The sequence below is a fragment of the Pteropus medius genome, unplaced genomic scaffold (genome assembly GCF_902729225.1).
Source record: "Pteropus medius unplaced genomic scaffold, Ma_sr-lr_union100, whole genome shotgun sequence".
NCBI classification, from domain to species: domain Eukaryota; kingdom Metazoa; phylum Chordata; class Mammalia; order Chiroptera; family Pteropodidae; genus Pteropus; species Pteropus medius.
Window position 1 is genome coordinate 6318842 of NW_024351073.1, and position 72089 is coordinate 6390930.

General features: G+C 36.0%; 1 pseudogene; it reads right to left on the bottom strand.

Annotated features, from left to right (window-relative positions):
• Positions 1–30668: 30668 nt before the first annotated feature.
• LOC120586104 (protein Abitram-like) lies at positions 30669–60061 on the bottom strand (annotated as a pseudogene).
• Between the last annotated feature and the right edge of the window lie 12028 nt (positions 60062–72089).

The window sequence follows — 72089 nt, forward strand, 5'->3', positions numbered from 1 at the left end:
GGATTTTGTGAATATACCATATAATTTTATATTTATTATATTTATTTTAATTTCTATTTTTTCTATCAATGTACAGCATAGTGGTTACACATTTATATAATTTACAAAGTGACCCCCCCACCACAATTAGTCTAGTACCCACCTAGTTATTACAATATTATTGACTCTATTCCCTGTGCTTCATTTCACAGTCTCATGACTATTTTGGAGCTACCAATTTGTACTTCTTAATCCTTCACCATTTTTACCCAGCCCTCCAACCCCTCTTCCATCTGGCAACCATCAGTTTGTTCTCTGTATCTATGAATCTGTTTTTTGTTTTATTTGTTCATTTATTTGGTGCCTTATATTCTACATATGAGTGAGGTCATATGGTATTTGTCTTTCTCTGTCTGACTTACTTCATTTAGCATAACACCCTCTAGGTCCATTGATGTCGCAAATGGTAAGATTTTATTTTATTTTTATGACCGAGTAATATTCCATTGTATATATCTACCACATTTTCTTTAACCAGTTGTCTATTGATGGGCATTTAGATTATTTCCTAAATATCTTGGCTATTGTAAATAATGCTGCAATGAACATAGAGGTGCATATATCTTTTTGAATTTGTGTTTTGGATTTCTTCAGGTAAATACCCAGAAGGAGAATTGCTGGATTATATGGCAGTTCTAGTTTTAATTTTTTGGGGAACCTCCATACTGTTTTCCACAGTGGCTGCACCAGTTTGCAATTCCACCAGCAGTGCGAAAGCGTTCCTTTTTCTCTACATCCTTGCCGACACTTGTTATTTTGATAAGTGTGAAGTGATATCTCGCTGTGGTTTAAATTTGCTTTTCTCTGATGATTAGTGATGTTGAGCATCTTTTCATGTGTCTATTGGCCATCTGTATGTCCTCTTTGGAGAAATGTCTATTCAGGTCCTCTGTCCATTTTTTAATTGGATTGTTCATTTTTTTGTTGTTGAGTTGTGTGGGTTCTTTGTAAATTTTGGATCTTAATCCCTTATCAGATATATCATTGGCAAATATCTTCTCCAATTCAGTAGGCTGTCTTTTTGTTTTCATGTTGGTTTCCTTTGCTGTACAAAAACTTTGTTATAGCCCCATTTGTTTATTTTCTCTTTTGTTTTCCTTGCCTGGAGAAATAGATTGGGAAAATATTACTAAGAGCAATGTCAGAGAGTTTACTGTGTTTTCTTCTAGGAGTTTTCTGGTTTGGGGTCTTACATTTAAGACTAATCCATTTTGAGTTTATTCTTGTATATGGTATGAGAAGGTGGTCTAGTTTTATTTATTTGCTTTTTTTTGCATATATCTGTCCATGATTTCTAACACTATTGAATAGACTGTCTTTACCACATTGTATATTCTTGCTTCCTTTGTCATAGATTATATAACCATATAAGTGTTGGTTTATTTCTGGGTTCTGTATTCTGTTCCATCGATCTTTGTGTCTATTTTTATGTCAATATCATGCTGTTTTGATTACTATAGCCTGGGAGTATAGTTTGATATCAGGTAATGTGATACCTCCAATTTTGTTCTTCTTTCTCAGGATTGCTGTAGCTGTTGGTTTGTTTGTTTTTTGTGGTTCCATATAAATTTTGGAATTATTGGTTCTAGTTCTGTAAAAAATGACATTGGTATTTTGATAGAGAGTGCAATGAATCTATAGATTGCTTTGAGTAATATGGATATATTAACAATGTTTATTCTTCCTATCCATGAACACAGTATATGCTTCCATTTATTTACATCTCTTTCAGTTTATTTCTTCAGTGTCTTATAATTTTTCAGGTACAGGTCTTTTACCTCCTTGGTTAAATTTATTCCTAGGTATTTTTTGATGGAGTTATAAGTGGGATTATTTTCTTAATTTCTCTTTCTGATAGTTCATTATTGGTGTATAAAAATGCAGCCAATTTCTGAATATTAATTTTGTCTCCTGCTACTTTACTGAATTCATTTAATAGTTCTAATAGTTTTTTTTTTTGACATAATCTTTAGGGTTCTCTCTATATAGTATCATGTCATCTACAAATAATGACAGTTTTACTTCTTCCTTTCCAATTTGGATGCCTTTTCTTTCTTTTTCTTATCAGATTGCTGTGGCTAGGACTTCTAACACCATGTTGAATAAAAGTGCAAATGGGCATCCTTGTCTTGTTCCTGATCTTAAGGAGAACACTTTTAGCTTTTCCCCATTGAGTATGATGTTAGATGTGGGTTTTTCATACATGGCTTTTATCATGTTGAGGTATGTTTCTTTTATTCCCACTTTGCTGAGAGTTTTTGTCATAAATGGATGCTGGATTTTGTCAAATGCTTTTTCTGCATCTTCAATATAATCATATGATTTTTATCTTTCATTTTGTGTATGTGGTATATCACTTTAATTAATTTGTGGATATTGAACCAACCTTAATATTTCTTTTATATATTTAGGTGGTTCTATGTTGAGTATGTTAATGTTTATAAGGGTTATATCCTCTTGTTGGATTGATTCCTTTATCATTATGAAATGTCCTTCTTTGTCTCTTACAATGGTCTTTTTTTTTAAGTCTGTTTTGTCTGATGTAAGTATTGTTACCCCAGCTTTTTTTGTTTGTTTATTTCCATTCGCACGAAATATTTCTTTCCATACCTTTACTTTCAATTTCTGTGTGTTTTGATCTGGCCCCTTAGTCATATCTCTGTTATGATGTCTTTTTGCCTTCAGTATTTTAAATTGTTAAGTAGGCTGTCTTTCTTCTTACATTTCTGATTTCTTACGTTGTTTAGAAAGGTCTCCCCTACTCCAAGGCTAGAACTATTCCCCTGATTTTCCTTCTATCATTAATTTTATTTCTCCTTTTAAAAATTCAATCTGTGCGAGATTTATTTTCATCAGTAACGTGAGGTACGGTCTTCCTTTGTTTTCTTTTAATTGAATAGCCATTTGTGCTAAACCGTTTGTTTAATAATTCATCTTTTTCTCTTAAATCCCCATGTATACCTCTGTCTATTTCTGAACTTGCTCTTGTTTTCCACTGATAGCTTTTACTTTCAAGAATAAAAACCTAATGCAGAATTTAAAAATTACATAAATAAAATATCTATTCTATTCCAGACTTTGACATTGAGGAGAATTAGAAAAAGAAGAAAAGCAGTTTGGAACCTTTTCTTTCCCTGCCATCACACTCCCATTCATATTAGCCTTGTTTATAAAATCCAGGTCATACAAATGCAAAGCAGGATTGTGTGTACTTGTGTTTTTGAGGTACTTTCACACAGAGCTGCCTATCCATGGAAACATCATCTGAAATGTACAAATTAAAAGGTGCCAAGAAGTTTCTCTGCTTAAAAATACCTTCCCCACAGTCAAGCAGCCTGGCTTGAGATAGCCACCATTAGAGTTGCTCTCATGATAAATTTACCACCTGTAGAATTTTACTCTTGTTGTGTCCAGAATAACCAGACCCAACTTGAGTGCTCTTAACCAGGAGACAGTTTATTAGCCGGCGGCTGTCCTTGCAAAGGAGCAGCCTCGAAATGCCAAAATACAAGGTTTTTAAGCCCCAAATCCTATTCCTCATTCTGTCTTAAACACAAAGGTCCATCTTTCTCCTATTCACTACCTGTCAACCCACTGGTCAGGTGTGCAAGCGGGAAGTACAGAAGCAGAAAGCTTGTTGTTAGAATGTTATGTTCCTATGGGTGATTGCTTATGTTCCCATGGGCACTAGCCAGTGTTCCCATGGGCGATGGCCAAACAGTAATTTTCAGCTTATATACAATTGATTATTTTTCATGCCACGCAAGCAAGCAGGGTTACACAGGCTAAAATTGGCAGTTAGCGTATGAGCTCATTGTTACAAGTTTCATGATTAACAGAGTGTGGTTAGGGGTTCCAGAAACTAGGCCTAAGTTATAGACTTCTTTTGTCCAGTTTCAGGTTTTAATTATTCTTTAACCCTTTCATATTTCAGCGGGCTATTACATTCCCCACTGGTTTTCTTTAGAATGACTCAATCTTCGAGTCAGAAGTCGGGATTTCTGGCCAATGGGTCGGGGCTGACGCTCCTAAAATTAAAATCTTTGCCCCAGTTATATTGGATTGGATTAAACTCTTAACCCATTTGATCAAGCATGGCCTAAAGGTCAGTAATAACAGCAGAATTATCAATGGTCCTGCTATAGCCGACAATAACGTGGTTAACCAAGAGTTTCCATTAAACCAAGATTCATACCAGTTGCTTCCTTGTTTTAACTTCTCATTTCTGTCTTTTACTCTTTGTCTAATTAATGCTAAACTATCCCTAATAATTCCAGAATGATTAACATAAAAGCAGCAAGTTTCTCCTAGTGCTACACACAAACCTCCTTGCTTAAGAAATAAGAGGTCTAAACCTCTTCTATTCTGCAGTACTACTTCAGCTGAAGAATTAAGAGATGTTTTAAGATGATTAATTGATTTCTCTAGAGTGTTTAAATCGTCATTAATCTGCTTTGTGAGCCAGGCTATACCTTGGTTCCCTGTAACCAAAGCAGCAGTCCCAATTGCAGTTGATCCTGCCACTCCTAGGCCAACTAGGAGCTGCACAAGCAGTGGAACTGCTCGCTTACGCCGAGGATAGTTATATCCTCCCCCCAAATCCATTGCTTGTCTTCCTTCTTGTCTGCTCATCATATACACCTGAGGTATAACATGAACCAGCACACAAAATCTAGTATTATTTTTCCAATAGTTAAGATTAATACAGGGAGTTAAACCAGTATTACAAGCAAACCAAGTGCCACTAGGGGCCGCTAAATAAGTAGAAGAGGTGTTATTTACTAAAATAGATGATTTACAATTTTCCTTATACCTAGATTTATCAACTCTATAAGTGTTAGTATACACACAAGTTCCCTTTCCTTGTAAATCTCCCAACGTTACAGATGGGTTTTTGGTTCCCCAAGGGCAAATAGTAACATTCGGAGATGTTACATTCCTAATAGCAGTTTGATCTGTGCCAAGGTTAGCAATGACACCAAGTCCTACATAATAAGGTGGGGCAGGGTTCAGACAAAACCAACAATCCTTTGTAGCATTTGAGTTACTGTCATTAGCAAACTTATAAACATTATTGATAACAATTAACCCAATTATAATTAACCCCGTGAGAGTCTTATCTTGAGTGGATCCTCTGTGAGTGTTGCCTTCCATTTCTCTGTCTCCGGGGGAGGTTGAGCTGTCTTAAGGCTGGTATGGTGAATCCAATGTCTTTTCCCTGCAACCTCGACAGCTGTTGGTGTGGTTAGAGTTACTGGAAACGGACCATCCCACCGGGGCTCTAGGCTAGCAGGCTGGATCTTCTTTATCCACACCCAATCGCCTGGATGATGTGGGTGAGGCTGTGATGTCCCCGGAGTCGGTCTAGCAGCTTTAATCAAGCCCTTGACTTGATTTTGGGTTTGTTGCAAGGCCTGTAGAGACTTAAGGAGACTTGTATTATTACTCATTGTAACCTTTTCAATTCCAATTTTAGGGAGTAAAGGGGGAGGTCTCCCAAACATTATTTCATAAGGGGAAATTCCCATAATATATGGAGTACACCGGGCCCGTAACAAAGCAAAAGGAAGAAGGCTCACCCAATTCTCCCCAGTTTCCAGCTTAAATTTAGTTAAAGTTTCCTTAAGTGTTCTATTCATCCTTTCTACTTGTTCTGAACTCTGAGGTCTGTAAATACAATGTAATTTCCAATTAATCCCTAATACCTTAGCTAACATTTGACTTGTTTGGGCAATGAATGCCGGGCCGTTGTCGGACCCCAATGATAAGGGCCAGCCAAATCGAGGCACTATTTCTGTAATTAATTTCTTAGCTACTACTTGTGCAGTTTCCTTCTTTGTGGGGAAGGCCTCAGTCCATCCAGAATAGGTGTCAATGAATACCAGAAGATATTTAAATCCAAAAGTGCCAGGAGCAACTTCTGTAAAGTCCACTTCCCAATGCTCTCCAGGAGCTTGTCCTCTTAATCGAGTGCCGATATTTTCCTTTGGGATGGGGTGAGGGTTGACCTGTGCACATATTGGGCATCGTGCACTCACATCCCGAGCCTTTGAGGTTAGTCCAGGAATATAATAGTCTCTTTTTAGCAGTTCAATTAACTTAGTTCCTCCAAGATGGGTAGCATTATGCATCTGGCTAATTAAGGTGTTACCGAGCGCAGCAGGGAGGACCGGCCTTCCATCTGGAATCCAAAGCCACCCATGTTCAAACTTTCCCGTGCAGTTGCTTCCCCAACTCTATATCTTGGGGGCTATAGTCTGGAGCCTGTACCAAGGGGGGCACAAGAAGGGGACCAATTATGACGTTAGTCCCCACTGGTTTTCTGGCTACTTCCTTTGCTGTTTTATCTGCCAAGCGGTTTCCTTTTTCTACCGCTCCTTCCCCTTTTTGATGGCTGGGGCAATGGGTAATAGCCACTTTCTTAGGTAGCCAGATAGCCTCCAAAAGAGCCAAAATCTGCTCCTTGTTCTTAATTTTTTTTTTCCCCCTGATGTCAATAGTCCTCTTTCCTTGTACAGGGCTCCATGTACATGTGTAGTTGCAAAGGCATATCTACTATCAGTATAGATGTTTACAGTTTTATCCTTTCCCCACCGTAAAGCTTGTGTTAGAGCTATAAGTTCAGCCCTCTGTGCCAATGTCCCATGGCTTAGGGCCTGTGCCCATATCACATCCCTGACCGTTACTATGGCTGCCCCGGCATACCTTACTCCGTCGGATACAAAACTGCTTCCATTGGTAAATAATACCGCATCCGGATTAGGCCACGGCTCATCCTTCAAGTCTGGCCGTATTCCAGTTACCTGCTCAAGGTGCTGAACACAGTGATGCAATGGAGCCTGCGGGTCATCATCCGGGAGCAGCGTGGCAGGGTTCAGGGCTGCAGTTTTCAAAAACTGGGTCTGTGGGGGATTAAGCAACAGTACCTGGTACTGAGTAATCCGGGCGTTGGAAATCCATCTTTCAGGAGGGCTGCGCAGCATGGCTTCAACTGCATGTGGAACCACAATTTCAATATTTTGGCCCAAGGTCAATTTTAAAGCGTCTTTGGTCAATATAGCAGTAGCAGCTAGTGCTCTCAGGCAACTAGGCCTTCCTCCAGCCACCGGATCTAGTCTCTTTGAGAGATATGCCACTCGTTGCTTAAATAGTGGCTTTTAATTTCTGGAGCAAATCTCTTCCAAGCAAAGGAAAAGGACATTCAGGCATAACTAAAAACGAATGCGTGATGGTTCCCTTTCCCAAGTCAGTAATTTTTGCCTGTGTCCATGGGTATGCCTTCCCTTTCCCAGTGACTCCTTGAATTACAGTCTTTTCTTTGGATAACAGACCAGCAGTTTCTGTTAAAACTGAGTAAGTTGCACCAGTATCAGCTAAAAAGTTCACAGGTTTGCCCCCTACTTGTAAAGTTACCTTGGGCTCTCGGGGGCTCATTAGATAAGAGCCCTGACGCCCCTATTCATCTTTTAAAAGAATGAGGGGCCTTTTTTCTTCTCACCTCCTGGTTGCTCCTTTTCAGGGCACTCATTCTTCCAATGTCCTTTCTTTTTGCAAATAGCACATTGGTCTCTTCCTAGCCTAGGTTTTCTATTTTGGCCTTCTTCGTTGCTAGGTCCCCCTCTATGGTTAGGGGTTTTTTTTTTCCAAGGAGGTCGGTTTCCTTGTTGTCCCACAAACATGACTTTTTGCACACCGTCCCTATTGTTAAAGACCTTCTGAGCTATTTCTAATAATTTGGATAAATTTTCTCCCTCAAAACCTTCCAATCTCTGTAACTTCTTTCTAATGTCAGGGGCCGACTGGCTAACAAAGGCCAAATTAATGGCTCTTCTATTGTTGGGGTCCTCCGGGTCAATAGGTGTATATAGGCGGTAAGACTCTAATAGTCTTTCCAAGAATGCTGCAGGTGACTCGTCCTTAGTCTGAATTATTTCACTTACCTTGGACAGATTTATTGGTCTACGTGCAGCAGCCCGGAGTCCCTGCAGCAGAAACTGGCAATACCTTAGGAGAGCCTCCTTACCTTGATCTGTATTTGGATCCCACTGGGGACGTTGAGTCGGAAACACAGCCTGTAACCTGGTTAAGTCTGCTGTGGGCTGCCCATTTGGGTTTGTTACTCCTCTAGCCGCCTCCCGCAAAATTCTTTCCTTTTCTTCAGTAGTGAATAAGACCTGTAAGAGCTGTTGGCAATCATCCCAAGTGGGCTGATGGGTAAAGAAAATAGACTCTAAAAGGGAGGTTAGTCCTTGTGGTTTCTCTGAAAAGGATGGCGTTTGCAATTTCCAATTATATAAATCACTAGTACTGAATGGTGAGTAGATGACAGTAGGCTCACCGCCACCTCCTGGAATCACCTTCAATGGGGCTTGAACAGATACTGGCTCTTTTCAGGGAGGTTGAATCAGGGGAAGGTGGCCTACGATCCCTTGACCGGGTTACAGGAGGTCCCGGTCCCTCCGGAGGAGGACGTCTACCCCCATTTCCATTATAGGGTGGCGGATACCAGTCATCCTCTGAGGGAGGTCCCTGCAACACCGGTGGGGGCTTCTTAAAATCCTGGGGTATGGCTGCCATTACAGTAACGGGTGCACGACTGCAATTCTGTAAGTATTTAGGGGCATCAGAAACAACATCAATCCAAACATCAATATAAGGAATTTGGTCGGGATGCCCAGGTTTTCCATAAATCACACCTCGAACCCGGAATGCAGTCTGTATGTTAAATGATCCCTCGGAGTGCCATCCTACTCCGAAGGTCGGCCAATCTAATTGACAAAAGCGCTGCAAATCAAAAGGGGTTACTGAAGCACCATAGGCCCTTGCCCTACGACGAAAATCTTTAAAGTTGTTAAGCATGCACTGTAACGGAGTTAGTTTGCCCTGTGATTGTCCCATAGTTCCACAATAAAGCACACGAAGCAAAACAAAACAAGACAGACACAGACTAACAAACCAGAACAGGACTGAGAAAACTGTCGTCACAGTCTCAGTCGACCGCCGACCTTACTTGTCGCGTCCGACGTCCGCACGGTCCCTGGGCCCCCCTACCAGAAATTGCCTCAGCACTCCCAGGATCGTGCTCCGCAAAGCGAGAAACCACAGGCGGCGGGCTAGGGCAAGTGCCCTAGAGGCCTCCCCAACCGCATATGGTCCAACGCCCCAGTGCACTGATCAATTTTCCCACAACGAGAAGATCTCGCTGGGGCCTCCAAATGTTGTGTCCAGAATAACCAGACCCAACTTGAGTGCTCTTAACCAGGAGACAGTTTATTAGCCGGCGGCTGTCCTTGCAAAGGAGCAGCCCCGAAATGCCAAGGTACAAGGTTTTTAAGCCCCAAATCCCATTCCTCATTCTGTCTTAAACACAAAGGTCCATCTTTCTCCTATTCACTACCTGTCAACCCACTGGTCAGGTGTGCAAGCAGGAAGTACAGAAGCAGAAAGCTTGTGTTAGAATGTTATGTTCCTATGGGTGATTGCCTATGTTCCCATGGACAATAGCCAGTGTTCCCATGGGCGATGGCCAGACAGTAATTTTCAGCTTATATACAATTGATTATTTTTCATGCCACGCAAGCAAGCAGGGTTACACAGGCTAAAATTGGCAGTTAGCGTATGAGCTCATTGTTACAAGTTTCATGATTAACAGAATGTGGTTAGGGGTTCCAGAAACTAGGCCTAAGTTATAGACTTCTTTTGTCCAGTTTCAGGTTTTAATTATTCTTTAACCCTTTCACATTTCAGCGGGCTATTACACTCTCATATGAAAAGTTGAACACCAAATCATGGGCATGCACCAAGTTAGCCATAAAACAGATTTAGCAGCATTATGGAATGAAAAAGAATTCTATTCAGTAAATTTTCTTTGAATCACTAAATATTGAAGGAGATGGGAAAGGTTTCCAAAGTCATGACATTCTTTTAATAGAAGAAAACAAATTTTCATGAATTTATTATTCCAAAAGGAAATCTCAGGAGTAAATACATGCAGATCAGCAACTCTTGGTTTAACTCTGTCAGACCTTTTTTTCCTTCTTCTTTTTTTAGCTTTGTAGGCCTTGCTATCATTCTTTACTATTGCTTATTTGAAATCATAATGAAGAAACTTAATTTTTTTTCCCCCTGAGACTACATGCTTTCAGGATAAATTTACCTTTCTTCATCTGAGATAACATAAATATTTTATTTATTGAAATTTGAGTTATCATCTTGAAAGGAAGCTCGCCATTTGAAAACATGGACATTTTTTACTTCAACCCATTTTATTGGAAGGGCCAGTACAGTTAGTTATGCAATGACCCGGAATTTATTCTGTGCTTTGCTTTCTGTAATACCACATGTCACAAACATGGTGAGGCAGAAATAGCCATGTTATATAAAGATGGAGTGCGTCCTAAACAGATTCATTAGAGTAACAATTTTCACTTTGAGATCATTTAATTCTTTGGAGCTCTTAATAGTGTCTGTGAAGAGACTATTCTGTATTTAATAAATTACTCTTATTTAACATGGGAATGCAATAGACAGTTTTCTCTTCATGGCTTTTTCTTACACTCAGTTCAAGAGAAGGTCTGTTTTCTATAGATGTATTTTGGTAGTAACTTTTTTTCTTATACTATAACTGAAGCCATTCGAGCTTCCTTCTATCCTGAACACTTTTTATTTTTCATACCATTGTAAATGAAATGAGAGACAGGAATTCATATTTGGAAAATAGAAAAAACTAAGATTAGGGCATACACAATTATAAAGCAATATTCATCTGTGTGTATCTAATTATTGGCCAATGCAAAGATACCAATTACAGATCTGTTTCTTAAAATGGTTCTTAAAAATAGTTTTAAAAATACCTCTGTGTTTAAATGTGTCATGTTATAGAGTATAGAAGGAAACATTTTCTCAGCGGTGTTTAGATGCATTATCTCCCAGTGGTGAAAACATAAACAACAACAAAAGTGTAGTAGTGTGTTGCTTCAACCCTGACTCTCTGTTCAGAATTTCAAACATTTTGAATGTTTTTATTTGGCCAATCAGGTGCCAAGCTCCATTGTATTTATGGAGAGTAGAGATGAGCTGACAGAAGTCTTAGGAACTCTTTTCTGAGAAATGGTGATAACATCTTGAACTGGAGTGAGGAGTAACATAAAGCATTTAACAGAGAGATTCCATTTAGAAAAGTACAGCACTGACAGTAAGACATTTGAAGACTAGTTTTATACAATACTTAGTATAGATCAAAGACTATGAAATAATGACGCAGTTGTTCCTCAGAGCTGCTGTGCTTTTTTCCACACAGATTATAGAAAAAGAACATGTAGACGGTAATTTAAGTCAATGTTTAAAGGCAGCTTGACGTTTTTTCCAAGTTGAACATGAGTTCTAATCTTAGATAACTCTTCCCCTTGGTTATAAACATAATTCCCCACCTATTTTAGTTGATTTTGTAGAATAGCCAAACGATTTTTAATTTTTCCAAAAGTGATTCTAACACATGAACCTCATTTATGGGATTATTTTATGAACATTCTGAACATGTTAAAATATTTTCATATGAACTTGTTCCATATACTGACCATTTCTGATGTGAAAAATCTCAAATTCTTGCCATTAAAAATCAAATATTATCTTTTATATTATTTTTTTAAAAAATGTTTTCTGAACTGTTTTTTGCACATGGTAATAATATGCTCATCAAACACCTATTATAGACATTCATAAAAAAAAAGATTCTGTGGTGAGTTCTATTTGCTCAGAGATTTGGATCAATGTTAAATTTTGATATTTTAACTGCAGCTAGGAAAATGAGTGTTATTTTACAAATGAATTAGTAAAATTAGAACTGTTGCTATTTTGATGCCTACCAGTCAAGCAGAACATTTGAATTTGCTTGCTTTATGACTATACACACATGACATAAACACAAGCACAAATATTAGGTAATTGATTGACTTTTTTTACATAAAATTAAGTAAAATTAATATAGATAAAGATTTATTAAGGCTATAAAGTATTTAGACTAGTTTTAAGGTTGTTTAATCTTATCATGTTTTAGTCACATCATGTATATATAAACTGAATGTGAATTTAAATTTTTAATCAAAAATATACTAACCAGTGCGTTAACCTAGTCCATTATACTGAAGGAGTAGCTTTATTTTCAGATTTCACTGAATCTAAGATTCTTTTTATTAGAAAATACATCTTATATATTCTAAAACGTGACATAATACTTTTTTATTGCTTGGAATTTTGATTTTAAACTTAATAAAAGCTATATTAGACACATTTACATATAGATATTTTCAAGTTACTTTGGACATTCAGGTGAAAAGAAAATATAAACAAAATGCATTTATTATATTTCTCAAACAACTTTGCACTCAAGGTCCAATTCTTCTGAATAACTTTTAGATTCAGAATTGCCACTATCTTTCTTTTCCATACAACCATCTTTTGTGTCATCAAGAACATTGGTATTTTAGCCTTTCTTAATATAAGTGCTCCAATATCATTTCTAGTATTTTTTTCCAAGTCATGGATACTCAATCTGCCAGTTTTGGAGTTGGTACTTTTTAATCTTTTAGAAGCTTTCAATAAAAGGTTTCTAGACAGCAACCAGTCCCTATATGACAAGTTATAAGATGCCACCTGTTGTAAGAAATCCTCATTTCAGAAATGTTGAAATATGGGAAAATATGTGCTTTAGAATCAATGACATATGGTAGTAATATCGCTAACTTTTTCTATAATTGGATTAATTTAAAATTACATGCCATGTGTGTTACCATGCTATCTAGAAGTCTTATAAGTGAATCCTTGCCACATAAACATAAATAAATGCCTATCGAAGAAGCAGCTCAATTGCAAAACAACTTGCATTTCAGTTTCATCTTGTATTTATTAAAGGTCATGACACAGATGTTCACTGGGAACTGCCAGTCTATGAAAGCAAAGAGGTGGGGTTAGTTCTAGGAATTCAGAGACATTCAAGGATAAGTAAGAATTTTTCCTTTATTATACTCCATTGAAGAACACAATTAGGTTTTTGTTTTTGTTTTTGTTTTTACATACTGTTACATTAATTAAAAAAAAGTCAAGGTTCTGATATGATTTAACAATGGAATTGCATGTAATCATATTCAACAGATTTGTAATTCTTCATCATACTTAATTTGGGGGACTTTATTTTGACATCATTTCTTGCTTTGTTTATAACATTTTACATTTTAATTCTTTATGGAATGTCTCTTTGAATTAGCAAGTCAAATGTTCCTTGAGCTAGACTTTGGTTTCAGCTGCCTTTTGTCATAGCATATTATACGTTGGATATAAATGTTATAAAAAATTACTGCCTGCCTCTTTGGTTTCCCAAATATTTTAAATATTGTTTCTTAATCTCATTTGCTCTATGAAAGTGTGCCTCTCTCAGTGGGCCTTTAAGTACTCTTCACAAAGAACATTGCTACACTGGCTCCTCAAAAAGCCTGTCTCTTTGGACTGGCTTTCAAATACTTATCTCCTTTAGAGAGTTTTAGACTCATTCTCCTTCCTTCTCCCCTTACCATTTAGCTCTAATGCAGCAGAAACTAAGATTTTTATGTACTTGGATGGCATTCAGATTGTGAGGAACTAATGGAACTCAGATTTATAAAATTAGAGCATAATTCAAATGATAGAAAATTTTAAATGTAACTCATTGAAATTTTTTAAATGATGTGTCCCTCTACTCTTTATGAAAAAAAAATAGCCAAACTCATTTTAGTAAATTTGGTAGTTTGAGCTGTTCTAATAACCTCCAGTCTCACTAGCATATCACACTATTGTCTTACTTCTTGCTTATGTAAATTCTTGCAGTTTGCCAGGTGCTTGTGCCATGCCTTCCAGAAGCCGGGCCCCCTTCCATCTTTTGACTTCCTCTCTCATTCCATGGACTCCCGTCCATTCAGACAGTGCATGAGAGAATACAGAGAGAATCACATGAGGTAGGATTTTATAAGCAAGGCCTAGAATTGTGCACATCTCTTTTATTCTATTCCATTGATCTGAAATCAGTCACATGGTTACATCTAACTTTGGAGACCGGAAAAAATATTCTAGCTGTGTGCCCAGGAATGAAACAACAAAATGGATAATATGAGCACTAGCTCTCTCTGTCTCAGAATGAATTTTAGGTAGGCCACTTATCAATGCCTTCTACATTTGTTGAAAATGTCCTATCTATTTATCACCTGTTTGTCTGTCTGTCTGTCTGTCTGTCTGTCTTATCTATCTACCTACCTACCTACTTACCTACTTATATACATATACATGAATAAATATAAACATAGATTCAATCTTTTGCTAATTGAATTTATTTAATATCTGAGGGAAAATTAGATTGATAATCTTTTTCTCTATTGAAATGAAGGTCAACCTGAAATATTTTGAGATGATTTCACATTGTAAATGTATTATTTTTAGGCAATACATGGTTTGGTTCAATATGTAAGCCCATGTTTAAAAATTCTTTAAGGGCAAAATAAATTTAACAACTTGTTGACTTAAGAGAGACAACTCTAAATTGATTTTTAAAAATCAACTTTTGAGTATTTAGGGCCTGAATTCCTGGTTGGGGGATTCCAGAATACTCGATTTTATCATATTTGTTCTAATACCTCCAGCTGATATTTATGAATTACATATGCCTCTCCTGGAAAAGAGAAAGGACTAAAAATACAAACATTTAACATAGTTTAAAAAGCATTTTAAAATTGTGAATCTGTAAAATGCTGTTTATTAAAATCTCACCACTCTCCCTGGCATGACTAAGTATTGGCTCTAAATAGCTTTCAGTTCCCTGATGTCAATGAGCTGTGAGTGAAGACCCACGGCAGATGTTGTCCCCAAGACCATATCCTGTTATATTTCAGTTATATATCAGTACAGACCTGATTTTCTTAGACATTAGTTCAAGGAAGCAGTGTTAAAAATTTTATTTCTATATGAAGGGAAGCTTTTGGCTACAGTGCACTCTTACTTGCTGCATGGGAATCAGGAATTTTCTCCATTCATTCTGATTTATCTTTTGTTTCATTTTCTCATTGTACTTGTTTTCAAGGGATAGAGTAGTGATGGAATAATGGTTAGGACAGAGATAGGCATATGATTTTAAAATATTTGTTTTCAAGAAAAATATCAGATGATTCCTCTATGACTAACATTTTTATTTCCCTCACCCTTTTTAGTATTTGCTCTATAGATAATATTGGCTTTGCAAGTGGGCAGATCTTATGTGTAAGGATTGATTGCTTGGTTTCAAGGAAGAAAGCATTCAATTTTATTCTTTTAGTTGAAAGTTTGTGAGGAAATAGACAATTCTCAGTCTTTGAAACTATGATAGATACTGAGAGAAACTCAATGGAATATTTATCCCCAGGCCATAATTTTTCTATCTTGGGCAACAGTATAAAGTCTTTTCCCATGAAGTCAGGAATGGGAAAATTATGGTGTTTGATAGTGTAAGGTTTAGGGGTTAGGTTAAAATCACCAGGAATTCTTTTTGTAGAGAAGATGGTTAATTTCGATGCATCATGCAAAGGCCCTCTTTTCCATCACTGGCTTGAAATTGAGTCTTTCAGGTTCAGGCTTTGTACCCTTACAAGTCGCCCTTAAAATGCAGAAGATCACAGGAGTGATATTAAAATTAGTCATTAAAGCTGTTACTAGAAGAATATTATTTCTGGAAGAGGTAGAATAAGAGAATAAGCCTGCTAAGCATTTCAGATATATTCCATTGAATAATTGATGTTCGGTCATTTCATTCAGAAATATCTATTAATAATCAACTTTGTGCCTGCCACTATGTTAGAATCTGGTTGTACACAGATAACTGAAACACTGCCCCTGACTTCAAGGACTTACAGTCTAGCTAGCAAGACATACAAGTAAACAAACAACTTTCATACAATACAAGTGCCCCTAATGCCTGTGAAGTTGGTGCGCTTATCCCATTTCTCAACAAAAATAATTTCTTGTTGCCCAAATAAGAGTATCTTATTGAATTAGTGGTGAGCACAGAAAGGGGAGACAGAAACAATACAGTGCCTGGAAATTAATAGACGGTAAATAAATATCTGTTCAGGACTTCTACCTTGTGCTTACAAGGGTCAGTTTTGTCTACCACTTATGGGAATGGAAAAGTATTTATAGGACTGTATTTCAGTTTTTTCACTTACAAATTACATATTCTGATTCTGTAGAAGTGACATTTGAAATACTTAACAACCTGTAGAGCATGAACACTGACCAATCAGAATGGACACAGCCATAGCACTGAAACGGTCCTGGAGATCTCATGCTGTAACAGGCACTACGCCTTCGTTTGTTGAGCAGTAGGGATCACTAGGGCCCTGAAGGAGGGGCCCGGGACGCTAGGGTAGCAGTGGGTCACCTGGGAGGTTTCAGGTAGCGACTGTTTGCTAACTTCCACAAAAGTGTTTGAATATCGTAACAACTGGTTTGTCCATCCTAGTATGTAGGGCTGAATGTCAACCCTGAGAATAGCTATGTTCCTGAGAAGGAATAAACGAAAGTATGAAGTGGAGGAGTCAAAGTATTGTGAAAATTGATGCACATTAAAATAAAGCTAAATTTCTTCTTAGCATTTGGGATAACTTTATGATTCCTGGAATTATTAAAAAATCAAGTATCAGCCACAGTTGGATATTAATTAGGGAACGGGGTGGGGGAAGGAGGATGGGGTAAAGGGAGTCAAATATGTGGTAACAGAAAAAATTCTAACTATGAGAGGTGAACATACAGTGTAAATATATATATATATATATATATGCCTTATATATAAATATATATATTTATATATATATAAATATACAGTGTAAATATATATATATATTTATATATAAGGCATATATATATATGCCTTATATATAAATATATATATATTTATATATATATTTATATTTATATATATTTATTTATATATTTATATATTTATATTTATTTATATATTTATATATATATATGCCTTATATATAAATATATATATATATATTTACACTGTATGTTCACCTCTCATAGTTAGAATTTATATATATATGCCTTACTGTTAAAGTATACAGCTGAAACTTACTGGATTTTGTTAACCAATGTCACCATAAAAAATTAAATAATTATTTTTTAAAAAGATATTAGGAACAATATAGTACATCTGGAAACTTTCCATTTCCACTCGTGTATTTTCATGTTTCTAATGCCTGCAGTGTGTTAGACCTAGAGAAGATTGGGAAGGGTGTGGTAAAAAGTAACCACCATTTCTAACTACAAAGGATTTAAAATATAATGAGAGACAAAAATATACCTGCCATCTAAAGAATCAAATAATATTAAAAGAATTAAATGAAAATTGAACATGGCACCATAGAAAATATTACAAGGAAATATTATTGCCCTAAAAAAAGGTATATAGTTAATAACTTTTCTTAGCATTTGGTATGGTGTTAGAGACTGGAGAAGTCAAAGAAAGCCTGATGATGAATGTGGGTCTTAAGCTGATCCCAGAAGGAGGAGCAGTAGTTAGAAACCATAAAGCTTTCAAAATCGGGTGGATGACGTGAGAATTTCAGCATTTGGAGATTCCTGAGTACAATTCTAACTAAATTAGAAATATTAGTAATTGGGAATAGTAAATAAAAAGGTGAGGGTGGGGGATTAATAGAATCGGTTAATGGAGAACTCAAATGCCTAGCTAACATATATGGAGCACAGACTATACAGAAATTCTTAAGGGGTTTTGAGCAGAGTCATGACAGTAATTAAAAATTATATCCCCAAATTCCTGATGTTCACAGCTAACATATATGGAGCACAGACCATACAGAAATTCTTAAGGGGTTTTGAGCAGAGTCATGACAGTAATTAAAAATTATATCCCCAAATTTCTGATGTGAGCTAGACAAAAAGGGCTCAGTTCCATTGTTTTAGGTATATGATTCAAAATGTAGCCCCCCAAAATCTGTATATTTCATTTGATGATCACATTCACCACCTAAATTTCTTTTATGTATTACATTATTTTATCTATATAACATTCCTGGAGGATCCTAGGTTATAAAACATTCTGGAGAGGACTTTCTCATCTTCCTAGACTCAAAGACTGTGTATAAAAATAATTTCCTTATTTTATAGAAATGAAACAGGTAGGTAGGTAGATAGACATACAGAGACAAAGAGAGATTAAAAGATTAGATGAGTTGTTCTATATCACACATTTCAGTCATAAAAGCATGTCATTCAGTTAGAGCTTAGTCTAAAACCCAGTTTTTTACATACTAGCTCAGAGATTTCTTTCTTATACCCTATATAGTGGATTTCAATTGTGTAGGAATTGTATGGGGTAGGATAGAGACTTAAAAATTCATTATTATTCTTGCTGTTAGATCTGAAATCTTTAATTTCCTGTCCAACTGGTTTAGTGGATAATAAAAAATGGAAGTAGAAAGTTGAATAGTTGTAACCACTATTCCTAACCACATGTGCCACATGACTTCTTATAAAGTTTCTCTGACCAACAGTGAAGTTATCATCAACTGTTTACTTAGAAGGCACAGGTTTAGCGCCTTCATGTTTGTGAGACTTTTTATGAGTAACAGTAGAAGAGCCAAGGCATAAGGACAGAACCCCTTTGATCCTGGAGAGATCCTAGAGGATCCTAGATTATAAAACATTCTGGAGAGGACTTTCTTATCTTCCTAGACTCAAACTAAGAGAATGTCTCCTGCCTGAATGCCTTCAAACTGGGACACCAACTTTTTCATGCCTTCAAGTTAGAACTGAAACATTGGTTCTTCCTGGGTCTCAAGGCTGCTTACCTTCAGACTAGAACAATACCATCAGCTCCCCCAGTTCTGTGTGTGTGTGTGTGTGTGTGTGTGTGTGTGTGTGCATAAGATCCTATTCTCTGGAGAATCCTCGTCAATGCGTATATAACCTTTTTCTTAAATAAAGGGGACATAATGATATTCATAAGAATAAAAAATACATAAAAAGAATAATAAAAAGAATAAAAAGCAACATCTTTCAAAAGAAAATATATCATCTTTGAATGAGAGTCTATGATGTTCCCTCCTTATGGCCTGGCAGATGCAATTTAAATATTCACTAATCTATTCATTAATCTACTCATTCAAAGTTCATTGATATCACTCAGCCAATCCATAGGGATCTCCAGATCTCTTCTAATGTATGTAGTAGTGTGAAACTCTCAAGAAGCCTTCTTAAGGAGTGTATAATCATGTTAAAATATGTTTGTTTGTTTGTTTTTATAAATATTCTGGATTAATTGTTGATAGCTTCCCTTGTTAATAATAACGATAATAACTTTTCAAGAATGAGAAAGTATGGAAGCTGGGAGGAAAGTAGGAGGTTGCTACCAATGATAAGGAGAAATCAAGAAATATATAGAAGGCAAAGACGTGGGTCCTAACACCCATACTGCAACATGGGTGTTGTGTATTCAGTACTATTTCATCTTAGCGGTAGTAGTGGTGACAGATAAAGAGGCCTTATGGGCACCATAAGGCGCAAATGGCTATAACGCCTTTATTTTTCCACTGGTCCTCTAGTAGTTGTAGGAATCGTCGAATTTGTAACAGAAACATTTATTCTGTGAATTACTCATGCTTTCTTTTAGTTAGAAAAACATGTTATATAAAATTGAATTTCCTTGAGAAAACACTAATATAAATGAAAGGAAAAACATAGCCACCCTAAGGCTTTTACAGCCAGTAGTCAGATAACAAGAAGATTATTTTAACTGAAAGCTAATATCAGTTTTTGTGGTACGGGGATTAAGAAGATACCCTTCCCATTATCCTTTGAATTGGAAAATAGACAAAAATGTCATTTTGGAAAAGTCTTCACTAAACTTTAAAATTTAATTGAAAATACTTGGGAAGTAGGCCCAGGATAATATCAGTACCCTCAGTTAATTTGGAAAATTTAAGGAGAAAAAAGATTAATCAAACAGTAATTGAATTTTAATCTTTTTAGTTCAATGTATTGGTTTTACATATTTAGGTTTTGAATTACATGCAGCTATAGATAATTCATTGTCTTTTTCCAAGTAGGACCCATTATTGATTTCAGGACTTGAGTTAGATTGAAGCATGTGCAAATAATAATTGTTTTAGCCTGAGAAGAATGACGAGTATTGTAGAAGCAGATGATCATAATTATAGATGATTATGATTTTTCTTTGATTTTTCTTTATAATAAATAAAAACAATATAACAATAATTACTATTACAGGAGGTAGTACATATGAATAATGGCAGATTTAGGCTGAATGCAATTTAGTAATATTTGTGTATTATAATATTTGTAAAATTGCCTTTTTTCTGTAAGCATGTGTTTTTAAACATCAGACAAATTGCTTCTAATTTTAGTGATGATGAGAGAAAATTAATGAGAAGCATTTGACTTTGTATGTTATACAAACCATATTGATTTTTAAAACCTATCCGATATATTAAAAGTACAATTGTTCAGATACCTCAATTATGTTTTACACTAAATAAATGAGCTTAAACACGGGGTGGAGTAGATGAGAAAGAAGAGAAAGAGGGCAATCTCAAAAGGATATTTTGATCTATACAGTGAAGTAGCAGACTTACCACTTTACTATCAAAGAAGGAATAAATGACGAACCAGTAGCATGAGCGTGGGCATCATCTAGCAGCTTGCTAGAAATGCAGAATCTCAGATACCAACTGGGACCTCAGGAATAACAATATACATTTTAACAAGATCATATGCTTCTTATGCATACTTAAGTTTGAGTAGCTCTGGTTAAAGTACCCCTTTCTTACATTATTTACAATCACTTTCGACATTCACGACATTCACGGTGTTCTGCTAGGTGGTGGTGTGGGGGGTGGTTCTACCCAGTTTAAAGCCTAATAGCCCAGTGTTTGCATTTAGATAAAAGACTTTAAGCCTTAAACTACAAAAACACAGGATATCTATGTAACTTAAGGAATTATTTGATAGAGAGGAAATAAGTATGGAACACAAGGGCCTCTGTTTCCTCTAAAATTCAACCACAAAAGTGGTCTATTTCAAATGTAGGCCAATTTCTTCAGTTACACAGAACAAAGTAATTTAAATTTGTTGAATGAGATTGAGCTTGTTGTTAGAAGTTCTGGACGTTAAAGACATTATAAAACTTTTGAATGCATCTTATGTCAGTTTTCATAGACATTTGTCTCCCAAGAAATAGTACTCTATCTGCTCAGGGAGAGAGGGCTTACTTCTGAAATTCTGGCAGCTTTGTTTGGAAAAAAAAAAAAAGTTTGTGGCATGACTGTTTATTGAGACTGCCTGAGGTTACTCTGCTAGTACTTTGTTATAAACCCATGATAGAAAAGACAAGCTTTAAGGTAAATCTTTAAATTATGCTTACATAAGTTTGAGAAGTATACATTCTTTTATCAATGCCTGAGGACATTTGAAGAACTATTGAAACATTTAAAGGGTATAATATTCAGTAAATGGAGGAACACAGAGACTGTATTAACCTAAATATTCTAGACAAATATTAGCAGATTGAATTATGCCAATGTGAACAGGCAGTTGACAGTTTGAAATCTATTGATGCAATTTGTGATCACATTAAATAGTTGGTTTTATTAATTAAATGACAGCTTTATCACCCCAAATTCCATCTCATTTGTAGCGTATGTGATGAGAATGGAGAAAATAGAGCGCAAATATCAGAGTGTTGGTCTTAGTACTACGATTTAAGCAATTTTTGCAACATTCTGGTTTAATTTTCTTTCAGAGAATATCTACTCTCTGCTAAAATCTCTGCCAAATATTCTAAAGTTAAAGAAACAAGGTGGCAGTAATTGCCCTCCAGCCAAATACCACCAGAAACCCGCTTTTAGTTGAACTAGTTGGTTTTATTACTTGATATAGTGAGGAAAAATACACAGCATTGAATCATGGGGCATCTCAGTAAGAAGGCTGTTATAGACTGAATATTTGTGCTCCCCCAAATTCATATGTTGAAGTCCTACCACCCCCATATTATGGTATTTGGAGATGGGACCTTTTGGGAGGTAATTAGGGTTAGACAAGGTCATAGGGGGTGGCTTAATGATGGGGTTAGTGCTCTCATAAGAAGAGACATCAGAGAGCTGCTCTCTCTCTTATACTATGTTAGGACACAGTGAGAAAGAAGCCATCTACAAGTGAAGAGTGCTCACCAGAAACTGACCATGCTGGCACCCTGACCGTGGACTCCTGTCCTCCAGAACCATAAGAAAATAAATTTCTGCCTTTTAAGCCAACCAATCTATGAATGGTACAGAAGTATTGGAAAGAATCTCTTATAGCATTTGGGCTTTGGCTGGGTGATTTGAGGATCTAAAAAAAAGCAGAGATTTGTTCTAAATAGAGTACTATCAGAAAGTGGAGACAGTTCTATAATTGGGTATCTCAATAGAAAGATAGGACAGACAAGAGAGCAGATAAAGCTGTTCGTGGTAAAGAAACAGCAGTCAGTCATATTCTCCAGGAGAAAGGAAAGTTTGGTATTTTGTGGGTGGCAGAGTGACCTTGATAGTATTTATGCTTAGATAAAATTATAAAGTGACCTTGTTTTTTCTCACACTGTATGGTCTGAGAGTGATCTTTTCTGATGTTGGTTATCATGTGAGATTATTTATGTCTAACAGGGAATATATGACCTATCTGTGAACACAAGGTCAACTTCTTAACAACAGTGCAGCCCAGCTCTACATGCCAGATCAGTTCCTTGATTCTTATTCCCAGTTTCTTCTTTTTCACTAAGTAGAATGTTGGTTTCTAGATGTTTTCAAAGAATTATAGTCATTAATTCACGCAATAAGTAAATATTAAATAGGTAATAAGGACATATTTATAGAATCTTAAATTTCTTTCTCATGAAAGAAAATTTAAATAGCATCTAAATCAATGACTCATTTAATGCTGGCATCCTCTCTCTGGCATCCTTGCCTAGGAGTTGCCAAAGCTATACTGGAATAGTTCTAATAAAAGAAAACACTTGCTTACCTGAGACAGTTCATTTCCTAAGTTGGACAGTTGAGCTACTATCTGATTTTTTTTTTTTTTGTATCTTTTGTCTATTGGCTGTTCTTGTACCCCTTGAAGCAAACAAAACTAGTGTTATTCATAGGAAAAGGAGAATATTCAAGAAATAATCAGAGAAAAGGAACTCACACAAACTAGCTCAAAGAAAATAAAAAGGAAATTTGAGAGGCTATAACAGGCCATCTCAGACATAGTTAAAAAGAAAATTTCCATCATACTGAGGCAAACTAAGCTTCTTCTTCACATCTTTCAGATTCATACCATCTCCCTTTTCTGTTCCTCACTTAGTGTCTTTCTACTGTTTTCTTCTTTCCCATCATCTTTTTGTTTCTCCTTTCACTTGTAATTTCAGCCAGCAGAACACGGTGGCTTATCATGGTACCGGCTCCAGCAGAAAATGACATCCTGTATCCACAGGATATTTTATCTTAAGGGTTTATGAACATCTAAATTTTGAGGTGAAAGAATCTGCTTAGTTTAGTTCACCCTATTAATTACCTTCCTCTAGGTCAGCTGTTCAATCTCACCTAATTATTTTACTCCTTAAATACTTGTAGTCAAGAGCTAGCATTGTATTCATTCTCAAACCCTATTTTGAGGCTCAAATAATTATTTGGAAATATAGCAGATCAGATCACAGTAAAAGGTATAAAAACATAGCTCATGGAAAAGGAAATGCAAATAGTACCTGAACATATGAAATGCTCAGCTCACTCATAATATGAATATAAAATAAAACTACACTGTAAAGCCATTAGAATTCTTAAGAATTAGAGTGTTAGATATGTTAGATAATACACTATTAGTGAGGCTGTGAAGAGATAGACCTTTTCATACATTGCAGGTGGGAGTATACATTAATTCAGTTTCTATGGAGATTAATTTGGCAAAATTAATTTTATCAATTAATTTTATCAATAGGAACTAAATACATTATTAACTTTATCAATAGGAACTAAATACATTAAAACATACTCATAGAATGAAAAACTATGTAAAAAATAATAAGGAAACACTTCAGGTACTGAAATGGAAAGATGTATAAGATGTATTGCGAAGTGAACAAAAAAACCTAACTGCAAAACAGTATATATAGTAGTATGTATAGAAGGCTACCATTTATATAAAAAATAAGGGGTGGACAAATAACTATATATATTACATTAAAATTTCTGGAAGGATATATAAGGACTAAATATTAGTGATGAAAAATAGTTAGGAACAGGCAGGAGGTTTTTCGCTCTTTTCCTATCCTTTGTATTTTGAACCTTAGAATATATCACCTATCCAAAAAAAAAATAGTTGAAAAATAATTTTAGAATGGAATAAATAAGAGTTGTGGTCACTATAAATATTTACAGCTGTTTTCATCTGTATCTCCCCATATTCCTCCAAACATAATATGGAACAACAAAAGAACAAATGGAACGGCACTCCAAGCATAACTAGAAGACAGAGAACACTCAAACTTCAAATTACACACACACACACACACACACACACACACTCACACACTCACACACACACGCATTCAAGTGAGCTGTGTCTCATGCTCTTCTTGTAAGTCTTCATGGTGATCAGTACAGGAAAAACCACTATCACATAGGAGAAAGCTCACCTCTAGGTTGAAATTATTGGAAAAGTGCTGGTGGGTGAAAGCACTGACTACAGGAAAGATTTAAAAGTCCACACAACTCTAGGTGGCAGTCTTTGAAAGACATTGCTTCTGAGGAGAAGACAAAAAAGAGAAGGGAGAGGGACCTTTGGCAATTTGGTGGTGAAGTATAAAGGAAGTAAGAAGGAAGTATTAGGGTTTCGCAATCCAAAACGAGAAGACACACAATTCCTCTCCCCACCTCACCCGCTAACCCTCCACAAAATCCATTAAACAACCTGGGCTTTGCTACACTGACAGAAGAGGGCACCATTGAACTAAAAATTTTGTAAGCCACCACAGACCCACAAAATGAGTAAGACAGAAGTGAATAAATCTATACAAGGCTACTATAAAATAACAAAACTATAATCAAAATATCTCATTTGGTAATAATTGTCACCAGAAAACAACATGAAGAAGAAAAACATAATAAAAAGTCCAATTCAAATTTAGAATTCTAAGTAAGCATTTGCAGATATGAAAACATTAATGACAAAAATGGAAAAAAGCAGTAAAAATTAAAAGAGATTGACTAAACTCAACAAAGAAATGAGAAATAATAACAAATGTGAAGATTTAATTACAGGGTACTCAAGGAAGAACACACTCAAATCAAAATTTTATGACACATCGAAGTAAGAAAATAGAAAAAAATAATAAAGAGTGACACAAAAAAATCAAAAGGAACAGAGAGAAAGTGGTCGAAGTGGAAGACAGACAAGAAGAAAAAACATATTTATTAATTGGAGCCCTTAAAGCAGAAAAATAAAACAATGGGATAAGACTATTACTTAAAATTATAACCCAAGAACAGGTTCCAGAAGCAAATGAAGATATGAATTCATAGATTGGAAGGGTTCAGTGGGTACCTGAGAAAATGGGCCTGGAGTGGCCAGTTTTGAAACATTTCTTAGTAAACTCTTAGATTTCGAGATCTAGAAAAAAGTTTCTCAAGGCCTCCTATCAAAAACATAAAGCGATTTACAAGGAAGAAAAAATAAACTGGAGTCAGACTTCTCCAAAACGACTGACAAAATAATAGCACAATGGAGCGGCAGTATAAAAACAAAACAAAACAAACAAAAATAGTAAAAAATTGTGAACTAAAGATTTTGGATCCAGCTCTTAAGACAATAGAAAAACATAATCTACTAGAGGATGGGTTTATCTAAGTAAAGAGATGATTGAGAAAACTTTAGCAATGTGGTTTATAGCAAACATTTAATGTATTTTCATTGCTGATCTAAAACTAAAACAAGTATCAGTATAAGGATGGAAGTATAGTTAGAAATATTACATGTTCTAACAATGTAAAAGTGATGTGAATAAAAAATGAGAGGATAAAAGGTATATAAAGAAGAAAAATAAGCTCTTGGAAGTATAGTCTGTATGTGGGAGTTGAAGGAACCATAAATATTGACAAATCAGATGGTAACAGACCGCTGAAAAACTGAAACAACATTTGCTATACATAAAGGGCTAATATCCCTAATGTATAAAGAACTCTTAAAAATTGAGAGGGAAGAAATACCAAAAGCCTGATAGCAAAATAGGTAAAAGAAATATAAAAGTCATCCTTAATGAAAAGTCATTCAACCTCATTTATAGAGAAATGTAAATTAAAACAGCACAAAGATACCATTTTTCATCTTTTAGATTGGCAAAATTAAGAAATATGACATCACATCTGTTAGGGAGGCTGTGTGTTAGCCTTCTCATACATTGCTAGTAGGACAACCTCAAACATGCAAATTTAGGGAATTTGACAGTATTTAACAGAAGTACTTATGCATTTACTTTTCAACCCACACAATCCTTTCTAGAAACCTATCCTGAAGGTATACACTGAACAATTTAAATAGATATATGCACAAGGTTATTCACTACAGCATCCTTTGTAATTACAAAATATTGGAAACAACCTAAATGCCCCTCTGTAGGAGAGAGAATGAACAAATTATGGTACTGCCATCTGATGGAGTGCTTTGCATCGGTAAAAAGAATGAGGGAGAAAGATAATAGAATGAGTTGGAGTATACGAAATACAAAAGAGTATCCAGCGTTTACTAACTTTTGTGTAAGGAAGAAAGGAAATAGAAACATACATGTATTTGCTTATTTGTGCTAAATAAAACACAGGAAGCATAAGCCAAAGATGGAGATAGTTACTTGTGAATGCAGTAGGAAAAAAAAATGGTATATATAGGAATGGAGTAGAATGTATGGATTGGGAGAGAGACAGTTTTCTAATTATACCTATTTGTATTGTTCTGAATTTTAGTATCAAGATGATGTATTGCTTTGTAAAATGAATAAAATTAACAATGTTGGGGGGAAACCAAAATGGAACTAACAGAAACAAATGAGCCTAGGTATATTCCAAATGGTAATAACTACACTGAGTGTGAGGGAGGGGAACTAATTCAAGGAACTTTTGAGCACCGCATTTTGATTATATACCCTCAGGTTACATACAAAAGGAAATGTAAACAAATATTCTAGTTAGTAGGTTTATTTTCCACAGAGGTGCAGGTTGGCAATTTTGAAATATTTGAAATGTATTCTAATGCTGAGCAAATAAATAAGTATGTTTATGGGTTATGAAAGTCAGGTTTCTATTTGTTAAAGAACTAAGTTACAGATATGTAAGGAAGAAGACTAGAACAAAACATTTCATGTTACACTGAAATCGGAGGTGTCAGTGTGGACTCATTGTTTTAAAAACATAATGACAGATTACTAGAATAGATACAGATGTGTGTGTGTTTATATATTATCTATTTCTATCCACTGAGATGACCCAGAAGAATGCACTCTAATAATAATAAGCATCCCAATTACCCAAATAGTGGTTTGTAAATATCATTCTTTACTAAAAAGAAACAGGGGGTCCTTAGAAAAATGACTGATTCCAGAACAAACATAGCAAAAATTGAAATTGAAATTAGAATATCTTTGTATGTGCGTGTGCCAGTAAGGAAGGAAGTGCTTAAATAGTAATGGAAATGTATCAAAAGGGCACAGGAAATAGTTTGAAGGGCTCCCACTGACCAAATCTTGGACAATTGATCATCAAAATAAATAATGATAAATTAAAATTCATGCATTTTTACTTATATAAATACATAAATGAATATATAAAGAAGGAGTAAAGGAACAGTTTCTAACAGTAAAATGTCAAATAGTACATGTAGAAAAATGATGGAATTGGAAAAAAATTAAATCATCACCATGGTAGTAAATGTTTCAATCAAGAATCATCAATAAAACTAGTGGGCCAAAGTATCCTGTTGAGAAATTTGATTTTTACATCATCTCACAGTATCTCCTCACAAAACATTTATTCATTACAAAAAGAAAGATTAATATCTCTATGGTGGACAGACATAACAGATGCCATAAGCTAGTCAACATCGCCAGTAATGGGACAAATGTCATGTGCTATAAGCTAGTCAACATCGCCAGTAATGGGACAAATGTCATGTGCTTCCTGATAGGATGTTCCGAGAAGATACAGCATCTCTTCTGTGTTATTCCTGCCAAAAGGAGAAAAGTGAATCTAATCTTGAGGAAACATCGCACAAACCTAAACTGAAGGATATTCTTCAAAATGTAAAAGCCACTAAAGACTGAAAAGCTGTTCTAGAATAAAAGAGACATGACCATTAAATCCAGTGTGTGATCTTGGGTTGGAACCTGGACCATGAAGATTTTTTTTCTAAAAAAGGGCATTGTAAGACAGTTGGTAATGTTTGAGAAAGGTCTGTCTATAGATTAGATGATATTATTGTATCAGTGTTAGTCTCTTGACTTTGATAACTGCGCTAGTTGGAATGTCCTTCGTTTTGTGATATACACGTTGACGTATTTGATGGAAATGAGGTAATATGTCTTCTGGGATGGAGAGAAGGGGGGAAATGATAAAGCCAATGTGATTGAATTCTTACATTTGAGGAAAATGAGTAAAAGATATGCAAGAATTCTTGGTAATATTTTTCTAACTTTTCTGTAATTCTGAAATTCTAAGTAAAAGGTATAAAAAGTATAAAATGTACCATTTACTTGCAAAATCAGGATTAAAATATCAGCTTTAGAGATTTGAAATTTTGCCATAGTGTAAGTTAAATATGTAATCTTCAGGTGTTTTAAACCTCTGATTTGTTTATGTATTTGTTCATTCTTTTATCATTTATTAAGTGCCAGTTGTGTTAAATACAAGACGCTGAGCTTATAATTGAGATAGAGAAGCCTCCTAGCACTTGTGGGGCTTATATTTGTGAGAGGAGGGTATATTATGGGGGACAAAAACAGTATAAAAGGAAACAAATATTGTAGTTTCTAAAAACAGTATAAAAGGAAACAAATGTCTTTGTTACTATTAGGTATATTATTATGAAGGAAATAAAGTAAGGTGGTGGTGTGATCATGGCGGTTACAGAGGAGTGTGTGGAGTTGGTCAGGAAAGACCTCTCTGAGAGAGTGACATGGAATAATGAGAAAGAGCCAATACTTGAAAACCTAAGAGAATACCTTGTAAAGGAATGCCTTGGATTGATAACAGGTATAAAGGTAGACACTGTATTGGCAGCGTTTGTTCTACAGAAATAATATATAACTCTGCCAACTAGAAAAATATTTCATAAGTTACTGAAGCATGAGAGTCATGGGTTATTGTTAGAATGACGATTGGGATGTGTGAGATCTATGCTTTTTAGCACCGTGTAGCTAGGTTTCATATTATGCAAATTGTTGACATTCTCTGACTCTTAATTTTATCTGTAACATGGGCTGTGAGTAGGTAATCTCTAATGCCTCTTACACATTCAGTATTTATAGTTTTAAAACCTTTTTTAGATCTATATTGTCATATTTAAAAACATATTTAAGTGTGCATGTGTTGCAGCCCTTAAGAAATAAAAATTTTTAAAGTCTTTTTATTTAAAATTCGGTGCAAATAAGTATACAATCTTAAGCCATAAATTCCATTTTTTGTTGTTCTTGTTGTTTGTTTTTGCTTTTGTTTAAATGATGTGAAAGCTTTTGTTCTAGTCAAAGGCCTCTGGGCCTTTGAATTACAGTAACGTTACCGTAACTCCTTTGCTGGTTACCCTGGAACTAGAGTATGAGACTGAGTGACTACAGTGTATGCACTGCATTATAATATTTTCATGTTAGAAAAGCCCTTTGTATTTTCCAAAGCCCCTTTTCATGTGTCCCTTGTTTAAGAAGGCACAATGTGACAGTTCTACTTTGTTTCAGAGAGGAAGGCCATCCCAGCAGCAAGAGGACTAGAGACTGTACACTCTACACTCTGCCTCCCCTCTACAGTCTACGGGAGAGGAGTTGGAGCAGAAGGGGTGGGGCTAGACTTAGGGGTGTGTCACACTGAAGCGGACTGGGTAAGAAAGACCAGTTCTTCCTTTTAACTTCAAACTAATGGAAGATTGAGGTAGAGACAATTAACTATGTGGTAACATTCAAACAGAAGTATGTGAAAATGTGGTATTTACTAAGGGGTTATAGAATGATGGATAAATTTTTACTATGTTACTTAAAACTTTTGTCTTTTCCAAATTTTTCTCAAAGTGCTTTGTTTGTTTCTTTAAAAAAAAAAAAATCTCTTGCTTGCCAGTTGTTAGAAAGCAAAAAGCAAAAGACCAGAGTGAGTACCTGGCAGGTCAGAAGACAAAATGGGAACCGAGGCTGGTTATTCAAGAGAAAGAAAGAAAACTGGGCCTCCCTGCAGGTAGCTGGCTGTAAAATATGCTTCTTCACAGATTCTGGCTCATCTTTAGTGCACTGATCAAGTGCTGTGTTGCTTTTTATTCTATCTCTGTCCTCATGATGTGACTGTTATGGCATTAATGTGTTTTACCATGACTTCATATTGTTTTCTGCCAGTAACCCTTCTGCTATGCCTTTACTTTCTTCAAATTTGGGCAACACAGCTGCAACGTAGACTTCAGAGTAGATGGCTTGTGGAGAGTGCTTTCATTCACTTCCATCAACCATCCCCTAACGCAGCTTGATACGGTGTATTCTTCTCCGTCAGAGCAGTAAATCTTGCACAGAGGTGCAAGCTCTGTTAAAAATCGTGCTGGTCAGAGTGATGTAGTCTACAGCGGTCCTCTCAGGGTTTTCCTTTGACATTTGCTTTGTTCCAGCGGGTGAAGTAACGATCTACAAGTGGTGGCACTGCAGGCTCTGCGGCCACTGGCTCAGTAGCCCAGGGACCCTGGGTGCTGCTCTTAAAATCTTATAAAATCTCAATATTTACAGTTTTATAGTATAACTACATAAGTATGCATATAGATAAATTCAAGTCGGCAATAAAGAATAAATGATGTTTTACAATCTTCTATTGGTAGCTATGAGCATTCTCTGGGCTAGACCATACTTTGATCTTTAATAAGAAAAAGGGGGTATTTCCAGGGCACCAAGAAGCAGAAACTAGTCAAAAGATTTCATAAACTTTTTTATTTCATATTGAATTTAATATCCAAACTACTTCAAGCTTCAACAACACTCCTCCCTTTTCACTCTTAATTGATGACTTTTTATCTTATTTAACTGAAGGAAATATAATCAGATGTGAATCTCTATATACTCCCAACAGCAAATGTACTAACCTATTCAAATGTGCCAGTATTCTCTGCTTTAACTCCTGTTACAGTGGATGAATTATCTGTTTCTACCTACTCTCTTAGCAACTTTCAAACATGCAATTCAGTATTATTAACTATAGGCATCATGCTGTCCATTACAAACCCAGAACCTATTTATCTTATAACTAGAAATTTGTACCTTTTGACTACTTCACCTATTTCCCCCACCGCCAGCCCCTGCCTCTGGCAACCACCAATCTGTTGTTCTCTGTTTCTGAGTTCAGTTTCTTTAGATTCCCCTGTAAGTGAAATCATACAGTATTTGTCTTTCTCTGTCTGATTTGTTTTATGTATCATAATGCCCTCAAGGTCTATCCATGTTGTTGCAAATGGCAAGATTTTCTCCTTTTTATGGCTGAATAATATTCCATTGTGTATGCGTGTGTGTGTGTGTGTGCGCGCGCACATGATCTTTATCCATTCGTCTGCTGATGGACACTCAGGCTGTTTCCATGTCCTGGCTATTAATACTGCTATAATGAACACGGGGTGCAGATAGCTTTTCAAGATAGTGATTTCATTTTCTTCAGCTATATGCCCAAAAATGGAATTGCTGAATCATAAATGATGAGTATCTTAAGAGCCGAAGCCATATGTTTGTTTTCTTGGTATTGCCACTGCATAGCACAGAGCTTGGTAACTAACTGGTAGACAGTCAACAAATATTTGATCAACTAGACTGAATTAAATCTACAAGCATTGAGATGTGGAAGAATGTTCTGCTACCTCTCTGCTGGGAGTTAATTTGTCCCCCACCCTCACTCCACTCCCACACTAACATGCACAACACACATAGAGAAAGGAGGTGTTCTTGTGTTGTTAAACTTTCATCAGCTATACTGAGGCTTTTATTCTTGAGATATGTGCCTATGTAGCCTTAGAGCTGACTCAGCATATTGCTTGGTGAGTGAATCTGGGAGCCAGCAGGAATCTCCCCTCAGCTGCTGGCTTCCCCAGCCTGTAGCAGGTAATGGAGTGCCTGATAGAATGCAAATGAAACTGTATGGCTATCTTTTCAGAGCCAGTGCAGGCTGAGAGGCTAGAATGTGGTCCATTGATGCTAGTTTAAAATGCATGTTAGTGTGCTAATTCACGTCAAAGATAAGTTTACTTTTATAAATACTCCTTCTCTTCCCAGTAAATAAGCTAGAAGAGATGACTCTCTGACACGAATGAGACTTCAGGACTAGGGCACTCCTAAATGAAGGGGCCTATTTAGTTAATTATGGGGCCAACTTGTGAATGTGCTGCTAGAGGCTAGAAATGAATACTACCCCTTGTGCTAAAGGACCAGTAGATGATTTTGTCAGCCAACTTCAGCCCTGTTTGTGAAGAGCCCACACTTTCCTGGATAATCAGCCCAACTGTTAGGTCTATTTAATAATTAGAGAAGCCACATGTTGGTCAGAGCTAACAAGAAGAAGTAGAGAGCAAGGGTAATTTTTTTTTTATCCCTTTCATCAGGGAATGTTCATGAGTATATGTATGTTCTGGGTTGGGAGTTGGACTCATGTTCTGAGGCAGGGAGGAGTCTACTCCAGAGTATGCAAAATTATTTTACTGTTCAGCACATGGTATTCTAGCTCAGTGTTCTGTTCAGAAAATTTTAAATAATACAAACCAAGATTTTTATAGGACTTGACATTTTCTATAGAAAATTCCATATTTAGAACACATGAAATCAATGCAAGGAATGACACTCTGACTACCTTTTACTCAGTACTTACTAGGTGTTGATAAGAATCACCATTGTCCATATATCCAGTTTATAAGTTCTGTCGATTGTGCTTCTCAAGGTCAAAATATAGGCCATGGAGTCAGAATACCTCCATCTGAATTCTAGTTGTACGTTTATGTGATCTCAGATTCTTTATGTGTAAAATCATACCTACTTTATAGGAGTGATGTGAACAAAAAAATATGTTAATACGTGTTAGGTGCTTAGATAAGTGCCTAGCATACAGTAAGTAATAAATTACTAGCCATTTATCTCCTGAATCTGTCCTATCTTATTTCTCCTTGCTCCCTTAATCTAGGATTTCATTATATATTTCTTGCATTATAGTTCTCTCCATGATTCTCCTAACCTACTCTAGTATTTCTCTACCTTACATAGCTACCAGAGTAATTTTTTTTTTTGAAATGCACATATCATGATGTCAATCCCCTGGTTATATTCAAACTCTCCATATGGCATACAAGACATCCTCCTTTCCAATTTTAGTCTCCTTCCTGCTTCTCCCATTGTGTTCTTCCACATATGGAAAGGCTTTCAGTAACCCCATTGAGGTAGACTCTCTTATGCTTCTATGACTCCGTGTAATATATTCTTTCCCTTCTTACCCACCTGGTGAGCATCCTTCAGAGTCCTACCTAGGATTTCCTTTCTGTGGATAGCCTTCTACAACCTCCTTTCATCTGTGACTAAGCTAATTGCTTTCTCTTCCATATTTCTATTTACTAGTTATAATTCTATTATTTCATATACCCTACTATATTGTGACTTCACGTGGTGATGGGATAGTTGTTTTAGGTAAGTACCTAAGAAGGTGACACTACACTCTGCCCAAGTGGAGGGAAGTATTATTTGCTTAGCGGACATCTGAAATTAGAGATCCAAGCAGTTAGACAATACTCATTTAGACTGAAATAGCTATGGTTTTAAGGCATGATCTCTCTGAAAGAGGAAATTTAGAAAAATTTACTTATACTTCATAATATTTGAAAAACAAATATGATTTCAAGTGCCTTTTGTGAACTATAGAATTAAATAAGATAAAGCCAGTGCAGAAGTTGAAAGAGGATATGTTGTTTGATTTAGAGTATTTATGTGACAGAGATTTCTGGTTGCACGCCAATTCCATTTTCCCCCTTCTTCCTCAGTATATGTAATTGGAGTCCTAGAAGAAGAGGAGTGAGAAGGATCACAGAAAAAAATATTTGAAGAAATATTGGAGGAACTTTTTCCAAATTTGATGAAAACGCTAAAGCCACAAAAACAAACTCAACAAAACCCAAGTAGAAAAATATGTAGGACATCATAATCAAATTGCTTAAAGCCAGTGATAAAGAAAAAAAATTTTAAAATAGACAGAAGCAAAAAGATATGTTATACACTAAAGAACAAAGATGAGAATGACAACAGGTTTCACATGGGAAACAACAATGCAAGCCAGAAGACAAGGAGCAACATCAAATGTGTTGTAAGAAAAGAAAACTTCAGACCAATATATCTCATTAACACAGATGCAAAATTTTTAAATTTTAGCAAATGGAAACCAACAATATATTGAAAAGTTAATTCATCATATTTATCCCAGAAATGCAAGACTGGTCTGAAAATCAGACCAGTCTTTCCATAACTCTATAGAAAGTATAATGTACTATATTAACATGTTAAAAATAAAAATCATATGATCATCTGAATAGATACAGAAAATGCATTTCACAAATTCTAACTTCCATTTCTGAAAAAACTGATAGGTCCTTATGCTGTAAGTACTCAGAATAATTTCTTAAAGGAGGGATCTGAGTGAATGAGAGAATGAAAATTGAATGACATATAGATGAATAGATTCAGAACAGAGACCTTTATCTGTGTAGTTTTTGGCTCAAATGGAAAAGCAGACTGCTCATCATTTCAAATTAGAACTCTTGTAATATACAGAAACATTTTGGGGGGCATTTCACCTCCTTTTACAGAGTTAATGATTATTGAAGGTTTTTGTTACATGCCGTTGAGTCTGCTCTGACTCCTGGCAACCATATGAATGGACGATATCCACAATGATCTGTCCTCAACAGCCCTGTTCTGCTCTTATAGACTCATGCCTATGACTTCTTATTGAAAGTAGATGTCTGTAAAAGAAGTGGTTATATTTGTTAACAAGTTAATTATATTTCATCAATATTTCACCACTATTTTCATAGCTCAGTGGAAGCTTATTTAATTAGATCGAGTGGAGCCTATGAAAATTAATTCCAAAATAATAAAATCTTTATTCAAATACTTGCACTCTTATAAGACAAAGAACTACTGTATTATTCAAGTTATAGTATATTATGCTATGAAAACAGAAGTTTCAGTGGCTTAACACAATAAAATTTTATTTCTCACTCAAGTTACATGTCTAGCACTGGTCAGCAGAGCAGCTCTCATCCACTTGGTCACTCAGAGTCCCAGGCTAACAGATTCTAGCATCTCAGTACAGGACCCCCATAATTTCTACATCAAATGAAGTGGGAGAATGGAGAACTCATTCCTTCTCTTATTTGTTCTGCTTAGAAGTGTTAAAGTGTTAAAGAAGTTCCCCCATCTAACTGCAGTGGTGCCGGGAAATATGGGGAGCACATGGAAATTCGGTGAGATGTAAACATCTCTGCCTCAGTTATAACAGAATCTAGACTCACCCAAGGTAATTATTGGGAGCTACAGAAAGGGATGTAAATCGAGGGAGTTATTTAAATTTCAACATCCTTGGAATGTGTTAGGGGGTTCCCTCTAACTATTTAAGTAAAATTAGATCAATTCTGTCCCTAGATGTACATCTTTCTTTCTCATGAATGTTGCTGGGTGACAATTCTCCTTGGGCCATTTATGTTTCTGTACATCTTGTAAGCAGAAGAACTTTTTTTGTTCTAGACTATCTCTCCAAAGATATTTGTACAGTGAATAGCCTTGAAGGTATATGTCTCAAGCAAAGGGTGGGTATGTTTACTTTCCAGTAAAAGATTTGAGTTCCCTAACCTCAGGGTACCCCTCCTGTAATGCAACCCATGGGCATGACGTGGGCCCATTTGTGTTGCCCTTATGGGACCTGAGGCAAGGGACGCTGCTACAAAAATTTCTGGCTGCTGCTATTGCTGTAAGTAATAATCTGTCCTTCTCTGTCCTGGAGTCTTGTTTTCTTCCGCCAACATCGATGAGACCAGTGGGTGAACCTATGATCATAAGCAGGGTAAAATCTCAGATCGTTTATGACTGTTGACAAATGTATATAATAAAACATCTAATACCCAACCAAAAATGGTTGATAAGAACGCAGAAGTTTCATTCATTTAACAAATACTAGTTACGTACCTAGTATGTGTGAGATATGAGACCAGGTATTAGAGAATGTAAAGATGAAAAGACTTGGCCCTGTACTCAGGTTACTTATAGTCTAGTTGGAAGAGATACATAGAAACAATTACAGTGCAGTATCATAACCACTGTAACAACATGTTGTACACAATGCAGTGAGTCTCTTAAGGAGTAAGAGTAGCCTAATCCCCTGGGGAGGCTTTACATTGAGGAGGTAGTATTTAAATTGAAATGTGAGATGAATGCAGATTTACCAGATGGTCAAGACTAGGCTAAGACTTTCGGGCAGAGAAAATATGAATAAAAGCCCTGAACTGAAATTTGTTCAGCATGACAGATTCTAAGTGTGAGAAGGCACAAGATGAAAGGTGAAAAGGGCAGCCTGAGGGATAAGCAGTGACTGCACCGTGGAGGTTTTTATGTCACATAGAGGACTTTGGTTTTATCCTGTAGGCCATGCAGAATAATAATTTAAAAATCATAATAGTAGGAATTTGTGGTAAGAAGACTCTCAAGAAGATTTTAAGAAGCAAATCTTAATTTTTCTAGAACATTATTTACTATGTTCATCTTGTTTTCATATAAGGTCATTCTTTTATTATTGTTAAGAATTATTTTCTTCTAATTAAATAAATTCTCTGTGATAATGCATATCACTCCTAAGTGGATATTTAAGCCAGTTTTGAAATTGCAGCTGGATAGCCAGGCTACAACAGAGCTTTATCTTCAAAGGTGAGTTGTGTTCATTCACCCTAATGCTAGTGAGAAAAGTTTGTGAGGTTTTATTAAACAATAATTATATTTTTTTTTCCAAAAGAGGCATGGTCTTTGCTGTTTCTATGATGATTTTTTTCTCTTTGGAAGGCTAATTTTTCAATTTAATTTTTATGTACTGTTTCCATAAAATACATTTGGATTCCTTCCAATAATATTTCTGAAAAGACTTAAATTGAAATACAGTTGGCAGTCCATGTGAAAAGTGTGTCATCTGTGTATGTTACATAGGTTAAATTTAACTTGGTGGTTCAAAAAAAATGTTTACATATTCCTTCAGGATGTAAGAATAGGGTTTTCCTTGTAGTGAGGTAGAGTTGGGTGCTGGAAACCCAAGGCATACGTTTGTGAAAACATTCCTGTTATTTGCTCAGGTACTTGCCAAGTCTGTTGAAGAGTGAGACACTGTCTTTTGCTGTTATTGGAATTTATAAATGTGAGGCAGGTGTCATCTACATGGCTACTGACCTTTTGGCTCTTTTGTTACTCTGGAAAAGCCATTAAGTAAAAGACATTTTTACTTACATAGGGCAAATAGAGCAAGACATTTATTATAAAATTGAACTGTGAGTTGCCACGTTGGAGTCACAGAGATGATATCATAGTATAGTAACCTCTTACACTCTAGTGTGAAATACTCTACTGACTCTCAAATGATAACTCAGCCTGAAGTTTTACTTACCTCTAATTAGAAAACTGTTTACCTGTTGTGATTTTAAGAATGTCACAAAGGACTTACTGCCTGGCAATATAGTTTCCTGTGTATTGGTATATAGAGGTATATACCACAACTAGAGATGAAGCTTAAGGTACATATGCCCCTAGGTGAGGCCTTTTATACTTAATATGCCCCCCTGGGTGAGGCATTGTATATTTAATACATTGTACTATAAATGCATTGTAATAGCAGACTTTATTGATGGAGATTAGTGAGAAGGATAAGTCACTTGAGTACCAGATGTATGAAGCAGGGGAAGGGCTGGAAGATTCAATATAGGGTAAATGGATATTCCAAAAACAAATACAATGATGTTAGCTAATGTATATTGAGCACCTATTAAATACCAGGAAGTTCTAAGCTCTTTAAATGGGTTATCTTCTTTAACCCGCCCCAACAACCCTGGGAGGTAGGTACTATTCTTATCTTCCATTTTAAAGATGTGTCAACTGAAGCACAAGAACAGTGAGTCACTTTCCCAAGGTTACATAATTGGCACATTGTTGAGATTTCAATCCAGCAGTCTGATATTAGTGCCTACACTTTTAACCACCATCCTATACTTTATTTATATCATAATTCTGTGCATGTATCTCATGAATTAGAGATCCCTGCATGGCACAGAGTGGTTGGCCCAGCAAGCTACAGTCAATTTACCAAAGGAGCTGTAGGGTAAATAACTATATATACTATAAATATGAACAATAATGTAAGGTGGTAAAAAGTTCGAAAGTTCTTCTGTTCCTTTAACAACCTCCTAAGTTCTTCTTCCTTCATCACTGTAAAAGGTAAGAATTCGGTACATATTTGAATGAATAAGTAATTTAAGCATCAAAGTTATAGTTTGTGTCCAAAGTGTAAGACATTGCCAACATGCTCGTTAAGTTTTTTATTTCCCAGGGAAGCGCAGTACCTTAAGCTAGCAATCATATATTTCTTATTGAGAGTAGAAGGGAAGGAAACTTGACGGAAAAGGCTTTGGATATATCTGAGAAGGCATGCTGGACTGGGGGAAGTATTCCTCTGTTCAGTTTTGTCTCATTTCCCCTTTTATTGGGATCAAACCCAGATTGGATTATTAAGTGAGATTTCAGCTTTTGTATTCTTAAATTTTCCTTTTCTTTGCCATGAAGACTCTTTTTGTCTCTCCTAGGAATGGATTTACCTCTCCTTTGCCCTGTTCAAGCAAAAGAATGAAGTAAAAAGTACTGATATGTTGAAATGTTTAAGAGCCCAAGTTTTAAAGTTGACTTTGATTTGGAATCTTGACTCTACTGTTTGCTAAGAGCATAACCTTGGGCAATTTCTTAATGATTTGGAAACTTATTCTCCTCTTTTATAAAATAGGTATGTCAAACGAGGGTACTTACAGCTGTAAGGTAACAAAACTCCCAACTGTCAATAGGCAATTTTCCCCACCCATCAAGAAGTCCAGTGATTAACAGCTGCTGATTTTGTGCAGGAGCTTGAGGATTTCAGGGCCAGCTTTCTTGCCATATTCTAGGCCATTGTCTAATTTTTTTACCTCAGGGTAACAAATCGACCGCTGCAACTCCAGACATTTCATTGTGTTCAAGGCAGGAAGAAGATGGAAATTGCAGCAGTCGTTTGCTTGCTTCCTTCTTTCCTTCCTTCCTTCTTTTGTTCCTGTCTTTTTCTTTCTTTTTTCCTTTATTTCCTTCCTTTCTTTTTTCCCTCCTTCCCTCCCTTCCTCCTTTCTTCCCTCCCCTTCTTCCTCCCTCCTTCCTTCCTTCTATTCTTCTTTCTTTCCTTTCTTCTTTCCTTTCTTTTTCTCTTTTTTTCTTTATTTATTTCCTTCCTTTCTTTTCCCCCTCTCCTTCCCTCCCTTTCTTCATTCTTTCTTTCATCAGAAAATCAAAATCTTCTCTAGGAATCCAGATTTCTACTTATGTCTCATTGGCTAGAACTGTGTCATATGGCCATTCCTACCATAGGAGCTTGAGGAAACAAGCATTTAGCTCTCCCAGTGGGATTTCAAAAGTTGGCGAGACCTCAAACATTTATATTACAAAAGAGATTAATAGACTCTACCTCATAGGTTAGATAAATATTAAATTAGATAACATTATATAAGATACTAATTCTGGGCCTATTACAAGGAAGTACTTAATAACAGGCAGCTGTAGTTATCATTGTTATTTCTTATATTGTTCTTACTATTGCCAAGAAAGGGAATGCAAACCCTGTATAGACTCTCATCTAGATAAAATCCAAAGCCACAGATCTTCCTCTTTAATTTCTGTCCAATCTCATCACTGGCTGCTTTTCCATCCTCGATACAGAAATAACTGACTTCTTTAGGAAAAATTAACTACTTGGCATTCTTCCCTATGCACACTGTTCTGCTTCCCCTTTGCTTATACCTGTCCTGATTCCTACAGTGCTATCCATTCTCGTTGACTTATCTAGCTCTGACCCAACCTTTAAAACCTGCATAGGTTTTACCTCTCTGGCAATTCTCAGCCTTACTCCAAGTGGGATTAGTGCCCCTCTTCAATGCTCCCCTGTACCCTGATTACATCACTTTCATAGATTTTACCAAGACAGTATAGGAATTTTTTCTTTACTTGATGGCCTCCTGTGGTAGGCTCTGAATTTCTGGAGGTCTGTGTCAGCTTTCCTTCTCATCTTGGTGTTCCCTAAATAGTTGACAGTCAGTACATGTTTGTCAAATACAACTGAGGAGTCATGTTCTGTCTTCTCCCATTTTCATTGCCCTCCGCCCAAAGCTCTTTATAAACGTCTCTCTTTTTTTCCTCCTCTCTCTCAGGCGATAATGATAATCTTTTCAAGAAATAATAACTGGATCGTGATTTATATTTCTTGGTGTTTTGGAAAGTAAACATTTACTTGGATAGCTTGAGCTCCCGTTGATCCTGACAGCCAGCAGCAAGGAGTTAAAAATGGAACTACGTAAACTAGCTAGAGAAAGAATCTCTGTTCTTTGGGTTTTCTGATAGTTGAATTGCCATGGAAACAGCCCTGCCTCTGTGTTAGTTCATTAGGGTTTTTTTTTTCCTTAAATAATTTGGAAGACGGCCATGGTCCACAGTAGACTACTTCATGGAAAAGATTATACTTGACATCCCCTTCCTTATGCTACGCTCTGCACCAAACAGGAAACCAGCAGTTCTTCAACATAACACATTCCTTTTAAGACTGAATTATTATAGCAAGTAATTCATTTGATTTTAAAAAGTCTCCTTGCTGGAGTATGTGTATGAAGTAAGAACAAGAATAAATTTTCTATATCAAAACCATTCTAATAGATATTATTTAATCTATGCAATTATTTTACAATCTTAATTCATATTTATATCAGATACAAGTACCACATCTTGAAAAGGGGAGGAATCGGCTTTCCATTGTATTGTTCAGGGAATATATGAGATGAAATACAGATAAATCTTTTTGTAGATGAATGAAGTTATGTTTTCAACTAGTTTGGGGGGTTTTTTCCCCATGAAATAGGAAGAATAAAAGGAGTGTGTTAAAAGTTCTTCCCTGATTTTGATCAGGGAAGACTGGCCATAGTGGATTCATTCAAATTGCAAACTTTATTTCTATGGAGGAGTCTCTTGAGTATTGTGGTATATGCCTGAGTTTCTTGCCAAAGGAATTAGAAAAATTTGCTCTCGTTCTGTGAGACAGAGATCAGTAGCAACTTGACTACAACTGTTTTAAAACATGACTATTTGACTTTAAAAAAGTTCAGCCTGCCATGGATAGACCGACAGAATTGGTAAAGTGGGCCCTTTCATATTTCCCATAGATTGAATAATTAGTGTCTGATCATTTATTACTTTATTAAAAAATTTCCCAGGAAAATATCTGAAAGTCATTCAACAAACTGAAGCCCAAATGATTGCTAATAGCTAGAGAATTTTCACTTGAAAAAGAATCGACTTCTTTAGTTTAAACTGAAGTAAAATTTAGGCATGAGAGAAGCGGCCACAATCTCCCTTAGCTATAGTTAATAATCATGCCTCTAAACTTGTGACATCTTAGAAATTATTTATCATCCTAAATTTACATAATTCCAAAAGAATTTTGGATTCTCGTAGAAATGTGGATGCCTATCTGGTCAATAATCCTTCTCTAGGCAAGAAATAGATTATTAAGCAAAAGGAGCTTATGGAGTTGATGTGAGCAACTTGGACAGCCTATTTGGCAAATACACCTATGGAGACATCTTATAATAAGTAGTTTAGAAAGTGTGTTCAGAGCTGAAATTCAACACCAGACAGAAAACACGGCCCATCTATTAAGGATTAGAAGGTTGCATAGTTGAAACAGTTTTCTATGCACTTATGCACTTTTTACAAAAGTAAATCTTGTTAAACAACAGAGAGATCCATTAATGTTCCTGTGTTTATGTTGTTAGAAGCTTTTCTGCAGAACTTTGTTGTCACGTCTCAGTCTATGGAACACATTTCATATGATTAGAAAAGAAATGCCAGTTAATTACTAAATCAATTTAATAACAATTGCTAAAACACTGATTTTTTTTTCCAGCTTTACTGAGCTATAATTGACATATTACATAGAAAACATTGATTTCACTTTTCAAAACAAGTGTCATTCATCCAGCATTCAGAAAAACATTGATTTTGTACTTACTGTGGGCCAAGTACTCTGCTAAGTGTTAGGAAACAAACACAAATAAGACTTACAGAGCTCATAGTCCCAGAGAGGAAACAGAAAATAATTATAATAAGGTGCAGTTACAGAGGCCTGCCCAGAAGATTAAAGGCCAAGTTCCATTTCACACAGAAGAATCAGTCTAGAAAGATGTATTTCTTTGTAAGTTATCTACAGAAAGTAGCTAATAAACATTTATAGATGCTTATGATATTGGAGATAAGCACTGGTTGGAATCTATTATTCTTTTTATTCTTTCTTATTCACGCTTAAAATAAAAATGCTTTGAGAGATATGAAGCGCTTTAAAGCGTGATGCAAATCTATGGCATAATCAGTATTTGCAAACATTATTTGTTCCATCTTTGAATGCAACAGTGCTAGACTGATTTTGGCAGACTTTGGCCATTTTTTTCCAGAGATGGATAACAGGGACCAAAATTAATAGACACAATCAGACAAGAGAATGTATTTATGTAATTTTACATATAAACATTTCTGGGAATCCCCTGCCTTCTGAACTATTTTTTTTGACATCATAAACAGTGAGCTTGTTTTTCCTCAGCAAGGAGACTGTTTCTCTTTATCAGTGCCCAGCTTTTAAACAGCTAGTCACTTAAGTAGACATTTTCATTCTCAAGTAATAAAATCTTATTTATCATCTCAGAATTTATGTTTTTGAATGTGATGTTTTTTCAAAATAGTCATTTTTAGAGATTATACCCTATTCCACTGCCTAAAGTGATTTGCGAAGTCATCTTTTAGTCTGTTTTTTAGACATCTTGTTGAAAATTCTAATTTAATTTAATTCATTATATTTCTAGTGGCACAAAGATATAAGTGCAATGTAGAATATTGGAAACTTTGAAAAGCAAAATAAGAAAATTGAACTATCTATATTTCCATCTCCTATAAATTATAACCTTTAATATTTTAATTTGTACTCTACTTAAGAGAAAGATAATTTTAAAAAATGGGATCATGCTTTAATATTGTTTTGAAATTATGTACCCCATTAAAAAATGTGGGGTGAATTTCTTTCCATGCTTGAAATCGTTTATATAGATATAATGTACCTTATCTAAGCAATTCTCTATTGTTGGACACATGTTGTTTCGCTCTTTTTTCTTTCCTACCTAAAAGAACACTCTGGTGAACATGCTTATAACTAAATCTTTATCCATCCAAAATTATTTCCTTAAACTAATTTACTAAAAGGAAAATTGGCTAAACAAAGAGAATGGATGTGAACTACCCTCAGCAGTGTATGCCTGATTCCCTAAAGCTTTGCTAAATTTAAATATTATTTTTAAAGTCTTTATCAATTCAGAAAGCAAAAAAAAATGCAATTTCATTTTCAAAAGAATTTTCTCTCTACTAGTGGAGTTAAACTTATATGTACTGCTCATTTTATTTCTTTCATCAATTGCCTGTTAAAATCTTTATTCATGTTTCTATTAGTATGTCTTTTTTTTTCACTTATTTATAGGAAGATTTTATATGGTAAGGCTAGTATACAAAGAATACAAAGTATACATAGTATGCAAAGACTTCATAGTATACAAAGTATACATGTGTTGCAATTACCTTACCTAACTTTATTTGCCTTTTATAATATTAACACTATATTTTAACATTAAAAATTAATTTTTCAATAATAATTTTAATCTTATTTAATATTCACAAATAGTTCCTTAGATCCTTTAGGGAGGTAGATATCATACTGAGAGAAACGGGAAGCACTTCTCAGTTGCCCCATTCTTCCCTTTCATAGTGTAGTCTTAAAAATAAAGAATGGTTTTGCTTTGAATATATGTTAGAAAAACGTTTGCCTCAAGACCATTAGCTAGTTGCTTCTGTGTCTAATTATATGGCAGGCTTCTTAACCATTGAAATAAATAGAATAAAGCAAACTCCTTTATCTAAAATGAGCTGAGCAGTGTGATAACTGACAATATAAAAGAAATAAGGTTGGAATAATTGTGGAATACTTCACAAAGAAGAACAATTTTGAGGTATAGTTCAAGAAACCTTGTATTCTTTGTTCACAGTTCTTCCCCCTTGCCATGAATCCTCACCTCCTATATGACAGGATTGTACTTATATATCTCATTGATGTTAGGCTTAGTCACATGACTCGCTTTCACTATGAAATGTGCACAGAAATGATTGAGTGCTAGTGCTGAACTAGGCCTTAAGAGAAAGCACATGTTTCCTTTTATTCTTTTGTGCCTCTACCATTTCCATGAGAAGAGCATGCCCCAGTTCACTGAAGGCCCCAGAATGAGGCATCTAGGAAAGAATGAACCAGCTGACAACTAGAAGCCAAACCCACCTGAGCCCAGCATATACCAATCAAACCTCACTGATCTACAGACTTTTAAGAAAAGTAAATATTTGGGGGTTATTTGTTACTCTATATGATTGCAGCAATACCTGACTAATGCATATTATGAGGAGTGGTTAGGTCATATACTGGTAACCTCTTCGTTCCTGTTTCAATCTGCCTCAATTCAAATCTGCCTCAATTCAGATTTTCATCCCACCTGCTTGGATTGTTTTAAAAGCTTCCTGTTTCTTTAATTGTGTATTAGTTAGGGTAACCCAATGGCTATTAGAAGGTGATCCGAAATTTGTAATGTTTCAAACACAATACAGGTTTTCTTCTTGCTCATACTGAAAAGGTGGGTGGGGATCCCCCTTCCACACATTTAGGAGCTAAAACTGACAGAATCTTTTCTATTTTCTATGTACATCTTTCGTCATGGCCCCATGGGTCATCTCCATTCCAGCAGCTAAAAAGTTAATAAACTAGACCCATAGTGGTGCTCATCAATTCTGCTCACATTCTTTCGGTTTGAAATCAATCATATGATGATATCTAAATGCAAGAAACTCTAGAGAATGTAAGTTTTGCTGTGGGGACAGGAAAAAAAATGAGAGCATTTGTTATGATGAGCAGTTTATCATCTCTGCTACCCCATCACTTGTTTAACATGCTTTAATCTAAAATTGCTAGTCTTAAAAATCCAATGGGATAATACCTTTCTGCTTAAAATCTATATCAGATTTAGCATAAATATGTGATTTCCATGTAGACAGTTTCTGTTTTCACAAAGTATCAATCCTGAAGAATAGATAAACCCAGCACTTCTTCGATTTCTTCAGTAAATAATCCCGTCATCCCAAAATATTAACAAGCAATGTAGAAGCTACCTATAATTTCATAGGAGAGGCTGCAATCATTCACGATATGGCAAACAGCTCAGTAAATCCACTTATGAGCTTTTTATTTTACCCTTCCAGCTTGAAGGCCCCAAATCTTTCTTGTTCCTCTCTTTTGCACCTATAACCCTATCTACCCATTCTTTTTTCTTATATATCTTATAATAGAACCAATATACCAAACAAACATGCATAGCCACACTCATCACCTCATTCAGGAAAATAATAAAGACCCATTCATTGCTAGTTGCATTCTCCTTAGAAAGTAGTGAAGGATCGTAAATTGCATTTTTTCCCTAATACAAGTTATATACAAAACCTTGTGGCTGACTCATTTCTACTTTTAAAATTTTTTATATCTAGTTTTCCCTTTCCTGCCTTCTTCTACACTTAAATCATACTGATCTCCTCACTATGCCTTGAACGCATTTTTTCTCTGTCTCTGGGACCTTCGTAGAGACTACAGCCTCTGCCCAGAACCCCGTTTTTCCTGCCTCCGTGTGTCAAGATCCCATAAGTGCACTAAGGCCTAGCTCAAGTATCTCCTTCACTGTAGAGTCTTAACCTGCCCTTATTCCACTGCCCAATCTGCATGGAAGAATTCATTGTTCTTTGCTCTTATAGAATTCTGTGCACACCTCAATTATAGTACTTATTACATTGTTTAATGTATTATTCAGGTATCTAGTTTCCCAGAATGGAGATCTTGTCATCTTTGAATTCTTAGGATAGTACCTAACATGTAGCTTGAAATACAGTTTGTCAGTAAATGTTTGTTGATGCAAGAAAATCTGCCTTGAGAGTTGAAAAGTGGCCAAGGGATTGGGAGGCTCTCAGTTCATGACCAGAGGTTTAGTAACTACTCTGGAATGCAGAGCACTCCCAGGAGGAAAGCCTTCAGAATAACTTTAATTCTTCCCCCTAAGTGCTGTCATTGAAGGGAAAAAAACATTTTTGGATCTATTTTAATATGTTAGTTTCCAGCAGGTTCTTACATTACACTTTTTGTGATGAGAACACTGAAGGGGGGAGAAGATTGAGTGAAAGGAGAATACTAAGCCAGAAGCTAGGACATTCCAGAAATGTTATGAGATTGAAAATGGGTAACTTTCCTCCTCACTTCCTGGGTTTACATGCATTAATATAGCTTGACCAATTGAACTCATCTTGGGTTTCCCTGTGAATATTGTCTCTTTCAGGCCAAATTGTTTATCTAATGTAACAGATAGAGAAAGAATCATACATCCCTACTAATTCAATGAATGTTTTTGAATAACAGAATGATCCAGGACTTGAGTTTCCTAGTGCAATTAGACAGTAACAAACAACACCATGCATTTTTGCATGGAAGAACACTTTGAATGTGAAGTCGGTAACTCAGATTTCTTTCTTATCATTTTGGCCTTGATGCTGAAGCTGACCAGAGGTACTAAATAATATCCTCATCAAACTCTACAGAGTAATTAAGGTACATCCTACAGAGAATTAGGCAGTAGAGACATAGACATGGTATAAAGAAGCCCTCTTCTACTAACTGGAATAGTAATTGTCAGAGTATTACATAAGATAAACCTGGCTGTTGTATTCATATAAATCTCCAAATCTCAATGGTTTAACACAAAAGTGAATTTTTTCATCATGTTGGACAGTTCACCTCTCAATGATGATTGAGGTATAATGGTTTCCTGGTTTCCTTTTGATGGTTTCTCCCATCCTGTGACTCTGGAAAATTCAACAAAAGACTCCCAAGAATTCCCCTGAGGTTGTCTCCATCCCAGGCAGTGAGAAAGGGAAAAGGGCACAGAGAATTTTCTGTGGACATTTTTATGAGCCAGATCTGGAAGGGGTGCATATTGCTTCTGTGTCCATTCCTTCAACAAGAAACCTGTCACAAGACCATGCCTAACTCCAAGGAAAGCTAGAAACATAGTTGAGCTATTGTAAGGATAATGAAACAGATATGGTAGACAATGCCATAATCCATTGATAAAATAAACATAGTTAAGAGAATAAGAAAAATTTACAATCGGTCCTCATTTTTCATGGATTCCATATTTATGAATTTGTCTACTTGATACAATCTATTTGTAACTCAAAATTAAAAACTCTTAGTGCTTTCATAGTCATTTTGGGTATTATTAGAACAGCAAAATATTTGTCACCCAACTACTCACATTCCCAGTTGAGGCTGAATAAGGTGATGCTCTGCCTTCTTGATTCAGCTCCCAAACTCTAAATAAGTGTCCTTTTCACAGTCTATTTAGTACCATTTTTTTTTTTTTGCATTTTTGTGCTTTTTGTTCATGACTTCAGTGTAAAATGGCCACCAAGCATAATTCTGAAGTGCCATACAGTGTTCCTAAGCACAAGAAGGCTGTGGTGTGCTTTACATAGAAAATACATGTGTTAGGAAAGCTTCATCTAGGCGCAAGTTACAGTGCTGTTGGCTGTGAGTTCAATGTTAATGAATCAACAATATATATTAAATAAGATATCTTTTAAAAAGAAATTCACATGAAACAAGGTTGTGTATTGATTGGTTGACGAAATGTAACCAGAGGTTCACGGGAACCTAACCCCGTACTTCCCCTCGGAGCGGTGGTCCAGTATTCACTGATTCGATATTAATGGTGATTTTACAAAACATAACTACCACAAATAACAAGAATCAGCATTGTGTGTGTATGTGTGTGTATGATTTTAACTTTCTTTCCTACTGATATTTTTTGGGTTTACATATTATATCAGCCACTACCTGTTGCCTGTCCCAAAAGGCATTCCCTACTTCCCCCTGAGAGTGTGGTTTTGTACACTAATACAATCCTGATTTCGTTCAGACACCAGAACTTGATCTCAAATAATGTTACTCAGCACCTAGATTAAGTTTCACTTAGCATGTAGCTCTACTTGGTAAAATCTAAGGGGTCTGTCTTGCACTGCCTTCTATTATTTCCTGGATCCCATATGGTAAAGGATATGATTTTTTGAACTTCTCCAGCCATTTTTCAACCATGAGGTAAAGACCAGTAGAACCTCCCAAACGTTAACATAATTAAGCTGCTAAATCAGTGACAGCAACTCTCTACCTTCAGACTTATCTGTACAGAAAATAAATCCCTATTTTTTAAACTACTGTCAATTACATTTTTCTTACATATAGAAGTGCTTATAGCCAAAAGTATTGCTACTTATTTACATAATATTTAGTCCATTCAACAAATACTTGCTGTTTACCATGTGCAAGCACTGTTAAAGTAGTGGATATTTAGTATGAACAAAACAGATAAATTCATGCCCATACAGAGTTTATATTCAGTGGGAAAAGACAAACCAAAAAAAAAAAAGAGAGAGAGAGAGAGAGAAGAAGGAGAAGGAGAAAGAGAGGGAGGGGGAGGGGGAAAAGGAGGAAGAAATAAATTTATAAGTGCAACTGTCAACCAGTTTGGGAAGAAACATATCAGATCCTTGGTAAGTTCACAGTTCAGTCCCTACTGGTGGGAACAGAGGCACGTAGGATGCCAGAGCGCATTCTCTGGCTGAGAGCATGCAGAAGGCCATGGACATCAGTCAGTATGGTACATGGAATGAATGAAGAGCCACTCATAAGGAAGAGCCATTAATAAGGAAGTCCACTAAGTGGAGATCAGTTAAAAGAGCTTTATTGTACCTGAGAATCCCAGAAGAGGAAGACACTAGTTCATAAAGGGGTAAGAGTAAGAAGTTGGGTTGAGTTTTAAAGAGCGAATAGGAGTTCACCAAGCATAGAGAGGAAAGAAGAGCTTTCCAGAGAGAACAGAATATTAAAGACATAGAGTTGTAATAAAACATGCAATGGTTGATAATCACTTCTGTGGGCTGAAGCCAAAGCTAAGAAGTGGAAAGAAATGAGGCTGAAACTTTAGTTTGAGACACATGTTAAAAAGCTTTTTATATCATATTCAGAGTTTTATATTTATGCGCTTAGGCAGTGGATTTCAAACATTTTTTAAGCAGTGGATACTCTTTTAAAAAACAAAATCTCATCTAGAATACCTATAAATAAAGTAGGTGAAAGCGGGGCTTTTATGCAGTGGGAAGTTGAGTTAGGAGTTCTTGTCTTTCTTCTTTTCCTCCGTGGCACCCTCCAACCTGTAGAACCTTATAAAAGGGCAAAATATGACTTGAAAATCCACTAACAGGGGCATCAGAAGACTGTGACCTTATTTTTTTAATAAAAATTTTATTGAAGTATAATTCACATGCCCTACAGTTAGCTTAGATTTATACTAACTTAATTTCTTACATATAATTTACTTACATATAACTCTATTCCCATTCCCTTTTTTGGTGCCATTATTGTTATACATTGCACACCTATATATATTTCAAACTTTACAGTCCATTTTTACAATTATTATTTTGTCTAATTACGTCTGCTAGAGAAGCTGAGAAAAGCAAAAAAAAAGTATCTATAGAGAGTTCATTATGTTAACTTTTTTATTTACCATTTGTGTTTTTCTTCATTTGTTCCTGTGAATTCACATTGCTCTCTGGTGTCATTTCCTTACTCCAGTACAACTTCACTACCATTTACCTCCTCTTTGCTGTTATTGTCAAAAATTATATTTCTTTATGTTATAGACTCAACACTATATTAGTTTATAAAGTTACTTTTTAAATTAGTTAAAAGGGGGAACTAAGCATTTATACTTTCTTTCATAGTTACATTATTACCTTTACTGGCACTCTTTGTTTTTCCATATGAAATCAGATTACCATCTGTGGGTCATTTTCTTTCAGCCTGAAGAACTTCTTTTAGTATTTCTTATAGGATGAGACTGCTAACATCAAATTCTCTCAGTTTTTGTCTAACTAGGAATGTCTTTATTTTGCTTTCCTTTTCGAAATTTATTTAGCTTGACCTAAAATTCTTGGTTGACTTTTTTTTTTTTTCCGGCACATTTAATATATCATTCCACTACCTTCTAGCATCCACTGTTTCTGATGAAAAGTCAGCTGTCATTCTTATTGAGACTCCCTTATACATGCCAGAGCAGCCAACTGGCCTACCAAAATTACACCTCTACCTCTTCTTTACTTTACAATTACAATATATAGTTATTGCATGAGTACTCAGTAAGGAACTAAAATTTATTGAATACTTAATAGGTGCAATGAAATGTAAGACTCTCTCATTCAATTGTCATAATAATCCTGTGAGGTATCTCTATTTTAACCTCTAAGAAAACCAAAGCAAAGAAAGGACAATTTCAGTGTCCTCTAGCTAATAAGTTGTAGAGCTGAAATTTCAGATCTGATCTTTATGAGTCCAGAGCCTGTGCTATTTGCATTACAACATGCTGCCTTTCTAACTATAGACATCATAGACCAATGACCAAAGGATATTTGTGGTAATTTGATTTAATACATCTTTAATTAACACCTAATTATGTTTTATATTTCAATAGGCATTTTGGGGAACATGAAAGATAAACTTCTTGCTTCTGGAAGTTTATAATCTAATTTAACAAAAATGAATTTAGTAATGGTGTATGACAATACATTTGTGAATTATAAATGCTGCTAGAAGTTATAAATCAGTAAATTAATATAGATATGGATGAACCCAAGGAGGTTGAATAAATTATCTAGAGCTATGTTTTAGGCAGGCGATCTACCATTAATAAGCACATTTAGGTGAAAATGAGTGTAAAATATTTAAGGATAAACAGAAGGGAGTCCTGTGTAGAGCTGGGGGAGAAAAGAATGGGATATAATAATGGGTCAATGAGTAGTCATGGAAGACCTCAGATCTCAAACATATGATTAATGTGTCTAAACTGGGTTTTCCAGGCATTATAGAAATACAGAAGAATATTGTATAATACTCATTTTTTAAAAATGATTTACTGAAAATAAGTATGTCAGGGGTATGTAGGAATCAAGAAGTCAAAGATAGGGGTTCATTTCTTTGAGCCAGAGTTGCCAGCCAAGAGTTAACAGCATGCACTCCCAGCTAGGGAAGTGTTTTAGAAACCTTGAGAGCAGCACTTGCCAGAGGCAGCGTTTCTGCTTTCACTTAAGAGTTGGAAATACGCTGCTTCTGGGCAGTCTAGATCTATGACACTAACCTGTTCAATCCACAGTGAGGTGGTAGAGAGTTTACAGATGCATTTGTTCAAAGATTTTATCCCTCTTAAACAAGCAGTTTGTTTAGTGACTTTTGGCATGACCCTGTTGTGACGAGTCAGGCTCTTTAGTACTTAAAACATTTTGAAGAAAAGATGCTATGCACATTGAATCGATGCTATTTATGACTACTTTGGTTTTCTTCTAAGTGTCTGGAATGTCTGTTCAGAGATTACCAACTTGGGGGCTCAAAGGCATTCTCAAGAGACCTTGCCACAAATGGCAGTTCTATCAATACCCAGTTATGAAAAAAAGAACAGTATTTTATGACTATTAGGAGAGCTGGCACTATTTATATCACATAAAAAGGTGGCCCAAGTCATCACTATTATGCTGGCCTTGGTAAATTCATCAGGACATGTGGTTTTCCTCAATGTTGATAAAATGTCTCCTTTGGTGACACCAGCAAAGGATAAAGTTCAAACTCTTAAACTTGTATTCAATGTCCTCTACAGCATTCTTTTTATTTTTTACTACTTACCTACAAAAACCTCTGTTCTGACCAAACAGCCCAATTCACTATTGCACAAACTTTTTATTTTCTCATTAGTATGTTTTTGTTAACCCCATCTACAATGTCTCCCTTACTTCCCCTCCTTCTCCTTTCTATCCCTTTATTTAAGTCCTGAGTATCCTTTAAGAGGTAGTATACATTCTGATCCTCCATGAGGACAGCTTCATAGAGATTATGGATGGTCTACTGTTTATTCCTGTGGTTGGTTGGTTGGTGTTCTCAATATAGATTCTATTTTACATTTTTAAATATTTTTTAGATTTGAAACTCCTAAAGGTCAGGAACTGACTCTGTAACTCTGCACACAACTAAGAGTCCTATAGAATTGGGAACTGAAAAGTCAATGCTTTATTGATACTGATGTTATGAAGACAAATAGAGGAATGCAATAGGGAGAAGAGTTATTGTTTACTCCTAGAAATTTGTTCTATAATTTATAAGAAAAATTTATGTTGATCCAGGTTCTCCTGAAGAATTTGTATAAATGTGTAAAATTTATTAGGATGCCCCATCAAGGCTGGGGAAGTAAAGCTAGTTTAGGCTAGCTAGCTGAGATTCTCAAACTAAACTTTTATGATATTTCTCTGGCTATGAAAAATGAAAAACGAGCTTCTCCAAATGAAGATCACTTTTCTACAAGTGCCTAGTGTTTCTGGAAAGCCGAGGAGAGCTAGCAATGTGTTCCTGTTTTTCTGCCTGATATTGTAGTTTCTGCTGGATATTATAATCTACATCAACATGTGCCAGCATCATGATTGCTATTATAGTACTCTTCTTGGTGATCCAGATTTATTTCAGCAGGAGTAGCAAATGCTCCCACTGTTGCCAGGAGTGATAAGCAAGAGCTACATATGCTGACATAAGGCCAGTAAAAAATAGAAACTTGTGTCAGTCATTGTCTGAATCATCAACGATGACCTTCCCTTATTTCTTATTTTCCCCCCTCACACCCCATTTTTAGGCAATGCTTTTGGCTATCATGAATCGGAATTGCACTATGCACAAAGAGAAGTGGTCTGCTACCATTTTGATGAATGCTTCTGGGTGAACCAGGCTTGGCATATAAGGGTCTTGCAACTTGGTATTGTAATTGGTTTAAAGGAGATGCTGCTTCCGAGACTGAAATTATATCAACTAACATGCAAAAGGTAGATAAAATGCTCTTTTTTCTTTCTTTCTTTTTTTTTTTTTTTTTTTTTTTACATTTTGTTCTGTCTTGTGGTAATACGTTATGAGGATGGTAGAAGTATATGCACCATTTAATTCTAAACCACCAGGGAGGTTTGGTACTTAGTTTTGGAAAAGACTCATCAGTCACCACCAACTCATCATGTGCTATGGAGCATCAGGCATGGTAATAGGAAAACACTTGAAGAGGTTAGACTATACATAAATATTTGTAGCCCGCTGAGGTGTTTTCCCAATTGTAAAAATGTTAGAGAAAATATGAAGAAAATGTGCACCATTTGCTTAGAGAAAGAATGCTTTATATTCTATGCCAATGTCTCTTTCTCCTTTTACTTTCTTACTTTTTTTTAGTATTAGGAATTAAAAATATTTCGTGCAGCCTTAGGTAGAATATGATCCAGTGACAAAAATAATTGTGAATTTGTCTAACTTCTAATCTGTCTTAACTGTTTTCTTTACCTGTATTCACAATTGGCTTCTGGGTAAAGAACCTCACTTGTTACTACCCACCTTCTTGATTGGTATTGACTAAATCGTACTATGGGTCCTCCTGGGGGATCTTCTGTTGAGTAAAGTTATTTCCTTTACTAGATTCTTCCCAGTATGGTGTCTGTAAAACATTCTGAATTTTTTGGTTGTTATCAAAACAGTCTCCTAAGCCCACGGTCTGGGTTCTGATTTGGATTGGAGAGTCGCAGTTTCATAAGGATCAAATGAATGTGCATTTCTGGAAGGAAGGAACATTTTTTGTGGTCATGGCAAATGCCACTGGACATCACCAGTTTTAGACTTAGGGGCATCTGAGAAGAATGTGATATTTTTCCATAGTTTAGCTTCTTTTGAAGCTAAGTTCCTTCAGTCAGTGGCATGCTCTCATACTGGAATGATTTTTTGCTTAGTGTGATTATAGATATACTTGGTCATACTTCAGCCCCCACTAGTTGGGAGCTCCCTAAATTAAATATGTATACTGAATCTGGCCTCTGTAATTATTGAAAATAAGAAATTGAATGCAGATGTATTGCAGTCTCTGCTTAGATTCAGGCACTACTCTCAAGGTTAAGAAGGGGACAAGGGAGAATATGCATGAAGACAATTTACCAAGGATTAGGCTGCATCTTTTTTCCTGTGTCTGGTTTAAAGAATCTCAGGACTTTCTTGAAAGGGATATATGGAAATTGTGGGTAAAAGCATGGATGATTTAGTGGTGGAATAAAGAGAAGAGAATGGTAATAAACGGGGATATAGATTAATTTGGTGACAGATCAGGAAACTTTGGTAGTAGATATACATTTCTAACAACTTATTTTTATATTTGTTTTGAAATAATTTCAAACTTGGAAAAAATTACAGTAACAGTACATACAAAAAACTCCTATATTCCCTTACGCGACTTCTCAAAATGTTAATATTCTATATTTGTTCTCTCTCTTTCCTTTTTTAACCCTCCAGTGTATATTTTTCAAAAAACAAGAAGACTCTCCTACATAACCAAATGCAAACATTCAAAGAAATCAGTGATCTTACAGCACTAGTGTCCTATCTACAGACCTTATCAAATTTCAACTTTACCAAATTGTGTCTCCTTTTGTTTTCTGATCCAGCATCCAATTCAGATCAGGAGCTACATTTAGTTGTCATATCTCTTTAGGCTCTTCAACTTGAAACAGTTCCATGATCTGGTTTTCATGATCTCGAGTTTTAAAACAGTAAGACCTTTCATTTTGAAGGGTGTTCTTTAAAGCTGGGTCCATCTGATATTTCTTTGGGACCAGCGCCAGGTCATGCTTTCTTGGCGAGATTCCTACAGAAGTGATGCTGTGTTCTTCCCTATGTGTGACGTTAGTGTGTGCACAATGTCTGTCTCTGCATTTCTCTACTAGTGAGGCTAACCTTAATCACTGGGTAAGTTATTGTCTGCCAGATTGCTCCACTGTAAAGTCACCATTTTCCCACCTTGATAATTCCTCAAGTGTTTGTGGCTGGGAGGAGGTATTCCAAGATTATGCTGATATTCTTTTCTATAACAAAGCTTCACCCACTAAGCTACTAAGCTTAGCATCTACTAAGGAATCCGTTCTGAATAAACCACCACTATAACTATTGCCAAATCTATAATTATTATTTGGTATCCTATAGTAAGGAAAAGTTTCCCTTTGTATTAGTCTGGGTTCTCCAGAGATACAGAACTGCTATGGACTGAATGTTTATGTCCCACCCCCACCCCCCGACCCCTGCCAATTCATATCTTGGAACCCTAACCCCAAATGTGATGTTTAGAGGTAGGGACTTCGAGAGGTAATTACGGTTATTTGGGTCATAAGGGCAGGACTCTCATGATGGGATTAGTGCTCTTATAAAAAAGAAGAGGAGACACGGGATCTCTCTCTGGATGCACACACCAAGGAAGGTCATAGAAGGACATAACCAGTAAAAGAGCTCTTAACTATGAACTGAATCATGCTGGCACCCTTATCTCAGACTTCCAGTCTCCAGAACCATGGGAATTAAGCATTTGTTGTTTAAGCCACCCAGTCTGGTGTTCTGTTATAGCAGCCTGAGCTAAGATAAGAATATACGTGCGTGTGTGCGTGTGCGTGTGTGTGTGTGTGTAAATTTAGACAGACAGACAGACAGACACAGATTTATTATGTTTATTATAAGGAATTGTCTCACATGATTATGGAGGCTGAGAAATCTGATCATCTACCCAGGAGAGTCAATGGTATAGTTTCTGTTGGCATCTAAAGGCCTGAGAACCAGGAAAGCTAATGATGTAAATTTCAGATTGAGTTCAAAGTCCTGATAACCAGAAGAGATAAAAGAGTAAGTTCTAGTCTGAGTCCAAAAGCAGTAGAAGGCCTATGTCTCAACTCAAACATAGTCAGGCAGAGGGAGCAAATTGTTTCTTACTCTACCTTTTTTGTTCTAGTCAGGCCTCCTACAGATTGGATAAGACTAACCTACATTAGGGAGGGCGATCTGTTTTACTTAGTCTGCTGATTCATATGTTGATTTCATCTAAGAATGCCCTCACGGACAGACCCAGAATAATGTTTAACCAAGTATCTGGGAACCCTGTGGCTCAGTCAAGTTGACACATGAAATTTACTATCATAAGTCCAACCCTTGTCAACTTGGCACCATATTCTTCTTAAACCATATTAATCTCCAAAGAAAGACACAAACAAGGTCAAAATTTCACCTCATATGGTATACCTATCCTGCATATAACCGAAACCACACTAACCCCTTCCCCAGAAAAAGAGGTAGTCCTTGAGTGATGTTTACTCTTCTCCTTGATATCCAGTAAAGTTAACAATATGTTAAATACTATGATATAAAGTCAGTATATTTTATAAGGGGATGTGGGAACAAAAGATTCTGTGTATAAATATATTCACAACAAAATAGAGAGTAAATACTCATGACAATTGCAGTCCTCATTTCTCTAACTATTCACATAGTAACAGTTGGAATTTCTAACTTCTTTTCACCTAGTCTGTATTACCTTCGCCTTAGCAAACACCTCAACTAGTCTTGATTTGCTACCTGGTGGAGTGACTCAAACCTTCATTCTTAAAGGGTCTGGGCCATTAAGAATTAGTAGTCTTGCCGGGATTGAGTTGTTATAGTTTTCCTCTGACCTTAATTACAGAAATGGTAGTACTAAGAGATGCGTTAAGGGATCTCCTGTATTCCAGACACACTTTTCCTTACCTCCACTGTGGAGCAGGAGGCCAGTTTTTCCTTGGTAATCAGGATACAATCACCACCAGGCAACAGAGTAACTCTCTTCTTTGCTTATGATTCACAGTCTTGAGGGAGTACAAAGGGTCCAGGTGATAGTCTTCACTTCCAGTTCAATGAAATCATTGTTGTGTCTCCCAATAGAAGCATTACTCCCTTTGGAACTAAGACTTCTAGACCAGCAGAGAATAAGGACATGGGAAAAGGAAGCAAAATTTTGCTAATGAGTCAGTAGGGGTAATAGTGAGAGATGCCACTCCCATTTCCACCCCTTGATTCCTGGAACCATGAATCCCAGCTATGGAAGAAACAGCACCATATATTGGAGGCTGATTCAGAGCATATGCAGACTTCTAGAAAACCTTGCTACAGCCTTGCATGTTATTAGCAACTAACTGGTGCCGCAACTGAGTCTTCAAAAAGCCATTTCACCATTCTCTTAAGCCAGCTGCTCCAGGATAGTGCAGAAGATGATAAGACCAGTGAATTCCATGTACATGGGCCCATAGCCACACTTATTTTGCTATGAAGTGAGTTCCTTCATCAGAAACATGCTGTGTAGAATATCATGATTGGATAAGGCATTCTGTAAGTCCATGGATAGTAGTTTTAGCAGAAACATTGATACAGGGAAGGCAAATTCATATCTGGAGTAAATTTTTATTCCAGTAAGAACAAAATGCTCCCCTTTCATGACAAAAGTGGTCCAATGTAATCAACCTGCCACTAGGTAGCTGGCCGATCACCCAGGGAATGATGTCATACTGGGAACTCAATGCTGGTCGCTGATGCTGGCAGATTGGACACTCAGCCATGGCCATTGCCACGCTGACCTTGGTGAGTGGAAGTCCATGTTGCTAAGCCCATGCATAACCTCCATCCCTGCCACCATGGCCACGTTGTTCATGAGCCTATGGAGAGATGACAGGGGTGGCTGGGGAAAGAGGCTGACTAGTAGCTATAGAATGAGTCATCCTATACATTTTATTATTAAAAAATCCTCTTCTGCTTAGGTCATCCTTTGGTGAACCTTTATACAAATATCTTCACATTTTTTGCCCATTCAGAGAGGTCTATCTATATCCCTCTTCCCCAAATTGCCTTGTTACCAATTTTCCAATCATGTTCCTTCCAAGCCCTTGACCATCCAGCCAAACCATTGCCTACAGCTCATGAGTCAGTATATAATCATACATCTAACCATTTCTCTTCTTAGTGGGCCAGATGCAACAGCTTACCCTTCACCGTGGAAGGGGTATCTTGACATGCCCTATACCACTGGACTTCTAAAAACTCATTGAGATAGAAGGCCCCTGAATTTTTGTAATATTTCCTCTTTTAGGCAACTGTCTTACCAATAAGTCTAGAGCAGCTGCTACTTCTTGCTGACCAGGTCCAAGATCTGCAGTTGGCAAGCTGGAGACCCAGGAGAACTAATAGTATAATTCCAGTCTGAGACTAGAGGCCTGAGAACCAGGATAGGTGATGGTGTAAGTTCTAGTCCAAATCCAAAGGCCTGATTACCAAGAGAGTTGAAACTGTGTATTCTAGTCCAAGTTCTTTTTCGTTCTAGTGAGGCCTCCAGTGGATTGGAAGAGGCTCATCCACATAAGGTAGAGCAATCTGTTTCACTCAGTCTACCAATTCATATGTTAATTTCATTCGGAAACATTCTCACACACACACTCAAAGTGTTTAACCACCTATCTGGGCACCCTGTGGTCCAGTCAAGTTAACACATAAAATTGACCGTCACGCTCCATCTCATTCACGCACTCATTTATACCAGTATGGACTCATGGATTCTAATTTCTTCATTGGGTTTACATTAATATTATTTTGATGCTCAAACTGTCCCAGATTTGGTTTGTGACAGCAAATTTAAACTGACATCTCTCTCATTTGACACACATTTTTCTTTTGGGAAATTTATTACTTTCTAACACAATAGATATCTAAGGCTCAGTTTGTGCTTTTCCTGCTCCAGCTCTGAAATTCAGTTGTTTCTCTAAGAAAGCCTGGTTCCTTTTAGCAAAGCATGGTATTTAGAAATGAATATCTTGGTGTTTAATTTGCTTATTGCTATTGGGATATTGTTGTTGCTAGACCCACTTAGCAGAGAGAGCTAGGAAAAATACCTGTGTGTGTATATATACACACATACATTTATGCATTTAAATCTACCTTAGTGTGTGTGTATATATACAAAAATATGTAGGTATTTGTTTAAAACCATGAGTTTCCAGCAACACATAGATACTTTCAATTCTAATCCAATACTTAACACCAGTATTCACCTAAGAATGTTCCTTCAAATAGTCCCCTTTCTATATTTGTAAATCCCTTCTCTGTTGTCAAAATATTTACTAACATGCTCTGTTTCACCTGCATTTAACCAGTCTTCCAGTCGTACCAGCCACCTCCTCAGCCCCTAGCCCCATTGCTGCTTCTTCAGCTTTTCTGTCATCTCCTTGGTCCTTGGGCATGTCGCCCCTCCCCCATTCATGATCTCACTGCCACCTCCAAGGGGAGGGAACAGTAGGGAACTTCAATGACTTCTTACTATTACGTTTTTTAATACAGTAATACAGTAATTTTTAATACAATAATTTTTAATACAGAATACATTGGTTTGATATTCCCAAATTTAGATAGTCACAAGAGTTCCCCAAGGTCAATCAATGTAGAATGAATAATTCGGCTGAAGAATGAATTCGCATTAAACATGCAGAGCTGTGTTTAAGAGAAAGTCATTTGCCATAGTTTTAAACATGTCCACAAATCCTTTGCTACTCTTCCCATTAAATAAGGGCCCTTCCCATGAATAAGGGCTAGCCTTAATGACTTGCTGTTAACAAATAGAATATAGCAGAAATGACATCACATGATATCCAAGGCCAAATCATATAAGGTGATATGGCTTTTGTTTGTTTTTCTCTTGGGATGCTTTCTCCTGGAACCCAGCCACCATGCTGTGAGGAAACCCAGGCCACATAGAGAGTCTATGTATAGGTGTTCTGGCCAACACCCTTGCTGAGGTCTCAGCCAAAGGCCAGCATTAACTGCCAGACATGCAAGATAACTCCAGCCCCCAGCCATTGTCTGACTACAACCACGCAGGATACCCTGAGCAAAGCCTGCCTAGCTGAGCCCCTGAGGATCAACCCCTGAGAGATAACGAAACAATTGTGATTGTTTTATGCTTCTGATTTTGGATGATCTATTACACAACAGTAGATAATGAAAACATTTCTCTAATGACTATATCCACTTGTTCAGAATCTGATCTCAACACAGGTTTACCATTACATTATAGTAACTTTTAGTTCTTGTAACAACTCTATTAAGTAGACATTAAAATCCGCAATTTTTAGAGTTGAAGAGTAATATGTTAGAGTAGAAACTTGGAAAATTAAGTCCTAGACTATTTTGAGGGTTTACTACAATTCAGATTTTTTTCAAGATCTAAAACCTCAATTTCCCCAAAGACACTTTAAATCATCCATCCCCTTTGACTTTTGTGCAACATTTGAAACCACATAGCATCGCTTTCTTGAAGAAATACTCCTTTTTTCTATTTTTCATAATCTTATATTGGCCTATTTTTTCATTCACTTATCCAACAATTTCTTCTCTACCTTCTTAACTCTTCTTTCTCTCCCCAGCTTCCCAGGATGCAGCCTGACATACTCTGCTCTCTTTCCAGTCTTTCTCAGAAGTCTTCTTCTCTCATTGTAATGATCATTTCTAAACAGATGACTTTCTCTCTCTGTATTTATAGCCCTGATTTATTTCTGTATTTGTGTTTGTCAGCTAATAATGTCCACTTAAAAGCCTCAGCGTCATCACAAAATATAATTAGCACTGGAAACATACTTTTAACTTTCTCATCAAAATGACTCCATCTTTTGATTTACTTAGTCCAGTCTTTGGCATTATTATTTTCTTAATATAACCAAAGTTTAAACTTCAGAATTCTTTGATTAATCCTTTTTCTTTCTTTCTTTTTTTTATAGTGAGTCATGAAATTCTGATTCATTTTGTCCTTTCTGTTGTATTTGACATAACCTCTGCCTTAGCAATTGCCTCCTAACTGGTTTCTGGGCATCTAACTTCTTTCTTCTCTAAGCCGTCCTGCTTATTACTACCAGCTCATCTCACTAAAATATTATATCAAATCCTGATTGAAAACTTCCAAAAGCATCCCATTATGTAGGAGATAAAGATTCTTTATAATATGAACATAAACTGTCCTCCAATTTATCTCATCATCCCCTAATCCCAACCTCAGTCGAATCGGTCTACTCAGTTCCTTAAATATTTCATGTACAGATTTACCTCTTCAACTTCATTTCCTTTGCTTTTTTAGAATCCCTTCTCTCTCTCTCTCTCTCTCTCTTTCTCTCTCTCTCTCTCTCTCTCTCTCTCTCTCTCTCTCTCTCTCTCTCTCTCCCCCCTCTCCCCTCTCCCTCTCTCTCCCCTGTCCTCCCTATCTCTCCCCTTCCCTTCTCCTGTCTCTGTCTCTCAGTTCGACCCTCCATGAATTTCCTACCAGTCCAAAAGGGCTATGAAAAAAGTTATTTAAGGCCACATTAAAAGAAATCACATTATATGTGGCATGGGAAGGGGGGAATTGTTACTTTATATACAGTGGCCATCGAATTCCTTTGTCGTAGGGTGACATTTGATTAGAGATCTGGAAAAAATGATCAGAAAGCCACAGAGATATCTGATGGAAGATAATTCCAAGCAGAGGGAATAGCAAATGCAAAGGCCTTGAAGCAGAATATTCTTGGCATGGTCAAGAAATAAGGAGGACGTGAGGGCTAGAGTATAGTGAGCAAGGAAAGGCTTAGGATATGAGGTTGGGGAAGGTGGGGTGTAGCTTTTTTCGAATGATGACAGTCATTCTAAGGACTGTGGTTTGACTCTGTGTAAGATAACCACTGGACAGGAGGATTTGAACATAACATGTTAAAATGGAACTTTGATTATCATGATGTCCCATCTCTGGAAATGCCAGGAATATGGAAATTCACTAAAACCATCTTCCTTTTAAACAAACCCAGTTAACCTGTGGATTATTGAATTCAAATCACAGTATGTTAACATTTGGAGATTTCAAAATTTTATGTGTTTGTTTCTTAATTTTGTCTTGCTTTTTTTTTGCTTTGATTTTGCTGTTTGTAATATAAAAAAATAATAATTTTTATTGTTTAAAGTAGCCCATATACACAGTTTAAAAGTCAAATATTGCGCTAAGCTTATAAAAGAAATCATGTTTCTTTCCTCTCCCTTTCCTGCCTCTGACTCCTGCTTTCTAGTGGTAACCATTTTCAACTTTTTAATCTATTTTTATGTATTCCTAAATAATATGTTTATTTGCCATTTCTGGATTGTTTTTTCAGTTTTAGATTTTATCTGTTTATTTTCTACTGAAGAATGTAATGATACATCCTTCTCCTACCAACCACATATGTGCTCTCATTTCCCCTCATTTCTTTCCTGTATAGTTTTTCCAGTTTTTGAATGGGTCATTATTCAGTGTTTATATTATTACAGCCATGCACGTTGACCATGTTGTATACTATGATTATTTTTCTTGCTTATGCAACTTTTTCTTTTTCTTTCTTTTCTTTTTTTTTGTAATAATTTCTGTTGTTTTTGTATTTGACTATGTACTTATGTTATTAATTCTTCCCCAATTCTCCAAATGCACTTTAAAATTAATCTTACTTTCTTTTACCAAATGTTACCAAATGTAACAGGTAACCTGTCAGTTTGTTTGTTTGTTTGTTTATTCGTTTGTTTCTTTTATTGAAAAACCATCCCTTCTAGACTCCTTTGTCCTTTTGTCCCAATCTGGAAAGGTTGTTCTGTAAGACTAGCGCCCATTGCCACTCTTGGACTTCCTCACCATTCTGGCATTTCTCTATACTCTTATCCCGGGAAAAAAGTGCCTTTTACCTCTTTTATACTACGGCCTCTATTTCTTAGATTCCTTCTTTTCCTTTTTTGCACCACCCCCCCAATTTTTAGGGTGTTGTATTATATACTCTAGTAATTTCCTAAGAAAGATGTCATAATAGTTACATTTTTTTGACTTTATATACCTGAAAATATATTTATTTATTTATCTTTATATTTCATGGATAATTTGGTGTTGAATTCTGGGTTACAGATTTTTTTCCACTTGGTTCAGAAAGCATTGCTCCATTGTCTTCTAACATTTATGTTCTCATTGAGAAGTCTGATACTTTGATTCCTAATCCTTCGTTGATTTCTGGTGTTTAGCATGACATGACGGGGGGACCTCCCCTTCATTCACACTCTCAACTAATCCACCTGTTTTAAGGCCTTCTCATTATTCCTGTTTTCATCTCTCATTCCTCTTAATTTGACCCTTTCCTGGTTTGACAGCATGAACTATTCCTGCACTTAGTTGTCATTGCTTTCTGTTGGCATTTAAGTTTTAACTTTATCTTCTCTGTTAAGTTAGGGACCACTCAATCATCTATTTTATGTCTTCCAAAATTATGTTTAAATCTCTAGTTCTCTGTAAGTTTCCACTTTTTTTTTTTTCTAGTGGAGTGTATACTTTTTAGAAATTTCTTTGGATTGATTTCTGGACACTGCAGGGATAACTATGTGTTCGATATGCTGTAATTAACAGGAAGTTAAGGACTTCAGCATTTTAAGATATAAACTTATCTCTCCACCTTTGTATTTTGTTTCTTTTTAAAGCGACCCAATTTCCATATGCAATCTACAATAGAGCATATTCTCTAACAGTGCAAAGTAACATTTGCTAATATAAAAGCATTAGACAGGAGTTGAATTCATGGAAATCAAATCAACACATGTTCATCAAGGTCTACCATGATAGTACAAGGCATCAAGAGAATATATGATACGACCTCTCTTTCCAAGGAGTTTGCCATCTTGTTCGGATGAAAAATGTACACACCATGTGAGAGAGTTAAAGATTTCATCAGAAACATAAAAAATACTAGAAATGGACTCGAACAAAAAATCAGATGATTTTAATAAATGGAATAGATAAGGGAGGTGCTTCTGAGAAGAATGAGAATGTGTGAATAAAGACATGGCTTTAACTTTAAACATAAAATAATTTTCAAAATAAAATGCATTTATAACACTAAAAATTTCATACCTATTTTGGGGGGATTTTAAAAGTAATAGCAATAATCAATTTCAACAAAATGTAAGGAACTTTAAATATTTGCAGTCATTTTAGAAACAGATATAATGGCCTTAAAATGGGTTTTTCTTCACACAAATTCTTTGAGTCTTTCTGTTTCTGCTACATGATTTGAAGTGGAGATTGGCCCCTGTGTCTGGCAAACCTAGGCTTAATTGGATTAGCAAATGCAAGTCTAGAATTTTAAATACCAAATTTGTGCACATTCTTGGCATTCTAAACCCATTGGAGGCATTTTGGAATGCTTAAAAGTCTCCAAAGGGTCCAGACTAACCAATCTACCCACTCGGGCAAAAATTTCAACCTAAGGAGATTGCATTTTAATTTTAAAATGTTTTCCAGTTTCTTAGTATACCACTTCAGTTTAGCCCTTTGTACATGAGCCTAAATGCATCAGAGAATATGCCTCCTATTCATATCTTATCTATCTCCCTGGATACTCCAAAGGCCTTCATTTATTCATTTTCCATTTCCCCCAATTGATAAGTGATGCTGAATTTAATTTCCACATTCAGACATTTGAATTCTCATCTAATTTTGGCCCTCAGTGAGGTAAGAAAATGTTAATATCTCTTTCTTCTGTCCCAACCTCATCTTGAGTATTCTGGAGGTTTCGTTGGCTTGCCTTTCTGATGTTTAACTTAATTGCTGATAGCCTTTGATTCTTTGTTAATGTTTAATTCAAATCCACTGCTCTGCCAGGGAGCTTTTTCTAATTATTTTAGTCTGTGTTAACTCTACATCATCTGAATTTTTATTTTATTTACAACAGATTCAGACACTTTAGCATGTAATTTTTCTCTAATAGTATGATGTGTATTTCATATGATCAATCTCCTTAGATCAAAACTATTTTTGAAGACGGCATATTATATATAGTGTGTAACTTTGCTGATAATTCAATTCTTTATTTAGACATCTATAAAGTGGATCAGTTAGTTTTATTGCAGCTGACTGTAACCAGCTGTAACCATGCTTCAGTTGGGGTAGTCTTAGTTAATAAAAACCATCCTTCAAGACATATATGTTGCCCTAAAAAATACATTCTGTGACTAGATTTTTTAATCTGAAAAATATTTTCATCTCAGAAGGTAATTTTCTGTCCCAGAAAAATATTTCCATTCCAGAATTCTTGAAATTCATGGATAAAATGTTTTCAGTTATTGAACGGTGTGTTTGGCAAGGGGAGTTTTGCCAAGAGAAAAGGAGCATCCAGGCTGCAGCCTAATCTTTGACGATTCTCTGCACAAATCCTTCCTTATACCCAACTTGACTCTGAGGTGGTAGCTGGGTCTAAGCAAAGGCTAAGTAACACCCGTCTCATTCTGCGTTCACACTCTCACAATCACACTCTCAGTTTTATGTTACTCAGGATTTGAAGACCAGTCACTGCATTTTTTACCAAAAGAGCAATAGACAAAAGAAGGAAGGACGGGAAAGAGGGAGAGAGGGAAAAAAGAAATCATTTATCTCAAGGCATATTTTATAATGTTTGCTGCTTTCTTAAAGATAGATATGAATTGTAAATTTGAAACCTGTATAATAATTAACCAATATTACCCCAATAAACTTAATAAAAATTTGTTAAAGATGGTTATGGAAGAGGGGTTAGATTTTAGAGCTTGGAGCCTTTTCTACCTTTTAATTCCTTCCTCCTTCATTTTCCTGGAATCGTCAATAGGTGTTTCCTTGTCTTATGTGAGTTGCATCTATTTCTATTCAGGCTCTGGAGGCTCAGCTTCCCTGAAATGGGCTTTTAAAATCTTATCTTCATAAAGATAGGCATTTTTCTACAAATTAATTTCCTATCAGCTGCCAAGAAAATTAGTTTCTTGATATCCTTAGACTTTAAGATTCCTTGGTTTATTTAGAACATTCTTAAAATTAACCTGAACACCCAGTTTTATACAATTTCACATTGGAGTGGAAGACACTCGATGTTTGGTACCATGAGGTATCTTGTGGCCATATATACCTCCAGCATTTCAAGATGTGCCTTCACAAACGTGGCCTTTTGTGGGAAAAAAAATATATTGGGAAACTTAGTAACTTCAGGAACATTGCTTTGTGTTTGAAGTATCATGTATTATTACCGTAGTAGTCAACCTTTATTAAACATTTACTTAGACTATGCACTGGGCTATCTCTATTTCCTTTAAGGATTCTGTAAGGTCCTTGTATTTCTTTCTGTTGTAACAAATTATTGTAACTGGGTAGTTTAAAACACCCTGTTCTTTCATAGTTCTGGAGGCCAGAAGTTGGAAATTAAGGTATCTGCAGGGCCATGCTCTCTCTGATGGCTCTAGAGTTGCTTCTTTCAACTCCAGTTGTTCAGGCATTCCTTGGCTTGTAGCTGAATAATTACGGCCTCTACCTTTGTCTTCACATGGCCTTATCTTCCTGTGTGCCTTTCCTCCATGTGTCTCTTATGAGAACACTTGTCATTAGATTTAGGACCCACCCAGAAAATCCTGATTGATCATACCTCAAGATCTTTAACTTAATTACATCTGCAAATATCCTTTTCCAAATAAGATCACATTCATAGGTTCCAGAAGTTAGGATATGGATATGTGTGAGCCACCATTCAACTCATTACAGTCATTTAAGCTTTTTTTTTAATGGCTGAAGAAACTAAGGTTAAGAGAATTCACAGAGCTTGGTCAAGATAAGATAAACAGAATTTGAATCTGGCTTAATCTCCCATCAAAATTTGTGGTATTTCTATCAGATCGTCTCTTATGTGAAGCTCTCTGAATTGAGTGTATATCTTGATATAGTCAGTAGTTTATAAATGTGGTGACTTTGTTCCCTTTTCATACTAGCCTGTGCTATTATCATCCTAGTGCCCTTCCAGGTAATCCCACCTTCACCGGGAAAGATGGCTGTTTAACCCCTTTTGAGAATATACCTGTAGCACAACTATCTCAGTCATCCCATGTTAAAACACTAATAATAGAGCAGCAAGTTCCCAGCAAACTGATTCACTGCTATAAGCCGAACTTTGTCATTCTCTTTCACATCAGCAGAAGAGGCAGATGGTTTAAGTCATATATTGGAGTTATCAGCAGGACACAATTTTCCACAGATGAATGTAAACAGTATGTTTTAAAAACATGATTTTTATGGCATGTTTCAATCTTAATAGTTGTTTATCATCAAAATTCAAAAGACACCCTTAACTTGGTACATGTGATATGTTGACCTAGACCCAAATGTTCTGAGCTCACAACCTTTCTGAGGATTCCGATTTTAGCCTCAGCTGCCTTGTTCCATTTATTGCTCCAAGAATGGCAGATTTTCATCATTTTTTCATATTCTAGGTTCATTATTCCCTCTCTAATTTAAGTTCTTTCCCTCAGCAACTGCACCAAAGCACATTTTTACAGAGAATTTCATAGACTGTTTTTAAAAAATAAAAATTAATTCAATGATGTATGCTTTTGAGTGTTATAACTTTAGTCCCATTTTATAGCTGGGGAAGTTGGTTCAGAGGCAACTGACATTTCATAGGTTATAGGGCATGTTCTTATCAGAGACTTCCTGTTCATTGCTCTCAGGACTATGGCTGACATTCTCTTTTCAAATGTAACCCATATAAAAATAGACTCTAATCTTCTAATTTGTATAATTTCCTTTCTTTGCAATTCTCATTTCCCTTAGCATCTACTTAGCACTTCAGGAGTTACTCTGTGGTATATTCATTTGATGATCACTTATTTCATGGTTGTATGTCTTTTTGAGATTCTTTACCTAGATTGTACACTGGGAATCTTTTCCGCTTTGAATTCCTTTCTTTATCCCCCAAGATGCCTGATATTATTCTACTCACACTAGAAACACAGAATGTTTGCTGACAGTAGGTCTGGAAAGGGAAGTGCATCCTCTTCAGGCCCATGAAGCAAAGGTCGCTCATTTCCCCTACTGTAGTCGAGGCTCCTTTACCACAGCATTGCATGGTATCAAAGGCCATGGACTCTGGAGTCAGGCGACCTGGGTTCAACTTCAGCTCTATTTCCTGCGTTGGTCAAATTACTTAGCTTTTGTGTCCCTTGGGTTTCTAACCTATAAAATGGAACTAATAATAGCACTTATATCACAGGATTTTTGATAGTTAAGTGAGTTAACACTAAAATGAAAATCGTGTCTGGAATATAGTGAGCACGAAATATGTATTTATTAAATAAGTAATCCTTTTCTCAGAATTACTGCCACTGCAGAGCGTATTTTGTTTCTGCCCCTCATCTTGTTTCCCACCAATTCACTTGCTATTGCAGCCAGAGTGACCCTTCTAAAGTACAAATAGGACACTTTACTTCTCTGCTTAAATACCTAAACAGAGGGAGTTTGGGCTTCCAACTGTCACAGAGTAAATGATACCAAGCTAGACTTCTTGCCATAAACTTTCTAAAATTGGAAAAAACATAACAGGAACCTGTTTTTTAGGGAATGGACAATAGCCAGTTTAAGACTGTAATCCTTGAGGAAGAAAATTCATGAAGTGAGCCTCATGACTGCCCAGTTCTCTGCCTGAAAACAGTTTTCTGACTACAGCTTAAAGAGGTAGAGTCTAAACTGAGTACAGTATTTCCACTGAGCTGAGGCAGCAGAGATTAAAGTTCTGGGTTACTAAAGCAGTTACAGTGTGATGGATGAGACATCAGAGAAGGGAGCTGTTCCAGAAATCTCTGTGATAGACCACCTCAAGTCCAGAGGCCTCATGGCTAGCAGCTGCAGTTGGTTTAGGAGCTGAACAAAGATCCCGGAAATTAAGCAGGACCTGAGGACACTGCCAGCCTTGCCAGAGTAGAGAGATTTTCTGGAATGTCCTGTAACATCCCTGGTATCCAAGTGAGACACTGTAAAGGCCATGTCTTAGGAGTAAAGATCATGCCCTAGAGTAAGACCTATAATAAAATCATCCTAAGAAACCTTAATACCAAGCTCTGACAAGATCCATAGAGCAACAGTGCTTGAAAGTTGAATCCCACCAAGTTACAGGGGCTGGCAAAACACCTTGGACTTTCCAGAGTCCCTCACTAATAAAGCATAAAATCAAGCCTACACAAATTCTAGAGTAGCTAGTAACTGAACTTGTTGCTGAATATATGTGTGTGTGTGGTGCGTGTGCGTGTGCGTGTGCGTGTGCGTGCGCGCGTGCTATGTATACATATGTGTGTGTATATATATATATATATATATATATATATATATATATATATATATATATATAGCAAGGAAGACAGCACGATCCTAATTCTCTAAAATGTATTGTCCAAAATATCTAGTATTTAATCAAAAAAGAAAAAAGAGAAATGTAATACATAGTCAGGCAGAAAAAAGTAAATAGAAACAATTAATTTTCTGTAAGATAATTAAATAGGAAAATGATATTCTTTTCAATAAATGGTGCTGAGAATCTAATCTCCATATCCAAAATAATGAATTTCAACTCTTACTTCATACCATATACAAATTTAATTCGAAATGGAATATATACCTAAATACAAAGATTAAGACTATAAATCTTATAGAAGCAAACATAGGAAAAAGGAAAAAGCAGTAACCATAAAAGAAAATACTGATAAATTGGGCTTCCTCAAAAAGTCAAACATATGCTTTTCAAAGGAGAAACTTAAGAAAATCAAATGGCAAGCAACATACTACAAGAAAATATTTATAACACGTATAACTGACAAAGCTCTTCAATCAACAATACATAAAGAACTCATAACTCAATAATAAAACGATTAACCCAATTTCTTAAAATGGCAAATGAAGTAAACACATTTTTTAAAGGACAAAATACAAATGGCCAATAAGCAATCACATAAGAAAATATTCAATATTACTTACTGGTCACCGGGAAAATACAAATTGAAATTAAAGTGACAGACCTATAGAATGACTAAAATTAAAAGGATTGATAATATAAAATGTTGGCAGGGATGTTAAGAAAGAAAGAAGAACCCTCATACCTGCGTGGTGAGGTATAAAATGCATGACCACTTTTGAGAACATGCTTAATCATATGACCTCGCAGATCTTTTCTTGGGTATTTACTTAAGAGAAATAAAAACTTATGTCCATAAAAAGATTTTTACATGAATGTTCACAGCCACTTTATTTATAGTGGCCCCAAACTGGAAACAACCCAAATAATGATGGGTTCTGGATAAACATTTCAGTATTGCATAATCTAATCTCTAGGTATTTCATCTTTAAGTTTTCCTCATTTGAGGGCATTTCTCACCTTCAAGTTTTGCATACACTGTCCCCGCTACTGATAATCTTTCTACTCCTTCTATACCTTGAAGAGAGTGTCTCCTTCTATTTGCTAAGTATTCTTCCTATCTGTTTCCATAGCACTCTAGAGAAATATTGAATAGAGGATATATCACATTTTATTGTTTTTGCTTGTTTAATTGTCTTTCCTGTTCAAATTGTAATCTCTCTGATTATAGAAACTGTAACTGCTTTTTTTCCCACAATACCTATCACAGCCTTGGCTTATGGTGGTGCTTAATAAATATTCGGTGAATGGGAAATGAATTAACCAAGAAAAGAACAAACGAACTCACATATACCTCCTGAGATCTTTAGGTAAATTCTCAATGATTTCAAAGTTCTGTTTTCTAAGTGAAAGTAATTGAAGGCTCCCCCCTCTAAGCGAATATTATTTTTAGTGTGACAGTACAAATTTTACTGTAGGTCTTTTCTTCTAAATTGTATTTCTCAGAAGCCACCATTTTTGTAGGAAAAGTGAGTCACAGAAATGCAATTTTTGGCTGTGCCTTCTACCACCATCCTGTCCCCCCAGCTAGCCAGACCAAACATTCCATATTAACTGTGTTTTTGATTGTCTAAGGGATTTCTGTCTGATTTAGATTGTCTATCAAGATATTTTATAGTCTTATTCCACTCTGAAAAGTGTAGCATATTACTCCCTTTATTTATAATGTTTTTTTCCTTTTTGCAAATGCTTTTGAAAAATAAGTACTACCTATCTGTCACTCTGTCTGTCTGTCTGTCAGTCTGTCTATCTATCTATCTATCTATTTATCTATCTATCTATCTATCTATCTATCTATCTATCTATCTATCTATCTATTATCTATCTGTAAGCCTGCCTGCCTGTCTGTCTGAACACTATAGATGATGCCTAATAAGACAGATAAGACAGATTCTTATTTACTCTGTTTCTGGTGTCTTTTATTCTTTTTTTTTTTTTTTTTTGACATGTAGCTTCAAAGCTTTTAGGGAATACTGTGCTACTATTCATTCAATTCGAA